Here is a 70272-nt window from a genome sequence, read left to right on the forward strand (position 1 = left end):
CCCGTGCCTCGACTTCCCGGGGGCAGAGTAAAGGACAGGTGTTTGAATGAGGTTGGGAAAGGAATTCGGGAGGGGTTCCAGATGGGGGCACGGGTAGGATAAGTGTAAACTGAAGAGCCTGGGAGGGGGACGATCTGCTTATACGGGTCTCAGGTAGCGAGGAGATAGCAAAAGGGGTCCCGGCTTTGCGGAGCGGTGCTGGGGTCCCCTCCCAGCCGAACCAGAGCGGTCCCGAGCTCCACCTCCCGGCCACGGAGCGGGGGGAGGGGGACAGGGAGGCGGGCGGGAGGCGGGCGGGCGGGCCAGGGGGGAGGGGGAGGGAGGGGGCGGGCCCGGCTGTGCGCTCCGCTCGCTGCTGGCTCCGCCGCCGCCACCGCCGCCGCCGCCGCCGCCGCCTCACACACTCCGGGAGCGGGAGCGCGGCGCGGACGCGAAGCCGCCGGGGCTGCTGCGCGCAAAGCCAGCCGGAGCCAAGCCTGAACCGCAGCGCCAGCCCGAGCCGTGCCTAGTCGCAGCCCGGGCCGGGGCCGGTGGCGGCTCATGGACTGCAGGGCCCGCGGCCGGCGCTGCCCAGAGTCGGGTAAGGATCGGTGGCGGTGGAGGCGGCGGTGGCTCCCGCCCGTGAGCGGCCATGGCCGGCGGGAGCCGAGGGAGGGGCACTCGGCCGAGCGAGGCCACGGGGGCCCAGTCGGTGCTCCGCGTGCCGGGGTTGAAGTGGGGGCGTTTGGGAGCTAGGAGTGGGGGTTGCGGCCGGGGCACCCTGGCCTCCAAGGTCCGCCGCAAGAAGCCGAGCGAGGAGAGGGAGTGCTGGACTGGACCCCAGCCTAGGTGCCCTGCACCCCGGTGCGCTTGGAGCTGCGAGGATAAGGGGGCTCCTGGAGCGCGAGAGATGGAGATGGTTTGGGGCAAGTGCGCAGCCCCCAGTTGGGGGGGGGCATTCCCCGAGGAGGTAGCAAGCAAGGACCCTCATCCACAAGCACACACACACACTTGTTGGGCGACTAGCTCGGATCACTCAGGCGCGTCCAGCTCCCTGCGGGCACCCGGAGGGCCAGACCACGGACATATGTACACACATACATACATATGTGCACGCAGGCATACCTCCCGCACACCAGCGCCCGCTGGGGCACCGTCGATAGCTGAGAATCCGCTTCAGCGCCTGCACGGTCAGCAGCACGGACACACAGCCTGTGGTCCTACAAAGCAATAGAACACAACCGGGTGTGACATTCGGCGACTTGGACACACAAACGCAATCTCGTGCCCTAAAACAGGAGTGTCACGGCCACAGTTCGCCAGATGAACACTCAAAACCCAGTCACACACACATATTCCTTTAAGGAACACACCCTAACATAAATTATGTTACACTCCTTGGCCAGAACATAGGTACACAACGCGTCTTGCTTGCACCCTTCGATTGCAGCCATAAACACAGAACCCAGTGTTTCCGCACACGCCTTGAAGGCATACACCCTAACACAGCAAGTGGCACCCACAACAGCGCTTCACGGTCACAAACACAGAGTTTATTGCTTCCCACATCTTAACACTGGATTCCACACACACCTTCCACCAACAATATCACATTACACCGTGGGGGGTGTACACACAAACACACGCGCTGTGTCCCTCTCCCTCAGAGGCCAGATTCCGTCCTGGGAAGCCGCCGGGCCGCCGGAGAGCGCCTAGCGCCCCTTCCCTTTATCGCGATACAGGCAGTGTAAATATCGGCCCGGCGGGAACCCTAGGGGCGGGCTGGCCGGACCTGCTTACTCGCCGGCGCCTCCCCCACCCCCACTCCCGGGCCGGCCGGCTGGGTATTCCCGGAACAAGCTGGACCTGGCAGGCCGCGCCACCCCGCCTCCCCGAAGCTCCGGGGCACTAGGCCTTTTGCAGAGGGTGCCAACCTTGGGCAGTGTTTGCGACCCTCTTCGGACCATTCAGTTGCGTTCTCCGAACCACCTGGATCCCCAGCAGACCTGGGTCCCACACACCTGTGTCTCTCTCACACCTGGGCGTCCCCTGCGCCAGGTCCCGGCTGCAGGCCAGAGTCGTGTGCGCGGGCGAGGCCCTGGGACCAGGAGGGCACGCGCGGCACGCGCAGGAGCAGAATTGGCAGGCGACAGGGACTCGCACTCCTTCCCCCCACCTACCCTCGGGAGCCCAGACTTCTGGCCTCTGTTTCTCAGCAGTGGCCGGCGACCATTCCTTCTAGCAGGAAATATTCGGGGCGGCTCTGAGGTCTTTCATGATTGAGAGTAGGGTAAAGCCTCCTTTTCTGCTGTCCGCGAGAGGCTCGGTTTTACGAGAATTTCTCCTCCCGGGCCGGGCTCGCCGCTTTGTGATTCCGGCGCCGGCTCCTTCCCTGCCCCCTCCCGGCGCCCGCGGGGCGCCTCTCGGCGACGCCGGCTTGTGGGGGTCCCTAGGCTGACACCGGGAGTGCGGAGGAGGAGGGATTCCCTGCGGCGGCCCCTGGGGCAGGGGGCGCCTGGGGCCCGTTGGTGAGGCTCATTCTCCCGGCGCCGCACTCGCGCCTCGCCTCGAGCTCGGGGAGGCCCGGCGCCGCGGGGGTGAGGATGGGGGTGGGGTGGGGCCGGGCGAGCCCGAGGATGCTGGAGGAACTGCCGCTGTCCCACCCCCGACACTCTCCCTCCAGTGTCCTCTGGGAGGAGATGCCCCGAGCGCAGGGTGTGTGCCGCGAGCGCCCGCTGACCGCAGCGGTGTAGGTTGGGGTCTGCCCGCTCCGGCCTGTCCGGCTGAGTCCAGGATGTGCCGGAAGACGCCGAGGGCCTTCCATTACCTGCTTTGAGCCAACCCTTGGTAGCTGCCTGGAAAGAGAGCGCCCAGAAGGTGTTTTTAACAGCCAGAGGTCTAGGTGTGTGGGGGTTAGGGGTGGGGCAAGTGTTACTTTCTTGATGTGGGGGTCTCGGAGGATTGAGATCTGTAATTATAACTAGACCAGGGCATGGAGTGGATCGAAAAGAGAGGGATGAGAAGGGCCTCCAGAGACTGCCGAGCAGGATGGCAGGGGAGCAGGTCTGGTTTCAGTTCTGGCTGCATTTAGTTTCCCCCCTTCCCTCCCACCCAGTCCCCACCCCCAAAAGGGATTTCAGCTGGAAAGGAGCGTCTTGCTGGCAGAGGGTCTGCTGCTGTGGCTACTTCTTCAGGGGACCTGGGCTAGGTAGAGATTGAGCTAACTGCTGCGGAGTGTGGGTGGAAGGGTCAGGAGAGGGTCTCGGAGGATGGAGGGAGGAGCTGGGGAGAGGAGATGGGGAAGGAGGAGATCCTCATATGGGGTGAGGGCTGCCCCTACCATGAGAGAGGATAGTTGGTGCTGCACAGATTCTTTCAACCATGTACTGAGCTCCTACTGTCTGCCAAGGCCCATGGTGGGGGATGAGGATGCAACACTGTAGTAAGATACACAACTATCCTTGCCTTCATAGATCTTCCCAGCTGGCAAGGGATTTGTTCACTTATTAATGAAACCAGTGAGCACCTACTGTGTGTCTGATGCTGGAAATGAAATGCTCCATTTAGATAGAAAGATATCGCTCCTTTACAATAGACCTTAATGTATCAGCTCCCATTTAATCCTCCCAAATAATTTCAAGAGGCAGGATTATTTCCATTCCACAGTATAGAAATATCTTCAGAGAGGTAAAGTCACTTGGCCAAGGTCACACAGCTAGCAAGTGGTGGAACAAGGGTTTGAACTCTGACAATCTGACTCAAGAATGCAGGTGCCTGGAAACCCTACAGAGGCTAATAGAGGGTTGTGAAAGAGAAGGGAGAGGAGCTGAGGGCTGTGCACTTATTCACTGTGGGAAGCCTCTGAACAGCCCCACCCCATACAGCCAGCTTGCTTGCCCTCCTCTCCCAGATGTTTGCTTTGTCCCTCAGTGTTTTGTGCCCGCAGTGGTGGTGGCTGTTTGTTACAGTGCAGGGGTGGGGGGTCACAGCTGACCTGGACTCTGGGGCTGTGACATCTGCCCCTGTGTGTTTCCTCTCTGGCCACAGCTTTCAGGAGGAAATGGCCCCTGGTCCCCGAGGTGGGCTGGCAATGAAGGTTCCAGGTGACCCTCACAGCCGTCATTCTTCCTGCCCAAATGTTGATACAGATGGCATTTTCCTTGGCCTTCCCTGGACTCTGCCCTCCCACCTCACTGTGCTTGTGGAGCCTGAGAAGAATGAGTCACTGACCCTCCTGAGGCTCTGACTGCTCAGGGTCCTGGGTGCCCAGTGTCTCCAGGTGGAGGTGGGGACACCCCTGCCGGGAAGGCAGCCAGTGCCTGGGCCAGGGCAGATAAGGCACTAATGGCTTCAGAGGCTGCAGTCTGGGACTAATGACTCCCTCTAGTCAACCACCAGCACAAAGTTCAGGGCTGGTGGGAGCAGGAGTAGGAAGGGCTGCCTCACTGCCACTCCTGGCTGTTCTGCTCTCTCTCCCTGCCTCCAGGGAGGCCTGCCGTCCTTCCGCCCTTGAACCCTGGACTCTCTCTTTCTTTTTCACTCCTTGCCCTGCAGGTTTGGCAACCCAGGGATTGTGTGTGTGTGTGTGTTCGGGGATACATAGCAACCAGTGATTTCTGTGGATTTCTCTTCCCCCATCCAGCCTTTTCTCAACTCATGTGGGAAGGCATTTTTATTTCTCAAATCCCAACTCTTCAGCTTACTAGGGGCTTCCCTGGTGGCTCAGTTGGTAGAGTGTCTGTCTGCCTGCAATGCTGATGACCCAGGTTCAGTCCCTGGGTAGGGAAGATCCCCTGGAGAAGGAAATGGCCACCCACTCCAGTACTCTTGCCTGGAAAATTCCATGGACGGAGGAGCCTGGTAGGCTACAGTCCATGGGGTCACAAAGAGTCAGACACAACTGAGCAACTTCACTTTAACTTTTCAGCTTACTATTTCTATGACCTAAGGCAGTTATTCTTTCTGAACCTCAGTTTTATCATCTGTACTATGGGAAGCCATGTAATAATAAACAAGACCCATTTCAGAGGGTTGAGAGGATTAAATGGGAAACGGGTATAAATGTAGTAGAATCTCTGGGAGTGTTAGAGATGATGGTGGTAAAGATGATGATGACAGAAATTATACTTCATTCTTAATTCCCAAGACCTAGAGTACCTCAAGTTTGTTCCAAGAAGGTTCCAGACCCTTGCTGCCTCCATCTTGCTGCCTGGGGGGTTTCACCAGGCCCCTCTTCCAGAATCAGAATTCCTATGGGTGGGGCCAGATAGTACTCATTTTAAAGGGACTTTAAAGCGTCTGTCTACAATGTGGGAGACCGGGGTTCGATCCCTGGGTCAGGAAGATCTCTGGAGAAGGCAATGGCAACCCACTCCAGTACTCTTGCCTAGAAAATCCCATGGACGGAGGAGCCTGGTGTCCATGGGGTCGCAAAGAGTCGGACATGACTGAGTGACTTCACTTTCACTTTCAGGTACTTAAAGAGCCTAGCCTTCTTCAGCTCTTGATCCTACTCTGGGCAAGCCTCTCCCAACCCCTGGAAACTCCCCCTGACCCCAACTGTCCTTGCCTTGGATATTCCTTTTTAGTGTTCCTCCCAATCAGAAGTTAGATGCCACAATCCTTTCCTGACTCCTGAGGGTGACAGGGGGGCTTCCCTGGTGGCTCAGTGGTACAGAATCTGCCTGCCAATGCAGGAGAGGCAAGAGACGTGGGTGTGATCCTCCGGTGGGGAAGCTTCTCTGGAGAAGGAAGTGGCAACCAGCTCCAGTGTTCTTGCTTGAAAAATTCCATAGACAGAGGAGCCTGGTGGGCAGTCCAAGGGGTCGCAAAGAGTCGGACACAACTGAGCGACTGAGCAAGGATGACAGCGTGAGTGAAAGAATGTGTATGAGTATTAGGAGGCAGGCGGGAGGTGGGGAGAATGTGTCACAAACATGTTATGTTTGTGCTGCCTGGGAGGCCTGAGGGGTCAGAGCCCCTGGTTGTGACCTGAGATGGGGAAGGAAGCCCCCGAGATTGGTGCTTAATCTGTAGCTTTCAGAGCAGCTACAAATCAAAGTCACCCTGACGCTGCCAGACCACGGACCTCTGAAGTTGTAGCCAAAATTTGTGAACATTTGTTCTTCTTAGAAAAATCTGCTATGTAGTTTCATAAAATTCACTAAGGGGGATGTGACCCCAGAAGGTTACAAATTGTTGATCTGGAGAGAGTGAGTGGAGGCAGGCCGGCACTGCTTTATTTCTCCTCTTTGTCAGGTTTAAGCCCCACCCAGCCAAGACTTATGCACGGAGTTGTTGCTCACAATGATCCCATATTGTGTGTGTGCTGTGCAAGGGAGGGCAGAATAAGGTGCCCAGAAGGGAGTGAGGTTCTTTGGAGATAGGTGTGTTTGGGTTGGGGCTTGATGGTAAGATGAGTCCAGTGCCAGGTCCATCCAGAGAGGGGAAATGGCTGAAGGATGGATCCAAATAGAGCATCAGATAAATTCCTCTCTCCTTTAAAGAGATTAAGATTGCAGCTGGGAACAAACACACACTACTCATCTGATAATAGCCTCATGTGTGTTGAGCCTATTAGTGGGAGAAATGACCAGGGAGGGGCTGTGCTTGTGTAAGGAATCTGCATTCAGTGACCATTTGCTGAGATCTGACCTACACAAGGAGAAGGCAATGGCACCCCACTCCAGTCCTCTTGCCTAGAAAATCCCATGGACGGAGGAGCCTGGTGGGCTCCAGGTCATGGGGTCGCTAAGAGTCGGCCACGACTGAGCGACTTCACTTTCACTTTTCACTTTCATGCATTGGAGAAGGAAATGGCAACCCACTCCAGTGTTCTTGCCTGGAGAATCCCAGGGACGGGGGAGCCTGGTGGGCTGCCGTCTATGGGGTCGCACAGAGTCGGACATGACTGAAGCGACTTAGCAGCAGCAGCAGCAGCAGCAACCTAGAGAAGGGTTAGATCAGAGCCCGGGGAGTCCTCAGTGGAGTAGAGAAGCTGGGTGAGGACGAGCAGTGAACACACACCAAGTCCCAGGATAGGTTAGCTAAAATGATCGCAGTCATTCATGAGCTGTGACTGAGCACCCACTGCGCTGTGCAGGGGCTTCCCTGGTGGCTCAGTGGGGAAGAATCCGCCTGCCAACGCAGGAGACCCGGGTCAGTCCCTGGGTCCGGAAGATCCCCTAAGGAAGGAAATGGCAACCCACTCCAGTATTCTTGCTTGGGAAATGCCATGGACAGAGGAGCCTGGCGGGCTACAGCCCACCGGGATGCAAAAGAATTGGACATGACTTAGCAACTAAACAACAGCAGCAGCAGCAACTGTGTACAGGGTCCAGGGCGAGGCCCTCAGGATGGATATATGAGTAAACAAAGCAGAGGCTCTCTTAGTTTCTGCTCACAGAAAGACAAACAATTCACAAATTATTCCCCAAACGGCTACCTAACTACAACCGTAAGTGCTTTGAGGGAGCGTTTGTTGAGGGCCCACGTGCTAGGCATTCAGCCCACATGATCCCAAACTCCCTAGGAAAGAGGCAGTATTATTCCCATTTTACTGACAAGGAAACCGAGGCTCTAAATCAACTGCTGCAGCTCACATGGTCAGGAAGTGGGCAGCTGGGGTCTGCCTCGGACTCCCTGATGTCACAGTCCCTGCTCTCTCCGTCCTGCTGCCCTACACCTGTCAAATGGGTGCAACCCAACAAAAGTGACAGTCATGAGTTAGAACGGTCAGCTCCACAACAACAGACTGCATCTGTCTTGTTCACTGCTGTGTTCCACTGCCCAGGATAGAGCCTGGAACATTTTAAGTACCCAATAAATGTTCCCTGAAAGCATGAATGAGCACTGTAGTGAGCCCAGCTCTGGGAAGGGGATGAGTGCAGGGAGCTCTGTCCCTTCCTTCAGGATGCTTGGGGAGGTGGAGAACACAGGACTAGGTGCACAATATGGGGACTGAATAACACGGCGGGCGGTGTCCCCGACTGCACGGTGATTCATTGCCGAGGGATTGGTACGCACAATAAGTGGCAGTGAGTTGGAGGAAGGAGAGGTCACTGTGGGCTGAAGAGGCTGGGAAGGCTTCTGGGCAACCAGCGGCTGCCTTCAGTGGGGTGGGTGTGGCCTGTGACAGGGCCTGGGTAGGATTTCCAGGTGCGGGGCACCTATTCCAGGGGCAGGCAAGGAGCTGGGGACAGGAGATCCAGCCTGAGCCTCTGTTGAAGATGTCAGGCCAAAGACTTTGGATTTGCAAAGCGGGGCTGGCTGTGGCGTGGTGGTGCTGGAGAAGAGGAGGTAGTCAAGGCTGGTACTGAGCTGGGGTCTGCTGACACACAGCTCAAAGCTGAGGGGAGACCAACCAGAGCAGCAAGCTGCTGTCGTGACTGCGGTGCAGCTTGTGGTTGGCTGGGGCATACGGGCCTCTCACTGGAAGGATCTGGGGGTGGGCAGGGAGAGCCAGGTGTGAGACGGGGCTGGACCGGTTAAGGCCGGGAGGGGCCAGGTGAGAGGCACACTGGGAGACTGAACAGATGTGTGGGAAGTGGTCTGGGCAAGGCTGCTCGTGTCATCGGCAGCCCTATCCCAGTTAGACCTGCTGGACTCCTAGTCTCTAAGGACAGGCCAGGGCAGCTCCAAATGCCAGTTCCAGGGCTAGTCAGCTCTGACCACTGCCCTGACCCCAGTATTGATGTCTGGTATCTTCCACATACTTGCGCATGTCTCTCCTCCCCACCCCACCCCCGTGGAGAACGAGGGCGGAGGAGCTGTGTGTGTACACACAGGTGTCCATGCTCAGGGGCCTGTGTGTTTGCAGGGAGGTTGGGGAGGGAGAACCCCTATTCCTCAACCTTGTTTGCAAGCCTTGGTTGGGGCCCTGTTCAAGCTGGCCTTTTGTAGGGATGGGCACCCTGGTTAGCAGGGTGATTAGTGTCAGAAGAAGGGGATTTGAGATGTCCTACCTCACATGCGCACACTGACTTGGCATCTCAGAAGGGATAGGAACGTGACGTCATCCCTTCTGCCTGCAGCCAACTTGAGCAGCCCTCAGCGTGGGCGGTGGTGGTGATGATCGGGGTCTGGGGAACGTGATGGTTCCTGCGTCTCTCCTACTGTGTTCACGGCAGGGGGTGGGGGGCTCCAGGTCTCGCCCTTGCACTTGCTGTCTCTCCCTATCTCAGTATCAGGGTAATTAGCATGGGTGACTAAGGCAGGATGCTGGTGAGAAGGAGGTGTTGGGCAGAGCACAGAGCAGAGAGCAGGGAGGGAGGGAGTGTCAGGTGGGTCCAGGCATTCCAGGGGCGGGAACTGCTCTAGACCTGTTCCGGCGCCTACTGGCTCCTCCAGCTGGAGCAGACATCGCTGCTACACTGGGCTGTGGGTGAGACTCTGGGTTCTGGGTTCTGGAATTGGTATTCTCTCTCTTGGAGATCCGTGTGTGGGTGGGAGAGAGGGAGTTGGGGGTGGCTGTGGGCAGCCCTGAGAGCCTGGGCTCTCCTCCCAGCTGACGACTGTGTTCTGTCTCTCCCCCTTACAGCCCTCCTGATTCTGGAGCCTGCCCCAATGGGGCCCCTGAGGCACAGCCCAGGCCCCGGGGAGCGACGTCTGCTGCTGCCCACCCTGCTGCTAGCACTGCTGCTGCTGCTGGCTCCGTCCCCGGGCCATGCCACTCGGGTGGTGTACAAGGTGGCTGAGGAACAGCCACCCAATACCCTCATCGGGAGCCTTGCCGCTGACTACGGTTTTCCCGACGTGGGCCACCTGTACAAACTAGAGGTGGGCGCCCCGTACCTGCGGGTGGATGGCAAGACGGGCGACATCTTTACCACCGAGACCTCTATTGACCGTGAGGGGCTCCGTGAATGCCAGAACCAGCTCCCTGGTGAGCCCTGCATCCTGGAGTTTGAGGTGTCTATCACGGACCTTGTGCAGAATGGCAGCCCCCGGCTGCTGGAGGGCCAGATAGAGGTTCAGGACATCAATGACAACACGCCCAACTTCGCCTCACCAGTCATCACACTGCCCATCCCCGAGAACACCAATATCGGCTCACTCTTCTCCATCCCAGTGGCTTCGGACCGAGATGCTGGCCCCAACGGTGTGGCGTCATATGAGCTGCAGGTGGGGCCCGAGGCCCAGGAGCTATTTGGGCTGCAGGTGGCAGAGGACCAGGAGGGGAAGCAGCCGCAACTCATCGTGATGGGCAACCTGGACCGGGAACGCCTGGACTCTTACGACCTCACCATCAAGGTGCAGGATGGTGGCAACCCCCCACGTGCCAGCAGTGCCCTGCTTCGGGTCACCGTGCTCGACACCAATGACAACGCCCCCAAGTTCGAGCGGCCGTCCTATGAGGCTGAGCTGTCTGAGAACAGCCCCATAGGCCACTCAGTCATCCAGGTGAGAGGCCCCTCTGTCTGTCAGGGTGACCCACTCTACTCTGGGTGCACTCTACCCTCCGTCTTCCCTGCTCTACCCTGTGGCTGACTTCCATTTAGAAATGGGAGCCCACCCCAACCTCGTGAGAATTCCCTTCACTTAAGGGCAAAACGGTCAAAATAGTGCAGTGAGGCCTCTCTCCTCAGCCCCTGCTTGGTGAGACTTCCCTACCACACCCCAGCAGGGGAGTGACTTTCCTCTGTCAAGCTATTTACGTGACAGTGACATTGCATAAGAACAGTGGCCCCCACCCCTGAGACAACCTCTGCAAGGTGAGACCTGCCCCCCAAGCCCAGTGACATTCTCCTCCCCAGCCAAGCGAGCTGAGCAAATGAATCGCCTTTTGTCCAAGTAGATTCTCTCCAGAGATGAGAATGTCTTCCCAACCAGGGGCCCGTTAGCCAGATGAGAGTTTCCCGAGGCTGAAAGCCAGAGCCTTCCTTTGCCCATCCCTGACAGTCAGATGAAATCATTTTAGCCAGGTGAGTCCTCAGAATTCTAGAAAACTGTGCTCAGATGTCTATACATCCGTCTCCTCCCCTAGGCACTGGGCACCTATGGGTATGGGGTGCTGGGCACAGTTGGGGGGTTGGTGGCCTCTGTTTCAGTTCTCAGCACCCCTTTCCGTGGGAACTTCCCCAGGGGCTGGGCAGCTTGGTGGGGCCAGGGCCTGGGAGGGAGCAAAGAAAGCGTCCCTGTAGACAGGTGGGTGTATCTCGTGCTGTCATCTCAGCCCTGGCCTGCCAGCCCCAGAGCCTTTCTCCTTCCCCATGGGCTGAAGTTGTCTGTCTTTGATGTGAAGGAGCTGAGGAGGGCTCAGACTGCCCTGCACACTGTTAGCTGTTCTGGGAAATCATTCCTTCTACATCCCCAAATTGAAGCAGGGCACAGGGGGAGTTTGGACCTGTATTTAGTGGCTGGTGGACTGGAACCTGTAGAAGAAAGACTGAGAGAGAGAAAGGAGACAGACAGTCGGGGATGGTGACTAATAATAGACTTAAGTGCTGGGCACTGTTCTGAATACATTCTGTGTATTATATCATTTAATCCCCACCGTACAAAGTAAGCATTATCCCATTTTACAGATAGGGAACTGAGCCCACAGAGATTAGGAAACTTTCCTCATATCACCCATCTGATGTGTTCAGATCCCACCTCGGCCACATCCAACAGTTTGACTTCAGAGCCCATGGGTGTAAGAGTCAAGAAGTGGGATGAAGCAGGACAATGGGGCAGAGACGAGGCTACAGGTAGATAGAGCAGGAAAGAGAGGATAGGAGAGAACCAGCAGTGGGAAAGAGGCTGAAGAACTGAGCAAGATGTGGGGGAGAGACAAAAGTCAAGAGTCAGAGAGAGAGGTAAGCTGGCAAGAAAGGCGGATAAGGAGGTACGTGACCAAGCTAGAGACAGGGAGGCAGACAGTGGGAATCATAATGAAAAGTCGGTGACAGACTGAGGGGATGGAGGGGCGAAGAGAAACTGTTGGAGGAGTGAGCAGAGAGCAAGCAGCTGGGAATCCTGACCCACGTGTCTTTACTGTCCGAAGAAAATCCTGATGGGAAGGAAAGACACTAGCAGTGGCCCACAGAGTGTCAGCACTGATTTTCAGAGGTGAATGGATGGATGGCTGAATGGATGAACAAAAAGAGAGATACATGGTATTTAGGAGGCACTTGGCATGTGCCAGGCAGTGTTAGACATTTTTACTGACATCATCCCATTTAATCCTCATCACAACCTTGTGAAATAGGTTTTATTATTATCCCCCTTTTACACATTTGTAAACTGAGGCTTGAGGATGTTAAATCATTGGCCCAAGGTCACGTTATTGGGAAGTAGTGGAGCTGGGGTTTGAACATGAGACTCTGTTGCTCTGTTCCCCAGAGACTCTGCCTAGTTGCACCCATCAGGTCTCATCTGCCCACGCACACTGCCAGCACATTCTGTTGGGCTGTGACCTAACTCTAGATCGCATGTTTCTGCCTGACCAGTGCTCCCTCACGGCCATTCCCACCTGGCTCCTGTTGCTTGTCACCACCCGTGTTTGTGTAGACCTGGGCCGGTGCGCGTCGCCCTCGGCGCGGGAGGGCGTGCCCACTGCAGAGGGACAGGCAGTTCGTTGTTTGATGCTGGGAGCCCAGCCTGCTACCAGCAGGCTCTGTGGCCTGCACCAGTCCCTCCTTCTTGGCCGCGGGCTCGGGGCTCGGCCGGATTCCTCAAGTTGGTGCCTAGCCAGCACCAGACCTGGGAGGGGAAGAGACTTGAAACAGGTTTCTCCGGTTTGACAAGGGTAGTGGCCTGGCTTGGCGGGCTCCCTCTGACCCACATCCCTATCTGGCTGTTTTCAAAAAAAGCAGTCCCCTCACCTGTGGCCTCCAGGCGGGCATGTGGGTCTCCATTCATTTACAAACACACACGTACACAAACACATATACCTTCTCACATAGTCACAACACGTGTATGTTCATGCATGCCTGTTATACACATATGCCATACATACACACCATCTGTACTACTCACACATTCCCAGCTCTTCAGAAGGGTTGAAGGTCAGTTAAATTGGGTGGAAGGGCTACCCTGGTTGCTAGCTGGATTCTAATCCCCACGTTTGGGTGGACTAGTATAGAAATGATAAGTAGAGTTCAGTTCAGCCCTATCCCATCTCTAGTAGTAAGCCTGCAGCACCATCGAGGATTTGTGGGCTGTTATCTGTGCTCTTCAGGGAAATTGATCAGTAATATCAGCTACAGTGTCAGGAACTGGGAAAGGGCAGGGCTCACACGTGCTGCTTTTGGAAAGGCTGCCTTATTAGATTAGTCATGTCTGCTGTGCTCTCTGGAAAGGCAGCCCTGGTGTCCCTTAATTTGTTATCCCCAAGCTAACCTAGCCCTGTTTCCCTCGTTTCTCCCCCTGCCCTGTAGGTGAAGGCCAACGACTCAGACCAAGGTGCCAACGCAGAGATCGACTACACTTTCCACCAGGCGCCTGAAGTCGTGAGACGCCTTCTGCGACTGGACAGGAACACCGGACTTATCACTGTGCAGGGCCCCGTGGACCGTGAGGACCTGAGCACCCTGCGTTTCTCGGTGCTTGCCAAGGACCGTGGCACCAACCCCAAGAGTGCCCGAGCCCAGGTGGTGGTGACTGTGAAGGACATGAACGACAATGCGCCCACCATCGAGATCCGTGGCATAGGGCTGGTGACACACCAGGACGGGATGGCCAACATCTCAGAGGATGTGGCGGAAGAGACAGCTGTGGCCCTGGTGCAGGTATCTGACAGAGACGAGGGAGAGAACGCGGCTGTCACCTGTGTGGTAGCAGGCGATGTGCCCTTCCAACTCCGCCAGGCCAGCGAGACGGGAAGCGACAGCAAGAAGAAGTACTTCCTGCAAACCACCACCCCGCTCGACTATGAGAAGGTCAAAGACTACACCATCGAGATTGTGGCCGTGGACTCGGGCAACCCGCCACTCTCCAGCACCAATTCCCTCAAGGTGCAGGTGGTGGACGTCAATGACAATGCGCCTGTCTTCACCCAGAGCGTCACTGAGGTCGCTTTCCCAGAAAACAACAAGCCGGGTGAAGTGGTTGCCGAGGTCACTGCCAGTGACGCCGACTCGGGCTCCAATGCTGAGCTGGTTTACTCTCTGGAGCCTGAGCCAGCTGCCAAGGGCCTCTTCACCATCTCACCTGAAACTGGAGAGATCCGGGTGAAGACATCCCTGGATAGGGAACAGAGGGAAAGCTATGAGTTGAAGGTGGTGGCAGCCGACCGGGGCAGCCCTAGTCTCCAGGGCACAGCCACTGTCCTTGTCAACGTGCTGGACTGCAATGACAATGACCCCAAGTTTATGCTGAGTGGCTACAACTTCTCGGTGATGGAGAACATGCCGGCACTGAGTCCGGTGGGCATGGTGACTGTCATTGATGGGGACAAGGGGGAGAACGCACGGGTGCAGCTCACGGTGGAGCAGGACAATGGTGACTTTGTTATCCAGAACGGCACGGGCACCATACTCTCCAGCCTGAGCTTTGATCGGGAGCAGCAAAGCACCTATACCTTCCAACTGAAAGCTGTGGACGGTGGTGTCCCACCTCGCTCAGCTTACGTTGGTGTCACCATCAACGTGCTGGATGAGAATGACAACGCACCTTTTATCACTGCCCCTTCCAACACCTCCCACCGGCTGCTGACCCCCCAGACCCGTCTGGGTGAGACGGTCAGCCAGGTGACAGCTGAGGACATTGACTCTGGTGTCAATGCTGAGCTGACCTACAGCATCGCTGGTGGCAACCCTTATGGACTTTTCCAGATTGGGTCACATTCTGGTGCCATCACCCTGGAGAAGGAGATTGAGCGCCGCCACCATGGGCTGCACCGCTTAGTCGTGAAGGTCAGTGACCGCGGCAAGCCCCCACGCTACGGCACAGCCTTGGTCCACCTATATGTCAATGAGACTCTGGCCAACCGCACACTGCTGGAGACCCTACTGGGCCACAGCTTGGACACGCCACTGGACATCGACATCGCCGGGGACCCAGAATACGAGCGCTCCAAGCAGCGTGGCAACATCCTCTTTGGCGTGGTGGCTGGTGTCGTGGCCGTGGCCTTGCTCATCGCCCTGGCTGTGCTCGTGCGCTACTGCCGGCAACGGGAGGCCAAGAGTGGCTACCAGGCTGGCAAGAAGGAGACCAAGGACCTGTACGCCCCCAAGCCCAGCAGCAAAGTTTCCAAGGGCAACAAAAGCAAGGGCAAGAAGAGCAAGTCTCCCAAGCCCGTGAAACCAGTGGAGGATGAGGATGAGACCGGCCTGCAGAAGTCTCTCAAGTTCAACCTGATGAGCGACGCCCCCGGGGACAGTCCGCGCATCCACCTGCCCCTCAACTACCCACCAGGCAGCCCTGACCTGGGTCGCCACTATCGTTCTAATTCCCCACTGCCTTCCATCCAGTTGCAGCCCCAGTCGCCCTCTGCCTCCAAGAAGCACCAGGTGGTGCAGGAACTGCCGCCTGCAAACACATTCGTGGGCACCGGGGACACGACGTCCACGGGCTCTGAGCAGTACTCCGACTACAGCTACCGCACCAACCCCCCCAAATACCCCAGCAAGCAGGTAGGCCAGCCCTTGAGGCTCAGCACACCCCAGCCCCCACCCCACCCCTACCATGGGGCCATCTGGACCGAGGTGTGGGAGTGAGGGAGCTGGTGTCTCGGACCTGCTCTGCTCACCAGCCCAAGACAGTGGTGGGAGGTGGAACCAAAGGTCAGGGAATGCTGCGACTGGCAATGACCCTGCTGCCTCACCCAGGCTTGGAGGGCTGGGCCCAGTGAAAATGGAGGGTGCGTTCTGTGTCCCCCCACCCATCGCCCCTCCCCACTGGGAGAGGCCTGTGATTTGTTACATCCTGGGACAGGACCAGATGCCGGGTCCTGCAGGTGGGGGCGGATGGGCAGGGGAGCAGAAGGGTTTGGAGGCAAAAGCGTGGAGGGAATGGAGAATAAGTCTCCTTCAGACCTGGGTCTCCGTCTGAGGCCAGCCATGGGTGCTTCTCTAAAGGGGAAACAGGGAGACCTGGGGCCCTGGTGGGTAACCAGGTGGGGACTCTGTCAGGGAGGGGCCCCCCCTTTGTGCCTTCTCTGTGTACTGTGTCACCCTCTTCCCCACCCCAGACTCCTGGGCTGGGTGCCCCATTCCTCTTCCCCCATCCCAAACACTTCCCCCTGATAATAAAGTTCTCTATTTTTGGAGTTTTGGTTTCTTATTTTCCTGGAAGTGAGAGGAGAAGTGAGAGAGACTGGAAACAAACCTTTGTCTGGAGGTCCTGCCTCAAGGTCCCCATCCCTGCTCTTTGTCCCTCCCCATGTCTCAGGCCTGCACCTCTCTGCCAACCGTATCTTAATTGATCACCTTCCCCACCCCCCAACCCATGACCATGACCGAGTCCATGTCTGGGTGAAGCACCCTTCAAATAGAGCTGTCCAGCAGTGTATCCCTCTCCTCATTAAAAAAAAAAAAAATTTGTTTGTTTAGGCTGGGCCAGGTCTTAGTTGTAGCATGTGGGATCTAGTTCCCTGAGCAGGAGTCGAATCCGGGGCCCCTTGCATTGAGAGCACAGAGTCTTGCCCACTGTACTACTAGGGAAGTCCCCCTCCCCCCCTGCTCATGTTTGTGAGGCCTCCCTGGGAATGATGCCCTTCATCAAGAAAGTGGGTGCAGAGGCACCCAAGTCCTGACCTTTCTCCACTGACTAAGATTTGACCTTTCCCCTCTGTGCAGATGGAGCAGTTCCAATAGAGCTCAGACCAGAGTAGCTGGTAGGGGTAGGAGGAGTGAAGTCTGGCTGCCTCAGGTGAAGGCACAGAACCTCTTAATTATACTAGGCAACTTCCCTAGAGGCAAGATCTTCCCAAGTCCCTTTCCCAGACTCTTCATCCCAGTACCACTCAACACCCAGCAATTAGCCTGTTTTGCCCTGTCTTCCCACCAGGGTCACCAGCCTGGGCTGCCGGGAGGGCGGGCCCAGGGAGAGGGGAGGGAATCCTCCAGTGCTGCAGGCCGACCTGCTCTCTGTGTCCCCACTGCTGACCCAGGCTGAGGCACCCTATATTGCCCTCTCCTTTCCCTTCCTTCAGTTCCTTGCTCTGGCCACCCTTAGCTGCTACCTCTCATTCACTCTCTCTCTCTCCGTCTCTCACTTCTTGCTCTCCTGGGTCTGCCCTGTCGCTGGCTGTGCCCAAGGAGGAGGCTAAGTCAGAGTGAGGGGACTCAGGTCCTGGGGGAGTCTCTGAGGCCAGAGGCAACCTGTGTCCATGGTGACTGAAGAGGCTTGAGACACTCCCAGGAGGTCCAAGGCGCCAGCTCTCTATTCTGATTCCGTCCACAAACTCCCCAACGCCCTGGGGCACCCCCAAAGTGAAAATCCTGGGGATTTTGGAGGAGTGGGGCATGGGGAAGTGAAATCTCGTTTCATCTCATTTCTCCTGGACGAATAAGCATCTCTTGGGTGGCCTCCAGCAGCTCCTGACCAATCATCCTTTCTCTCTCGTTCCTCTCCTTGCTGCCGCTGCCTCTCCCTCGTTCTTCTGTTCCTGTAGCTCTTTCATCTCATTTTCTTTCCCGGAGTCTGAGGGATTATCCTTTACTCGGCTCCAGACCAACCCAGGGATGGAGCCACACTGCACACTCGAACATAACAGTCACAACACCGCTGTTATCATCAAAACACATAGGCTGAATCCCTACTATGTGCTCAGCACTGCGCTAGACCCTAAGGAAAAAATGGTCCTGTCTACAAGACACACAAGTGAAAAGATGAGGCAGCTGAGAATCTCGGTGTTGATTCTCGCCAGTGAGGATGCCACGTAGAAACGCTTTTCCCAGCTTGTTCTGCCACTTCTGCCACTACTGGCTTGCTTTCTTTTTCTTTTTTTTTTTTTTTTTGAGTCCTTACCAGGTGCAATGTACCATGCTAAGCATTTTATGTGAATTAGCTCATTCAACGCTCATAACTCTTTGTGAGTAGGTCATTTTACAGAAATGAAAACTAGGTAGCGATGGAGTCAAATTCAAATCATCAGGAGATCTGGTTGCCAGAGTCTATTTTCCATTATGCACTTTTTGACTAAGTTCAGATTAACCTAATAAAGGCTCTACAAAGTTCTGCAAGAAGGGAGGGGTGTTAAGCTTTGTATAACTCTGGGTTTTCCACATTTACTTGACCATGGTGTCCCCTCCCTTTCTTTGAGGCATATAGTATGAGAAGACATGGGAGTGGGCTCCTGAGAGGGAGCACCTTGAACCAGCTCTTCATGAAGTGAGGAGCAGGAGATGGACGGGAGGCTGAGCCAGTCCCTGAGGCAGGAGTGAGTGTCACCAAGCTGGAGGCAGGGAGAGGGCAGAGAGGGGATTCTGAACGGAATGGAGGATGGAGTGGGGAGCTAAGACAGGAGATTGGAAGACTGTAGGCTATAAAGGACATAGAGGCCTTGTCAAAAGTTCCTTAAGAGGAAATGGGAGCCCCTGAAAGCTCTTGAATTTTGGATGAACTGAGTTTTAGAAAGTTCACTGGAGTGTATGGTGGATTTAAGTTGGTAGAGGTGAAGGTACAGGACTGAACCCTAAGGTCCAGGCAAGGATGGCGGCAAAGGGAACGATGGATGGACGGATCAGGCTGACGTTCTGGAGAAAAGACCCACAAGACTCAAGGGATAATTGGATATGGCGTAGGGGTGGGAAGTGAGGGGAAAACTACCAAGATTTCCAGGTAGATACCATCCTTCTGAGTCTGGATAAGGGGGATAATGGTAAGATCATTGCCCATGCAGAAGCTGACTGGAGAAAAAGAATTTGGTTTCAGGCATGTTGAATCTGAAGGGTCCATGGGGACACCAACTAGAAATATCCAGCAAGTGTCTAGAACTTCTGGACTAGGGTGTGTTTGAGACAGATTTTGGACACAGGCTTTTAAGATTTATTTATTTATTGGCGACACTGCACGGCATGTGGAATCCTAGTTCCTCAACCGGGGACTGAACCTGTGCCTCCTGCAGCGGAAGTATGGGATCTTAACCAATGGACTGCCAGGAAGCCCCTAGACTTTTTAAGATTTGATAGTCATAGAACTATAGGGAATATTTAGTATTGAGTGTGACCCAACCCTCCATTTTAAAGAAAAGCATCATAGAAAAAGACCAAGTAATGTGTATTCCAGGAGGCAGGATTGCAGCCTTGGATTACCAGGGACAGGTTCTGCAGGGACAGAGGGCTGCTGGCTAATGTCTAAAAAGAAAACTGAAGAGAAAAACACTTGATAGCCAGGCTACTCTGTGCCTCCCAGAGCACCTGGAACCTATCATCAGGTCAGTTTGGGAGATCTTGTCTGTTATCACCCAGACCTTTCAGTGTTTTGGATCCCAGCATGGATCTCGAGAAGCGTTGCCTGTGCCTAAAGATGGAGTGGGAGGCAAGGTGGGAAGGCAGCTTCCTGTGCTGACGCCCTCCCCCACCCCAGCTGCCTTGAATGGGACACAAATTGTGTAGGGTATCAGGAGGGTGGGTCTGCAAACCTGCGCCACCCTCCATCTCGATAACCTCTTATTGAGAGTTTTAAGAAGAAAGCAGCACAAAGTCAGAGGATTAGAGGGAACCTGGAGACTCATCTGCAGGGGCCTGGGCATGGGCTGCTCCCACCCCTGGCCTCCAGGGGCCCTTGGTCTTCACCCTCCACAACTCCTAATTTCTGATTGGCAGGAGAACCAGTGGCAGTCCCAGGTGGGTGTTTGGGTGATTGGTTGGTTGTGCCAAGTGCCAGGCTGAGGTTGCCAGGTTCCTGGGATGATCATTAACCCATGGCAGGCAGACGGAGCTGTTGGCTGGGAGCAGCCTGTCACTGTTGCACTCCCCCGACCCCAGCTCCCAGTCTAAATCCTGACTCCACCAAGCCAGCAGTCCCTCCCAGACGCTCCTTCCTGTTTCCTAGAAGGAGTCTCCATCTGAAGCCAGCCTTCTGAATCCCTGATGGATGCCGCATCCCCCCCTCCGCCTCCTATGCCCGGGTCCTCCTGGGCCCTGCCCTCTCCAGTTAATACTGTTTCCTGATGTGGAGGGCTGAGGAGTTTCCATCGTTCTGCTACCCCACCCCCAAGGTGCCCTGGTTTGTTATCAGGCACCTTTTTCCACTCCCTGGCCTCTCTGAAGGGGAACAACTGGGGACAGGGGTTGAGTGGGAGAGGACTCAGCAGGGAGTCCTGCCTATGGCATTACAGACCAGGGGGCATTGCAGACCAGGGGTGAGGAACAGAAGCTCAGAAAGCAGTTAGCAACCCAACTGGATGGAGGCAGTAGGAAGTTACGGAGCAATGAGACAGGTGAGGAGCTGGAGTCTGGAGGCTGCTATTTGGAAATTAGGGAACTGTTCTGGTATTGGTGAGCTGTTTTGGAATGAGGAGTGTGTCCTGCTTTCAGGGAGCTGTTCTAGAAACTGGAGGCTTGCTGGTGGTTAGAGGCTATGCTGGAATTAGGGGAGTTGGCTGGTATTGTGCTATTTTGGTGTTGGCTGTCTGGAATGAAAGAGAGGCTGTGCCAATACTGGGAAGCTGTGCTCTAACAAGTGGTCGTACTGGATTAGGCTTATCGTTGCTGGCCTGGGGGCTATCATAACACTGGGGCCTGTGCTGTGTTAGGACTTCCAGTGTGTGGTCCTGGCTGTCCTGGGAGCTGTCCTAGAATGAAGAGCAGTCCTCTCTGAAGGTGCCTGCTTTCTGGGGGGCTGTGCTGTGCTGGGGGGCTGGGCCTCTTCTTGGTTGCTGCTGAGGCCTAGAGGACTAGAAGCTCTGGGGGTAGGCTTGGCTGGGGCTGCAGCCTGGTGTGGTGGTGGGCCTGTGGGGCAGGCTAGCCGGCCAGCAGTGACGCTTCCTCTCCCCGCAGTTACCTCACCGCCGCGTCACCTTCTCCGCCACCAGCCAGGCCCAGGAGCTGCAGGACCCATCCCAGCATAGTTACTACGATAGTGGCCTGGAGGAGTCCGAGACGCCATCCAGCAAGTCGTCGTCAGGGCCCCGACTGGGTCCCCTGGCTCTGCCTGAGGATCACTATGAGCGCACCACCCCTGATGGCAGCATAGGAGAGATGGAGCACCCCGAGAACGGTGAGGGGCATTGGCATGGTCGGGCACCCCAGGAATGAGTAGAAGCCTGAAAATGATGACAAGACCTTAGAAAACAGCCTCCATCTCTTGAGCTCTTCTGTGGTCAGCAGTAATCACTGTGCAGAGTGCTTCCTGGCAGATATTCATTGAATCTGCATAACTACTCTGATCTGAGAACTTTATTGTGCCCACTTTACAGTGGAGAAAACTGAGGCTCAGAGAGGTTGAGTCACTTACCCAAAGTCATATACAGGAAGTGACAAAGCTGGGAAGGATTCAAACCCAGGCTTCTCTGATTCCAAAGACTGCATTTAGCACTACTCTATATTGCTTCCTAGGAACAGGGACCCCAAGAATGGGGGCTAGAGGGCTTAGGCAGTGGTGAGGGAGCCTTGAGGCAATCTTTTGATGTAATGAGGGTCAGAGGGCCTTGAGGATGCTCAAGGGGCCCTGGATGCTCTAAGGAGCCCAGAGAAGGATGTGATGGTCCCCGGGGGAGCAGGAGATTGTTTGGCTGAGAAAAGGGGTGGTGGGGCTGGGGAGTGGAAAGTCTTGTCTGGGAGAGGCTTGGAGGGTGATGGCAGAAGTGAGGTCTGGGCAGGAGCAGTGTGGGGACAGATGGGGGATGTGTTGTCAGAATGTATGGGTGCAGTGCGTGTGTGTGAAGGCATCTGTGCTGGCCTGCGGTGGGGAGCCTAAATCAGCTTGCCCTTGGGATAGACAGATTCTCCAGCTTGGAGCTGTCCTCAGGTCTCGCCCCCTCCCTCAGGCTGAAGTCCCGAAGCCCCCCCAAAAATGAAAGGTTCCATACCTCACCCCGTGGGCACAAGTTCTTGTCTGACCTCCCAGGCCCCAGGTCTCAGAGTGTCCTCTCTCCCCACCCTGCCCGTCCATGCGCGATCTCACGCCCGTCTCGTCCTTTTTGTGCCCGCGCAGAGCCGGCTGGCAGGAGCAGGCCCTGAGGCGGACTGCCAGGTATGTGGGAGCTGCTCTGGGGTCTGGGGTCTGTGGGACTCGGCCCAGCACCCAGCCCCGCCCACCCAGTGCCCATGCTCTGCTCCATGCCATGTTGGGTCCCCCATTCTGCCCTGAGCTAAAGAGCCTGAGTGCTTTGAGGGTTAACGACAGAGCTGACCCCTTCTCACCTTGCACTGGCAGGAGGCCAAACCAGGGTGGGTGGTGCCAGGGGAGCCCCCACCCCAGGTGGTGCTGCTCAGTCATGTCCCTGCGGGGGGGGCGGGAGTCACTGCCTGGTGCTGTCCCCAAGAGAGGGTGGGACGGGGGCAACTGTGACAGGAAGTGCTCCAGGCCCAGCCGTTCCCATAGAGACCCCGGCTGCCCAGCAACCACACTGGCTACTGCTGATGTCAGGCGGCCAACTCCTGTTCCCGTGGGTGTTCTGGGCAGGGAGCCGGGGCAAGGCCAGGGGTGGTGGTTGCTGTAGGGGCCAGAGTAAGGCGTGGTGGGGCTGCATGAGCGTGCTTGTGGCTATGTGAGTGTGTGCTTCTGTGGGAACCCCTGGCTTTGTAGCGGGGCCTTGCTGTGCTGGGGTGGGGTTTCAGGACAGCTGGGGACATGGTGAGGCTCGAGGGGGCTCAGAAGGAAGATATGTGCCCACCTCTGTCTGAGGATGGAGATGCCCGGTGTAGATTTGTGCGTCCATGCCTATCTGAGGGGAAGGCTATGGGTGTGTGGGGGGAAGGGGACGACAAGGGAGAGAGAGCTTGTGTCCGTAATGAGCATAGGGGTTTCCTCATCCCTGTCTGAGGGCAGATGTGCATGTGTCAGCCTGGCTTGAGGCAGATGACAGAGTGCATGGATGGGTTGTGTGTGCACCTGTCTGAGGGCAGGTACAGTGGGTGTGTGAGAGGAGAGCTGGAGGGTGGGTGAGGATGGAAGAAGGGAGGTGTCTATTTAAGGATAGGCCGTGTGTGTGAGAGTGCACGCGCCGTGGATGGTGGGAGGGTGTGTGTGCCTGTGAGCTTGGTGGGCAGGAAGCGGTGTGCACTCTTGTTCCGAGACAGAGTGGAGGTGCTGTTGAGAGGCCGCGGAGCAGAGAGCCCTGGGAGGCTGCCCTGCCTGAGGACCCTCCCCTTTCTTCCCTGCAGACCTGCGCCCTCTGCCTGATGTCGCCATGACGGGCACCTGTACCCGCGAGTGCAGCGAGTTTGGCCACTCCGACACGTGCTGGATGCCAGGCCAGTCGTCTCCCAGCCGCCGGACCAAGAGCAGCGCCCTCAAACTCTCCACCTTCGTGCCTTACCAGGACCGAGGAGGGCAGGAGCCCGCGGGCGCCGGCAGCCCCAGCCCCCCGGAAGACCGGAACACCAAAACGGCCCCCGTGCGCCTCCTGCCCTCCTACAGTGCCTTCTCCCACAGTAGCCATGATTCCTGCAAGGACTCGGCCACCTTGGAGGAAATCCCCCTGACCCAGACCTCGGACTTCCCGCCTGCAGCCACACCGGCATCTGCCCAGACGGCCAAGCGCGAGATCTACCTGTGAGCCCCCTTCTGGCCGGCCGGCCATCCCTTCCCCAGTCGCCGGCCAGCTCCCAGGTGGGCCCATTCCAGGGTCCCCGCTCCTGACTCCTCCAGCGTGGACTTCCTGGCCAGGGCCCTGAGTCGGGGGTGGGGTACTGGCCTCATGACCACGCTGGCCCTTCCCCCATGCAGGGTCCAGGTCCTCTCCCTTCACTTCATCCCCCAGACCCTAGGGAGCCCCCTCTTCCCCTTCATGGGGCTCCCCCCAGCTGATGCCCAAGAGGGCTCCTCTCCGATGACTAGGCTCCCTTCCCTCGACTTCCAGGGAGCACCCCCTTACTTTGGGCAGATGGTGGAGTCAAGGGCAGGTAGCACACTTTTAAGTCATTGTTTCCCGGATGGCCGACCAGGGCGGGGATAGGATGCCCCATTCCAGCCCTGCAGCAGGGCTGAACTGGGGAGCCCCCCTCCCTGGGAACTCCCAGAGGAACTTCAACCGCCAGGGGCTTCCCAAAGGGCTGTTGTTACCAAAGGTGGGGTGGGGATGGGGGTGAGAGTGGGGCAGAGGCCTTGTCTTCCTGTACTGCTCCTGGGCCGGCCCACCTGCCTGCCACATGCCCATGCCTGGTCCCATCTGGGGGCCCCCCTTCCCCACTGGTCATGCAGTGTCTGTATATAAGGACCTTGGAATGATGTCCCCATTTCTGCCTGATTTGCAACTTTTCTTGTTGATGTTGTGTTGTCTTGGGGGACCCCTCTGGGGGGGACCTGCCCTATGCCCCCTCCTCCCTGCCGCAGTGCCCCCCACCCCAGGCCTCTATTGTTCCATGTTGTAAATACCCCTGGGGCCATGGTGGGGGTGCAGGCCAGGGAAACAAAGGGTGGGCGGGGGTGAGGGTAACATTTGCCTATCAGCAGAGCTGGGCTTTTATTTAATTTTTTTTAAGAAACAAATCTCTATTTTTTTGGAACTGTTACGCTGTGCCCTGGTGGGGGGAATCCCCGCTCAGGCTGGCCCCCACATCCAGATGAGCATCACAGAGGGGCCCTGAGGCTGTGGGGGGCAGCTGGACAGGGGTGGGATGACTGTGCCTCTGGCCTGGTCGGGTGAGTTGGGAGCAGGAAGGTTTGTTCAGGGGGTGGCTGGTTGCTGCCCCCAGTAGGGGGTACCTGCACCCTGCCCCTCTCTGCCCCCCACCCCCAGCCCCTGCCATGACTGACCCGTCAGCCTGTAAAACCACCATTGCCTTGATCTCAGGGGGTGGGAAGGGCGCCTCAGGGCACCCTGGGCTCCAGGCCCCCTTCTTCCAGTTGGGCTTCCCTTTGCCAGGGTCAGGGGTCCCATGGGGGTGGGGAGATTGGGGGGGCAGAGAAGCCCAGTCAGCCATGATGAGGTGGGATTCTTCTCTTCACCTCAGGGGGCCAGGGTGTGAGGGGCATCCTGCAGAGCCTCCGCCTCCCACTGTGGCCATCTCAAAGCCTCAGTCCCCCTTCCTTCCAGAAACCCCCACTGCCTTGGCCCATACCTCTCCAGCTCCCCAGGGGCCCAGGCTGGGAGGCTGGAGACTCAGGGTATGGCCCTTGCTTGACTTCGTCTAAGCTTGGGGGGTCAGCCCAAGGGTGGGAAGGGTGGGTACAGGCTGCTGGGTCGTCTGGTGCCTTTGGGAGCTGTGTTGCTGGGGTCTTGACTCCTGTATCCCCATAGACCCCACCTCCACCCCTGAAAGCCAGGGGGCTGAAGAATCACCTTATTCTCTGCTCCTTGCCCCTAACTTGGCTTGGGGTAACAGTGCTGGGAAGGAGAACATTGTTAGGCTGGTGGCCCCAGCATCCATAGCCCTTCTATGGAGGGCAGGGGATAGAGTGGGCTGGGGTGGCAGCAACCAGGTCCAGGGATTGGCCAAAGGCTCCTTTCCCTCGGGGAGGCCCAGGAGGTGGGCTGGGGCTGGTTAAAGAGACAGCCCCTTCCCCCTGCACAAACAGGGCAGGTGCAATACTGGTGGAGTTAGTAACATGAGTTGCCCAGCTGGTGGGTCAGTGGCTTTGAGGGCTGTCCTGGGTCCTGGAGTTCAAGATTCTGGCAAGATTGTATGCGGCCCATATGCTTGGTGGAGAGGGTGGTCCAGACAGGAGGCATTCCTGGGGTCGGCAGACTCCCCTTGGAAGCCCCTGGTGGCCTGGGCACCCTGCCCTGGTCTTGGAGGCCCCTGAGCACTAAGTGGAAGGGCAGAGGAGCACTTTGCACAATGGAGAAGCCAGAAGGAAGAGAGTGGCCCAGGTGGCCAGGAGGGCTGAGAAGCACAGAGGAGCTCTTCCCACAGGCGAAGGCAGAGCCCCTAGCCCCCTGGTTGGGGTCGGGGCACTGAGTCTGTCACCACCTGGGCACTGGAGAGGTGAAACCAAAGGTGGGCAGGGGGTGGGTGGCAGCACTGGGGACCACTCCGGTTGGTCCTAGGCCTGTGAAGCCCTTCCCCAATGCCTCGTGTCGCGTACAGTTTTATGTACAAATAGGCGACATTTGGCCAGAGGAGACCCCGCTCAAACCCAGCCTGACCCAGTCAGTGTCTTCCTCGAGGGGACCTAGTCTGTCCTCACCCCCTACTTCAGAGCATGTCTCTTGGTAGGGGGAGGGTATATGGGGACATACTTCTCTCCTAGGGTCCCTGAAGTGTGTCTCATATCCCCAGGGGAGAGTCTCTGGGGCATCCCTCACCTCTGGGGGCTCCCTAGGCCCTATCTCTCCCCTTGGGAGTCTCTAGAGGGATATGTCTTCCCTCTGGGGACCATGGGAGCAAGTCTCCCCCCTACCCAGGCTCTCTGGGGAGCCTGTTTTCCTCCCAGGGTTCCTGGGAGTACTTAAGGCATGTCAGTCTTGGGCCATCTCTCTTCCCAGGGAAGGGGGCTATCTCTGAAGCATGTCTCAGAAGAGATGTTTCTGGCCCTCCCCGCACCTCTCCTCCAGGGGTGTCTCTGACCTGCAGCACTTGGGATGAGACTGGGCAGCTCTAAGTTGTCTTTTCTCCTAGGGGCTCTGGGATACCTCTGTCTCCTGAGGGCCCAGCCTCTGGAGCCATTTCTTACCTGGACGCGGGCTGTCGCCTGGTGTTGGGTTGGCTTGTGTTGGCCAAGAGAAAGCCTCTTAGGGGGCGTCTCCACGTGGGACTTCTCTGGGAGGGGGGACTGTGTCTCGCCCATGGGGTTTCCGGGCAGTGTGTCTGCCCGTGGGGAGGGGGAGACTGTGTCTCCTCGGGTTATCTGAGTGGGGAGGGGGGCCGTGTCTCTCTCGTGTGTTGGGGGGGGTGGGGATCAGGGAGGGGGGTTTTGGGCGCGTCGGGTGCCCACACTGGGGTCGTGTTTCTCTCGGTTCGTGCCACTTCCCACCGCCTCGCTCCTCCCGGGAAGGGCCCCCGCTCCGCCCCACTCCACCCCTGTCCCTGGCGCTGCGAGCACAATCCCGTTGATTTGTAATGATTTCTGTCTCTCTTGTCTTTCTCTTTCTCTGACCGCCCCTCGCCCCCCGCCGCGAGCATGCGCAGGCACCGCCCCTACCCCTCCGGTTCGGTTCGTTTCCGGTTTGTTTGCTGAGCTGTCAATGAAAGACCCGTGTAATTATTCCCGAGCTTTACAATAAAAGTGTGAAAACCGGACCCCACTTGGCTTCTTCCAGCCCCTGGGTCGGCGTCCCGGGGAAAGTGGAGGCTAAATCTGGGGTAGCGACCTTGGAGGGGGTCGGGGGACGCGGCCGGGAGAAGAGGGATCAAGATCCATAATGGCATTAATCGGCGGCACGCAGGGATGGGGACAAGAGGACGGAAATTGATGGCAGATCTACTTCGTACTCCAAAGCCATCCACTGGGCTCGATCCGCTCCCGGCAACCCATTCCCACCGGAGTTAAGGTGTAGGCTTGGCCTTAGGCTGGAGGACGCGCCGCGCTGCGGAGGGTTACGCTATGCTGCCGTCTCCCGTAGGTCACGTACCCATTCCTGCTGCCCCTTATTTAGCAGTTTGAATCCCAGAACTGGATGGGAGAAGGGGCAGGGGACACCTGTCTGTCGCTCCGTCGCATGCTCAGAAACGAGGGATGGAAGTCTTAGGTATGGGGACCCGATAAGGTCTCAGCCTCTGGGCCCCGAATGCGCTCCCCTCCCCGCCCCCCGCTTCCGGGCCGAGTGGCCAGGCCTCCTCTGTCCGGCGGCTCCCTGCTAAACAACAGCTCGGAAGAAGTCGAAGAACAGAGACCGGATCAGCCGGTTTCGCGGCCCCGCCTTCCGGAGCGCCCCTCCCCCCGCGTGCCCTTCCGCTCAGTCCGCGTGCACCCTTCCCCACCCCACTACCCCCAGCTCTCGCAGCGTGGGCCTGACTCCCGGACCCCGGGGTCGGTTCAGCTGCTGGGATTAGTCGAGCGCAGGGACTAATCCCGGATGAGCCTCCTTGTAAACCCGGATCGACCGCGGGTACGGCGCGGGTCGTGGGGGCTCCTTTATCCATTCCCTTACTCCGGGCTTCGCAAGGCTTGGATCCACCCCACGCCCCCTCGCTACTGTCGGCCCCCTCGCTACTGTCGGCCCCCTCGCTACAATCGGAGACGAGTGGTTGGATCTGCTGTGCTGAAGATGTTGGGGCGGCAGGGGAAGACTGGGAGGGGGCTGAGTGAAGACACCACCAAGATCAGGTCTGATCAGTTGTGCTCAAGCAAGCCTGGCAGTGGGGTCGGGAGTGGACACCTGAAAGGAAGGGCAGAGGTCCCTCTGGCAGCCTCTGAATCCACAAAGGGTGAGATCAGCTCCCTGGCTCAGTGTGCCACCCTGTGCTCCCACCTTCCTCCAGTTACAGAATCTCCAACCCTTTTTCTACTAGTTAGGCCAGGGAGACCTGTGCCTAACCTTGAGGCCTCACTTCCTGATCAGAGGAAGCACTGAGTCAGCAAGAGGGCCCCATGTCATCTCCACCTCTGAGTTGGCCAGACAGTGAGGGGTGAGGAGCTCCTGTTGAGGCCAAGCCTTGGAAATGATGTCAGGGTTAAGGGACTTGGGTACTAGAATCCTGTCGCTGGTTGGTTCATTCATGCTACAGACATTTCAAGGTCTCTGGGAGAGGCAGACAGGTAAACAATGACCACATCATATGTTCAGCCCTGCCCTGAGCCATAAACTCAGGCTGGAGAGCCAAAGGAGGTGCCTTTTCCAGCACCTTGCATCAGGCTTCCTGGAAGAGGTTGGGCCAGAGCTGAGTTTTGAAGGGCAGATGGGTAAGAGCCCACTGAGGAAGAGGTCTGCCTCCCAGGCTATGGAGCGGTGTGTGCAAGGGCCTGAAGGTACAGCAGGAGAAAATGAAGTGGTTCAGGAGGACCAGAGAGATTGGAGAAGACAGGGGCCAGAGCTGGCAGGGCCTGCTGGTCAACCTAAGGAGGGCAAGGGAATCACTCAGGGATTCTAAGCCTCTAAAAGGAGAGATCAGATTTGTGTTATTTACAAATTCTAAAACTCTCCTCTTGCCTTCTCTGCCCAGGTTTCTGGAGATGCCTGGGGTAGAGGTGGAGGCATATACCCACAGATAGTGGGGAAGAGGAACCACAGCACAGTGTATGTCAGGAAATTCAGTCCCCATGTCCTTCCATCATTCCTGGAATCAAGGATAGATTTCTACATTAGAAATCTATCTGTAGCACTTCCTGTGGTATGAGCTTGGGCACGTGACTGAGCCTTGGCTACTTCATCTGTAAAATGGAGCTAATAATGCTTACCATCACAGAGGATTATTTGGTGACTTAAATGAAATAATGTGTCCACTCTTGTATTTAACACATATTTAACACCTACTGTGGGGCAGGCTCTGTGCCAGCTGCACTCATTTAGACAGGCCTGGTCCCTACTGTCTCTTAGAACTTCCATTCCAGTGGAGAAGACAGACAATAAACAAACAAATGAGATAATTATAGACTGTGTTAAAGTGCTGTGAAGGAAACAAACAGTGGGACATGAAGGAGGATAACTGGAGGTGGGGGAGAGAGGGGGCTGCCTTACTCTGTGGCCCAGGAAGCTTCTCTAAGGGAACCTTAAGTTTCAGAGCTTAAAACAAGAGTATTCCAGTACAGAAAATTGCAGCTGCCAACACCCTGAGATGGGAGATAATAAGGAAGTTAGCCTGTTTCATCTAAGATGCTAAGCTTTCTGTGGGCAGGAACTGAGGTCTCTCACTTCTTAGAATCTTCTGGATAAACATGGGATGAAGTAAATGGAACTGGAGGGGAATTTCCAGCTTGCTGGGCCAACCTCCCCACCTCTATCCCCTAGAATGTGTTGGGGTGGGGTGCTTTTGGCCTCTTAGCAGCCTGTCCGTCTGCACAGCTTAATCTTCCCTCCAGCTGTTCTATACAGGAAAGGTCTCTGCCCACTCCTGTTCCTTTCCTGGGGTTCCCAATCCTCTCCTTGGACAGGTGGGGCAGCTTGGGGCCCCTCCAGAATCTTTTGATCAAAGGCCTGGATTGAACATTATTTAGTGTCTGACCTGCAGAGGTTGAAGGTCATTGGGGCCCTCTGGAGTCTCCCCCTCAGCCAGGGTCTCACTTCAGGGAGCCCTTGAGGAAGGCTTCCTCGCACATGGATATGTATCACACACAGCCCACCCGTGCTGCAGAGTACACACAGCTCCTCTCGCCCGCTTACCATCCAGCTGCACATTGTGTCTCCATGGCAACCAGTAGGCCTGGTCCATGGATGTTAGAAATAAGTGCCAGAGGAAGAGGAAAGAGAGAGAGAGGAGCAACATTATAAATAAAGAGACTCAGGAAGATAGCCTTCCAAGGAGGCCCCTCTTTCTCCTTGCATCTCCTATCAGAAAGACCTGAATGGAATCTCAGTGCCTGAGAATGGAGGGCCTCAAGGTGGGCACTAAGCAATGGGCTGACAGCTGTCTGGACACAGGTAACTGGGGCCCAGTGGCCAGTGAGGGAGGAGCAGGATCAGGAGAATCTGAGCAAGTCAGGAGTTTGGGGCACAGAATACTTGGTCTGAGTAAAAGGCAGATGAAGGGGGAGGGACAGGAGACTTGGGGGAGCTTCTTTCCCTTCTTCCCAGCCTAATTGGCTGTTCAGGCTGAAACCACCTCTTAGTCACTTAGTCTAATTAGAATTGTTCGGAAGAAGACAGTGGGGGAGGGGAAGGAGAAGCTGGGGTGTGAAGGGGGAAGGGTGGGAGGAGAGGGAGCCCCGTGGGGGTGGGGAGTGGAGCAGGAGTTCCTTCTCTCACCTTCCATCCATTCTGTCACCATCCAGTGGATGGGCTGGACTATAGCTGTCCAAGCTGTGGGTCCCTCTAATCCCCCCACCCAGCTGTCACTCATGTTCCCTCACACACACACCTGCTTTCTGCTTAGTGTCTGTCTCTTCCTCCAGCTCTTCCTCCTCCTCTGTCTCCTCACCTTCATTTTCCCCCTTCCTCAGGGTCTCCCAATCCCTGGCCAGCAACGTTTGCCATTAGGAGTGCTGACTTAGGCAGATCCACTTTGGAGTGGAGGAGGGGCAGGGGGTGGGATTATATTGAGAGCAGCCTCATCTTTTGGGAGTAAGACGGAAGAGAGCAGACACTACCCTGGTATGACTCCCCACACACGGACACACACACGCACACATGCAACTCTATTCCACTTCCCATCCCTAACCAAGTCTCATCACCTTTCTGGAGTATGTGGAGCTGCAGTTGAACTGTCTGAATTGCCTTGGACAAGTAACTTAACCTCTCTGAGCATCAGTTTCTCTAGCTATTGAGATGGGGATAATAGTCCTAACTTTGTAGTGTAGATTTAAAAGGATAATGCATGTGAGCTGCTTAGAACAGTACGTTGTGAGAGCTCAATGAACACAGCTTTTATCATCATCAGTCCCCAGCTCTTTTCCTTTCCTGGGGCCCTTCAGGAACCATAATGTGTGCATTTTCCTTTTCTTGTTCTTCCCTCTTATTGTGGCCCCCAGATTACCTCTCAGCTCCTAGACTCAACCCCACCGCCCTGCTCTCAAGGCTTCTATCTGCGGGTGGCTGTCCCTGTTATGGGGTGGGGAGGGGATAGGGAATAAAAGGTTAGGCTTGATTCCTGCCCCCGCCCGCCCATGGGGCCAGGATGGGAGGTTCAGGACATACCCTCCTCTAGTCTGGAGACTGGTTTTCCCTCCTCTGCAGGACTCCAAGAAGAGGAAAAGGGACAGCCATAAATGATGTAGGGGAAGTGCACTTGCTGAGGGGGACAAGAAGGGATAAGCTGAGTCCAGAAGCCTAAATATTTCATGGGGCTGCAGCACTGGGAAGGGCAAAGTCCCTGAGCTGTGTTTGTGAACGTGCCCTGGACTCCACATGGCTTGGAGCTGTTCCACATGCTCAGCGCCCGCACCTCATGGGAAACTGCCCACAGTGAACCCTTTCCTGGCCAGGAACATGTCTCGGTATGTGCATATTTTATTTCTTACAGCTGTGGTAGTTTGTTCAGGCTTGAGGCTGAACAAACTATTTTGACAAGGTCACTTTTTTCTTACCTGTATCTCAGTTTCCCCCTCTAGATGCCCCAGGACTGATGCCCTTGCCATCAGGAGAGCTGCTGTTGGCAAAAGCTGGTGGGGCGGGGGCAGGGGCAGGGCTGGTAGGGAGGAGGTCTCTCTGATTTCCTGTCTCTGTCCATCATGGTTGACTGAAGAGCAAGGTATCTATGAGAGCAGGTGGGGAGTGGGTGCAGAGCAGCAGGATCTAGTAGCTCCTCTGTCTCCTGCTTAAAGAGGAGCTGAGGGACAGCCTCTGCCAAATCTCTGCCTCCAGGTGGCCCCTGTCGGCTGCTCTCCATGATCCTTTTCCTGACTCCATATCTAAGAGGGGGATTAGAAGGTGCCCTTGTGATCTCTGTCACAGGTTCTCCTTTATCCTTTTCTTTGACCTTGCCCAATCTGTCATTATTTCATTTCTATGTTTACTTTTTCAATTTCTGTCTCTTCTCACTAGAATAAAAGCTTGCTTGCAGGAGGCAAAAATCTTGTTTAACTTGTCAGCCCTCAAAAAATGTTTGCTGAAAGAACGAATGAATGAATGAATGGGAGGAAATCTGCTTGGGTTTTCTGCAGCCTGAGCAAGGTGACAGGTGAACAGGGACATGGGTGAGAGGGTTGTGGTGGAGAGGGGGAAGGAGGTGTGGCAGGTGGGTGGGATGGGGACGAGAGGGAGACTGGGGAAGAGGGCTGTGAGGAGGGGCTAGGGTGCAGGTAGATGGAGCTGGAGCCAAGAGGCATGGGCTTTGGGGGAAGGGACCCAGGCCTCCAGAGGGGCTAGAGGCAGGTACTTGGGCAGAAAGAGATCAAGTCTGGAATAGAAAGCTAAGGACAGGCTCTACCCTCAGCAAGGCTACACTTGGAATTCGGGTTTGGGGTCAGAGTAGGTGGAATACAGAAATCTACCAGGAACAGCTGAGCCATGGGAGTTTCCCAGGGCCTGCTGCTGGTACCATCAGTGTTCCTCCAACTCACCCTCATCTGAAATCTGGGCCAGATGCCCAGTCTGAGAGCCCCTCCCTTTGCCCTTCTAAGCCCATAAACAGGAAATGCCCCAGGCTGGGCTGACCAGTGCTGCCCTCAGAGAAAGAGCCAGGAATGTCCAGGGCAGGAGAGAGGGAGGTACACAAAATCAGTAGGGGGTCCTGACTCTGATTACCCAAGCTTCAGAAGCCTCCATCTGCCCAAATCAAAGGTGACAGCAATATTAACTCAGCACTAAGCCCATAGAGGAACCTGGGCTTGAAGGAGGAATCCTTTCCCAGGGCTCTTCCTTATCCCTGGGCCCCCTCCTGAGGCTGTGGCTTCCTGAGAAGGCAGGAAAGGGAAAGGGGTGGTAGCCTGGGGTGGGGATGGGGAGACTCCCATCAGATAGATGGTGTCTCCCCCAGCATTGGTCAGAGTAGCTGGGGGGTGGGAAGCAGAAAAGATTGGAGGTGCTGTGCACCTGCAGTGGTTGTCATGGCAACCTGACTTGTATCCCAAGAGGGTGGCCTGGAACACAAGGGTGGAAACACACACACACACACACACACACACACACACACACACACACACACACGGCTTTGCAGAACTGTATCCCCCGAGAGAGCCCTATCAGCTTCCCCGCTTCTGCTCTCTACTTCCCTGGGTGAGGCTGAGACCAGGGACTGAGCCTGAGAAAAAGCTGTATGGGGGAGGGGCAGGGATGGGGAGGCCCTCCACAAGGCAGGGTGTGCTTCCCAAGGGTGTCAGTGTAGGGAGCGCATGGAGTGTCCCTGAGGTGGTGTCCCTGGTATATGCAGAGGATGTGTCTACTCAACTCACCCACTGCCAATCCTGCAGTCAGACCACACAGGAGAGGGATTTGGGAGGGAGATGATTATTAACAAAGACAACAGCAATCACAGTTAACCTTAATTGAGAGCTTATTAAATCCCAGTCCTGTGATTGTGGTGAGCATTTTACAGGCAGTCTCATTTGATCCTCACAACAACTGTACAAGGTAGGAATTATTAGCCCCATTTACAGATGTGAAAACTGAGATTCTAAGAGATGAAGTAACTTGCTGTAGGTCTAGGAACTGGAAAGAGACAGGGCAAGACTCTGCAGGAGGGGAGAAGGCAAAGGACAGAGTGCCAACCTCAAAGGCCACTTGTCCTATCCCCAGGCCCCACATGACACTCCTGCCCGTGTGCCCCCATGCACCTTGGCAAAGCTAGTCTGGTACTGTGCCAAGAGGCAGGGCCTGGGAACCTCAGATTGCTGGACTGGGGCAGCTGAGGGTACCTGTGAGGATGTGAGGACAGTAAGCAGCGGGCTCCGTGATTGGCACGAGCCAGGGGAGCGGCTGGCAGCCTTGCTCCTGGTAAACATGAGGAGAGGTTACTTCACAAGGAAACAGTAATTAACTTTAATTAGCACCTTGCATCTCGGAATATTATTAACATCTCAATTTCTCTAATCAAGGCAGCAGGAGAGGGGCGGCATCTGCCTTGCCGACTCCTTCCTGGCCGTGCTCCCTGGCTTGGTGTGGTTTCTGCCCAGCCCCTTCCCCCTGGATGGCACCCAGGAGCACCTCCTCAGAGCCGGGCTGCCAAGGGGAGCCAGGGAGTGAGGGGAGCCTAGACTGACAGGACAGAGACAGGAGGTCCAGGGCACGGACACAGGAGCCAGCAGTACGGCAGGAGTCCTGGGGCCTGCACCCTTTGTGTGGCCACCTATGTTTCCAAGCAGACAATAAGCACCCAAAGAGGGCTAGGCTGCGGCCCCCATCAGAGAACAGCACGGTTGCTTCATGGTCCCCTCTCCCTCCCTCCCTTTCTCCTCCCTTCGCCCCTCTCCTTTCTTCTCCCTCTCTCAGGTCTTTCTCTCCCTTCTTTCTAACTCCCCTTCTCCTCCTCACTCTAATTTTCCATTTCAACACAGATTTATTAAGCATCCTTTACAGGCCAGGGACTGCCCTCCCCCTCTGGGAATGCAGCAATGGGCACCATTGGATAAATCCTGCCCTGGGGAGTTTAGAATCCCACAGAAGAGATAAAGCTTGGACATAAAGAACTGTAATTGGGCTCCATCCTGATAGGCATCATAATAGAGGTGTAGATAGAAGGCTGGGATGGGGGTGATTCTAGGAAGGAGGAGGAATGGGAGAGGCAGGGACCCTAATGGGTTGGGGGGAGGCCAAGACAGAGACCCTCTTGGAAGCCACCATGAAGGCAAGGGAATCCTGAGGCAGGGAGGGTACAGGGAGCTGTTCAGCCCTCCTCAGAAGGCCCAAAAGGGAGAGGAGGCCTTGAGGGCATAGCAGGTGCCTCTCTCGTCCTTACAGCCACCCTCCATGGCAGTTAACCCTGCCACGTGTCTGATATTAATAACTGACCACTGGTCTAATTACAGTGGCTTGCTGCTTGCACAATTGGTTTCTTATTTGGCAGTGTCCTCATGGCTTTCTCCTCATTCCACCCAATTTGTATATATTGAGTACCTACTGTATCTTTTTTTTTTAAGGAGCCATATTTGTTTTAATTTTTATTTATTTGCCTTTTAGTTGTGGCTGTGGGCTTTTTATTGCATCATGTGGGATCTTTTGTTGTGGCACAGGGACTCTCTAGTTGTGATGTCAGGCTCAGTAGTTTCACATACAAGCTTAGTTGCTTGAGGCACATGGGATCTTAGTTCCCTGACCAGGGATCAAAACTGTGGCCCCTGCATTGCAAGGGGAATTCTTAGCCACTGAACCACCAGGTAAGTCTCTGAGCACCTTCTAAGTCTTGAGGGCCAGATGTGCCTGGAGTAGGTTCCAAAGGCTGGGGGTCCTCACAACAGGGTCAGGAGGGGTCATGGTTGGTAGAGCTGCCTACAGGTCTGACATCTCAGCAAAATAAAAGGCAGTATGCACTGGGAGTTCCCTCAGGGAAGAGGCTGGTTCCACATTGGCCTCAGCAGTACTTTTGCCTGCACAGGTACACTTCCCTTCCATCTCTATTCTAACAGAGGACAATGCCAGAAGGCTAAGGTTCAACTGCAAACCTTGTCCAACATTAACTCAGAGGGCAGGGTAAATGTTCAGTGGAGACCCTATGTCACGTTGCCAGGTACAGAATGAGGCTGGTTTTGTCAGACCACCCTACTGTGCATTTGCTTTTATTTTGCTCTTACTCTACTTGCCAGTTATGATCATCCTTGGGTGAGGCCTACAGCATCTCATTTAATTCTCACAGGAATGTAAAGAAGCAGGGATTATCATACCCATTTAACATTGAGGGGAAAAGACTATGAGGTGACTGGCCCCTCACTGGTCAGAAGTGAAAGCAGAGCAGGGCAAGGCCCACTGTGGCTGCCTCAGGATCACTTTCTTTATCTCCAGTCTCCCCACTTGATTGTGATCCTGGCCTCAGCCTGGAGCTGGGGCACTGGGGCACTGGGAGAGGCCTGAACAAGTCCCCTGCCTTCAAGGACAATGAGGGAGCAGCCCCTCGCCTTTTAGCAAACCCTAGCTCTCTCCCTTCCTCCTCCCCTTCCCCCTCCCCCTCCCCCCAACTCCTCCCCACCCCTGCTCCAGCTCTCCAGGGCCAGGGGGCTGCGCCTCTGTAATTGCAGAGTAGCCTGCACAGGGCGGGGAAGAATCTGACGTTTCCAAAGGCCTTTTTGATGTTGGTGATTATGGCGATGATGAGGCTGTCCATCTCCCACCAAGACTGGGGCCTTTCTTTGTTTCTCTCTCAATCGGGGTCTTTCTGCCTCTTTCTGTCCTGAGGACTGGTGCGGATCAGCACTTGCTCCTCTTTGGGGGAAGAAGGAGAGGAATGTCCAAAGTGAAACCTGGGGAATCAGTCCATCCTTCACCTTCCCCGAGCTCTAGGATTTTCGGATGTGATCATTAGCATTATATTTGCATAAGGAACAATTGAGGAGATTGGAGTCTTGCCTCAGAGGAAACACCTGCCAGGAACTGTGAATGAAAGCCTTTCCCGCCCCCCACCCTGAGATCCCTCCCACCCCCACCGCAGGATGGGGGAAGTGGCAGGAACCCAGCGTGCCTAATGACGACGATGATGACAATGTGGTCACGCATCACAGTTATCATTCTCAGAGTGCCTACTGAGCTCCAAGCACTAGAGTGTGTCTTCTGTTTTCTCTTAGTCCTCACAGCCACTCAAGGTGGCACATTTTATTATTCCATAATACAGCTGACAGAGGAGGAAGCTGAGGCTCAGCTGCCCCGAAGTCATCTAGACGGTGACAGTGGCAGAGCTGAGTTTTGGAATGGGGCGTATGCCCTCATGCCTTCAACCACTTACAGCGGATTGGGGTGCTCTGAGCTCACCTTGGGCACCTAAGAACCAATCTCTGTGGGCCCAGGGAATCCCAGGAGGATTAGAACAAGGGCGCCAAGACAGGCTCCTACACACAGACACACACACACTCACACACTCACGCACAACCGCTCTGCCCTGCCCCCACCTGTGCTTCTGGAGGCAGAGGAGCTGGGCTGACTTGGCTCATAACCAGGTTAGCCAAGATCCAATTAGCTAGTTAGCGCAGGCAGAGCTGGGGGCAGGCAGAGCACGCAGGAGGGGCCTGGAAGGATGGGTCGGGTAATACGCAGAGACAGCCAGAGACAGCGGCTCCGCGCTAACCTGATAAGCAGCTCCCAACATCAATGAGGCCCAGCCTAGCAAGGGGAGGAGGCCCCAGTCCTGGGCGGCTGGCGAGGGTGCAGGGACAGCCTCTGACCCTCCGTTTCCTGGCCCTGGCCACCACACAGCCCTGCACAGTGCCCTCATCCTCTGGCCTCCTGTCAGCAGCACCCACTCCTGCTCTGCCTCCTCTGAGGGTTTTGGAGTAGGCAGCTTCTGCAGGATATGTTTTCATCAAATGAGTTTGGGAATGTCTGTGTCAGGCAAGGAAGGTATGGGTGAGACCATCACCTCCTGCAGCTGGGAGGGCAGGGCTGAAGCAGCTGGAGGAATTGTTGGGGATCGGTGCTAAAATAATAACATAACAGCTATTATTTGTGGAATTTGCTATGCACCAGGCACCGGGGAAGCCATTTATATGTAGTCTCTTTTTTATACCTACAACAACCCTTTACTGTAGGTACTATTAGAATCCCCATTTTGCAGATGAGGAAACAGAAGCTTACAGAGGTTTAGAAACTTGCCCAAAGTCACACGACTATCAAGACTCCTCAGCCTCAAAACCACCATACTTTGTACTACCCCTGAACTGGGTGCAGGATTAACAAGAATGTAACTGATGGTCATACTTCTTGAATTTTTTTTTGTATATAATTCTTTTGCTTTAGAATTTACAAAGGCTTTTTGGATTTATCCTGACAAGTCCATAAGGTAGATGTTTTACTTCTAATCCCTACTTTTGCAGAGAAAAGAAATCAAGGTTTGGAGGGTCAAGGTGACCTGCCTGAAGCTTCATAGTTGGTGAGTAACAGTCAGAACTTGAACCCAGGCCAGGTCCTTCTGCTCCTAGTCTAGTGCTCTTTGAGGAGACAATGGAAAGAGAAAGAGACATCCTATCCCTAAATCAAGGGTGGCTGGTTCATCTATTTACTCATCAGTCACAAGCCTGTTTGAAGGATTGTGCAAGGCACTGTGCTAGGCATGTTTATTTAGGGCTGGAGAAAGCAAACATTTTCCTGTCTCCATGGAACAGGTGGAGAAGAAAGCCTTGAAGTTCAGTGTCCAGGGATATGGAGCTGCATTGGTCAGGGGACACCAGGGAAAGAAGGCCCAGAGAAGGGTGTGCCCCTTATGATACCAGGTCATCTCTGGTCTGATTTCCTCATTTTGCACAGACTACAGCTGAAGCCCAGAGAGTTAAATAACTCCCCAAGGTCACATGTGGGCAAGCGAACCAGGACTCCTGACTCTAAGACGAGTTTCCCCTCAGCCCGGGGCCTCCCGTCCACAGCAGCATGTACTCAGTCACTCAGTCGTGTCCAAGTCTTTTCAGCCCCATGGACTGTAGCCTACCAGGCTCCTCTCTCCATGGGGTTTTTTTGGGCAAGAATACCGGAGTGGGTTGCCATTTCCTACTCTATGGGATCTTCCTGACCCACGTCTCCTTCACTGGTAGGCAGATTCTTCACTACCGAGCCACCTGGGAAGCCTTTACAGCAGAATGGGTACTTCTTTACCTTCTGAGCCTGAAGTTCTGTCTGACATCCCCTAACACCCACCAGTGAAGGAAAAGATGCTGTGCCAACCATCCCTAGGGGGAAGCGCCCCCATGTCCCTCTGTCTGGGCTCTGGGAGAAGACAATTAGCAGAATTCTTGCCGCTTCAGGCCATTTGGGGCTTTGGGGTTGGGACTCCAGAGATGCAGAGGTGCGTATTAAGTAAGACATCATGAGGAAGGCAGGCACAAAACAGCATGTGGGCCACACCCAGGTGGGCGTGCATCTGTGCTCCTCTCTGCTTTCCCTGATACTGGCACCAGAAGGGTTAAGACGTCCCCAGCCCAGGAGACTGAGGAGCTGTCTGTGCAGGAAGCTGCTCTCCCAGTCCCCAAGGCCTCAGGGAGTGGGGAGGGGAGCCGCTGGCTCAGTCTCTTTCCCAGGCTCCTCAGCCTCCCTGGGGATCCAGCTACATGCCGGGAGAGGTGACCCTTGACCCTTCCCCCTCCACCCACGCGCCCTCCCCAGCCTAAATGGGTAAAGACTCTGATCCCTGCTCAGGGTGCTGCGAGTGTGGGATCCCCTCTACCTCCTCACCTCGGTTTTCCCACCATCTCACTTAATTCCCCTTCGCACCTCCCTTCACTCTTGCTTCAGAGTCATCATATTCATATTCAGACCCCTGAGTTTCTCCGCTTCACCCCAGTTCTGGGGCCCCAAGCCTCTCCTCCCAGCCCCCTGCATTTGTAATTTTCTAAAAATAAAAGCCTGTGTTTCAAGTAGGCAGCTCCGGAAATATACAATCCAGGCCAGGCATCCGCCGGGTGGGGACAAGGAAGGACAGTGTCCAGAGAAATACCCAGACACAGCAGCCCCTACCTTCCCAGGTAAACACAGGAACACAGTGTGTTCCTGATGAGAAAGAAGGTAGGAGTAGGGGATGGATATGGGGGGCTGGGTGGAGAAGACTCCTCTGGGTGGGGCTCTTGAACTAAGGTCCCTAACAGGGAACAGAAAGCGGTCTCCCTGTGGCCGCTCCTGTCTGTCTTCAAAAGTGATTGCTCCCCTCCTACCTCCTCAACAATTACTTGGTGAGGTGGAGGGCTGCCTTCCCCTGTGGAATCATCTGGAGTCAGGACTATGGGTGGCAGATAGACTGGGACCAAATCATACCGAACTTGGCTAAGACCCACTCCCTCACTGGCCCTCGTGGACCTCCTGGCTGGAATTTGTGTAACTGCCCACTTTGAGGCAGTCACAAGCACTAAAAATAAACATTTGAGGGTGTCACTAGCCGTAATAATGACTAACTGGAAGAATGATAGCTCACATTTTTTCCGCACTTACTCTGTGTCCGACCCGGGCTAAATGTTCACGTGTCGTGTGCATGCGCTGCCATGCCTGACTGTCTGTGACCCCGTGGACTGTAGCCCACGAGGCTGCTCTGTCTGTGGAATTCCCCAGGCAGGAACACTGCAGTGGGCAGCCACTCCCTTCTCCAGGGGATCCTGCCGACCACCCGGGGATCAAACCCACTGCTCCCACGTTGGCAGGCAACTTCTTACCCACTGTGCCACCTGGGAAGCCCTGGACCAAATAATTAATACTACACATGCTACGCTGGAGAACTGAACTGTGGTGTTGGAGAAGACTCTTGAGAGTCCCTTGGACTGCAAGGAGATCCAACCAGTCCATTCTGAAGGAGATCAGTCCTGGGTGTTCTTTGGAAGGACTGATGCTAAAGCTGAAACTCCAATACTTTGGCCACCTCATGCAAAGAGTTGACTCATTGGAAAAGACTCTGAAGCTGGGAAGAATTGGGGGCAGGAGGAGAAGGGGATGAGAGAGAATGAGATGGCTGGATGGCATCACCGACTCGACGGACATGAGTTTGAGGGAACTCCAGGAATTGGTGATGGACAGGGAGGCCTGGCGTGCTGCAATTCATGGGGTCACAAAAAGTCGGATACAACTGAGTGACTGAACTGAACTGAAGACATGCTACATTCTTACTTAATCCTGTCAGGAGTCAATTTTTATCATCCCTATTTTATCGGCAAGGAAACTGAGGCACAGATTGCTCAAGAGCTGACCCAGCCCCAGGTCATGCTAGTAAATGGCATCCTGACAGCCGACTGACCCTTGTTAACCCCAGCCAGTGTGACTCCTGCAGCAGCCTCACAGGCGGGGGCCCCACTGGCCTGACTGCTTCCTTCAGAGGGAGGCTGGGCGGGGCCGCAGGCTCAACAGGGCTTACCCACAGCACAACAGGGAAGGAGACAAAGACTGGAGAAGCTGCCCCTCTCTCTGCTGAGCATCTTGGGGCCCTTTCCCAGGCTCTTGCCTGGCCGTGGTGCTTTTCCCTATACCTCGGTTTTGCCCCTAAAGAGAAGGAGCCCCTCTTCTCAGGCCCAAAGGAGCTATCCAGCTCTTCCTCTACCACCCACAATCGAAACCAGAGAGCAAGCATTTTGAATTGCAGCCTTTTGGGTTTAAACAAAATGTATCTGTCACATGGGAATTCGATGGTATACCGGTGCCTGGGAGAATCCCACGATTAAAGTCAGTAATACAGGTAAACACTTAGGCCAGCACCCAGCATATATATACAGTAAGTGGATTTGGGGGTCCCCCATGGGGCCCCTGAGATGCATCACCCATGGTAATACTATTGCTAGCATTACCAGTTTATCAGCTACTGACTATTATCAATCTCAAACCTGATACTGTGCTGAGCACTTTACAGACATTTAGTATTTTCCATGACCTATAAGTTAGATGCTACTTATCCTCATCTTACAGATGAGAAAACTGAGGCGAAAGGCTCATAGTACATGAACAAGCTGGGATTTGAACCCAGGCCTATAGGTAAGTGGCTTTCTTGTAGTCACTCGGCTCCTGAATGACTGGCCCTTGTGCCTGTCGCACAAGTACACAGGCCCCTCTGGTAAAGTTGGCAGCATTTCCTGAAATTCCAAAACTGCTCCAAGCAGTTCTGATGGGAGTGTCCTGCGACTTGGGTCAGGCTTTGCTTTAACCCTCCAGTTGGCTGCTGGCCAGCACTCACCTTCCTGTATCAAACTCTTCTGATCAATAACTAGGGGATGCTTTTATGTTCATAAAGCACCCACTAAAATACCATCTCATTATTATAATTCTTGATAGTCCTTCCCACCAAAGAATCCCCTTTCCCTTTTCCTGTTTGTCAGCTGAGCTACAATTTATGTGTCCCCTTTGTCCTTTGCTTTTAGGTTCTACCCAATCCTCCCTCCTATTTGACCTTGGGGGTCCAGGATAAATTCCATTTAAACTCCCCCCTCCCCACTCCTACCCATATGGCCTTGAGACAGAAGTTTAACTCTAGCCGCTCTGTCTGCCCACCCTGTTATCTCTTTCTTAATATTTCTCTGGACGTCACTCCTGCTTCTCTGACTGCCTCTGGTGTCTCTATCATTGCCTCCCTCCCCTGAGCCAATGCCACAGAACCGCCCAACATGTGTAAGTGTGACTGCCTGGAAAATGTAACTTTCAAAGAGACTGAAGTTGAGTGACAGTAAACAGAACCTTGGAGACCCAGACATCATCTCGGGTATACACGGACTCAGCAGCAGGAACTTAGACACAAGGCAAGATGGGAGAGAGAGAGGGATGGGACAATCAAAAGAATGAGCTGGAGGGAGAAATGGGAAATGGGGGAGATGATATCGATTCAACCAGGCCAAAAGAATCCTTGACTGTCAGTGTTGGAATAGCCCTTAGAGATCAGCCAGTCCAGGAGTGGCAAAGGAGTTTCAAGTTAATGCTAAATGATGAATAGCAGCTGCCTGGAAAGTGTCCTGAGAAGAGAGTGTCATTATTGATTAGCAATGTCTGCCATGGGCACTGGATTAGAAATGGTAGCATGGGTGCCAGAATTTACATCCCTGATCTAGTTTCAATCTCTTCATTCTGGAGCAACCCAAAGGTGAAGAGACCTGTTCAAGGGTCTCAGGGCCCTTGTTGTCTCCTAAGATCCAAGTGAAAGTTGTATGATACATCCTAGACAAAGACAAGGGACCCAGGGAAACTGGATCCTTAGTATGGGATAAGATCAACCAACTTGAAGCCGTGGAGAAGACCATGGAGGCATCCCACACTGGACACTGAATGAGTGCTCGGCTCTTACTGGGTGATCAGTTGACCGGATGTGCCTAGTCCCCGGTTGTATCACCTCTGACCTCTGGCCCCTTCCATCTTAGTCCACCCAGGGAGGACAGAAGGCTCCCTGGAGCAGAGACCTTGGCTTTCTCTAGACAAAGAGTAGAGAATGCAGTCAGAGGGAGGCAAAGGAGGGGGAAATGGTCTTGGGGCAGGGATGGCCCCCACAGGAGCAAGGCACTGACTGTGCTGTGGAGAGGGCCTTGGAGGAGATAGCACTTAGGAGACCATCACAGAGGCGCCTGTGCAGGTTTGGTGTGTGGGCCAGAGGAGAAGAAAGAACCTCCAGGTGACAAGAGCTGCAGAATGGGAATAATGATACCCTGACAAAGTAGTGGGAGCTTGGAGCTTAGCCTGGCCAGGTGCTGGCACCGCTAAGCCATGATGCACCACTTCCAGGCTGGGGGGTGTGGGTGGTGGGGGGCAGGGGGGTGGGCCAAAGTGCCCAGCATCCGCACAGCCTTAGAGGTTTGCTACTGAACTTCTGCCTCCCTCCCAGTCTCTGTCTCTGTTGCTTTTCCCTTGTCTTCCTTTCCTAGCCTGTCTCTTCCTTTCTCTTCTCTCCCTCCCTGTACTGCTCTCCACCATCGTCTCCACCAGGAGCAGAAATGGGGAAGGGAGTGGTGACAGCAGAGGTGACACCAAAAGATCTGGGTGCTGCTTTCCTGCAGATCACCTGCCCAAGGTTCTGAAAAGAACCCAGGCTGTGAAAATGCCCAGGAGCAGGGGATCCGATGTGGACACCACACCCAGTTTACCACACAAGGAAACTAAGAGACCAGAGAAGTGAAGACCCCGCCCAAGTCAGCGTCACACTGATTTGCATACTACTTTCCATCTCCCTTCTGCTGCTGAGCACGCCTAGATTTTTCCTAGGAATCACCGCTTCCCTGCTTCTGTCCATGAGATCTTAGGGTGGCCTATGACTGGAGATGGCCCATCTGTGCCATCCATCCCTGGGTCACAAGTTTTGGTAACAGCTGATCCAGCAAGATCAGCCCTGGGTCTTTTTGTGGAACCAATGGAAAAGGAGTGCTTTCTTTCCATTGGATTTGTCCATGTTGGTAAGTTTAAGCCTAGAGCTGCTTAAAACACTTAGGGAGTCACTATTAAAGAGTAAAGCCAACACAAAGGAGAGGAGAGCCAAGAGCTGAAGAGAGACAGATGCCAGATGACATTGTCTAAGTGCGTGGATCCAGCTATACCTGAAGTCTAACTTTAGACTTTTCAGTTATGTGAGTAAAACTTAAGCCAGACTGTGTTGGATGTACATCAAAGAGACTAAGGCAGCTTAGAGAAACAAGAGGACAGAATGACCACCAGAGACAGACAGTTGTCGGAATGAGGACCAAGTCTGATAGGAGAGCAAAGGAAAGTGAAGCAGGGGGAGGGCTGGTCCATTAGCATTACCGAACTGACGTTCAACAGTGAAACAGGAATACCAGAGTTTATTGGAAAGAAAGCACAGCTCGAGACGATCCTGCAGGTGGGTTAATCTGAGGTGGGGTGAAAGCTTTCTTCCTGCTACATAGGCCGTCTATCTGTGTACTAACAGAAGTCCACCTGAGCCCCCAGCCTGCACAGGGTATGGGTCAACAGAGGGTGGGGAGGAAGGCAAGGGCAGTTAGCATTTATTTTGACAGTCAGCAGCCAGTTGCAACGGACGTCCCTATTAATAGCTCTTAAGACTTTTAACAAGCTTCATTCCAAGACAGATCTTTAAAGACAAATGAAAACATTCAACCAATCCCTGCTTATCACGTGTGTTCAGCATTGCCCCTCTCCAACCCATTCCTTATCAGACATCCCCAGATTTCATCTGATTTACAGGATACTAAGTGATAAACAAGAGAGACAGAAGGAGGAACTAAGTCACAAGCTTGACTCATCCACGGTCCAGGTTGCCTGGCTCCAACATGTGCCAGATGCAGCCCAGGGTAGGTGATCACAGCTTTCCTTGCTGTTACTGCATGATATGCTGAAACCCCATCGATTATAACCTAATGGGATGACCTCCTGGGGACCACAAACCTCGAGTCTTGTCTGTGCTGCTTGAAGGAGGTGCCAGGTGTAGACGGGCATGGTGGGAGGAAATCATGCCCTGTGCTGATAAGGAACTCCCTTCCCTTGTACCAGACACACCAATGTCTGCCTTGCAGGGGTAAGAGGGAGGACACGGCCCTAAAGAAAGACAGAGAGGGTGGAGGGTCTGTTGCCTGGTGCCTGGGAGTGACTTCTCTCTTTGCTCTTCTCCATTTCTCCCACTTCCCCTCATTGGGAAATGATCAATGCTTTTTTAAAAAATGACCTAAAAATACATTTATGTAGTATATGCGTACATACAAAATTCAATATATAAAAATACATACAATATTCAAGCAGTTGTCATTCTCCCTATTAACTCTGTTTTAGAGAAATTTCCATGCTTCCCAGTTAAGATCTGCTTCATCCTTTCCTACAGTAGCATGGTAATTCTGTTTATTTATCCACTCCCTTAGTGATGGACACTGAGGTTGTATCTGACTTTTTTTTACTGTTGTAAACAAGAACGTCTCACATGTTTTGTGCAGTGAACACCTAATATACCTTGTGCACACGTATAAGTGTTTCCTGAGGATTCATTCCTAGAAGAGAGATTGCTGGCTCAAAGTGTGTATGAATTTTTCATTTTGAAAGGTACTGCCAAGTTGAAGTGGAGACCTTTTTCCTGTGAAGGGGCTGAACCAGGGATGAAAGGCACCTGGGGTGGAAAGAGCATGAGCTTTCGAGTGTTCAGGTTCAAATCCTGGCTCTCCTGTCTTCTTCCTGTGTGACCCTGGATAAGTCATTTAAACTATCTGAGTTTCAATTTCCATAACTGCAAAGTGGGGACCATTAAGGACTGCCTTACAGGCAGTTGCGTGGATCAACTGGCTTCCTGTAGGTCAAGCTACTAGTGTTAGCCTGGTACACAGTAGGCTCGTGGCCGAGGTAGCACCCTTTCCCTGTCTGGGACCCCTTTTGCATTCATTGTGGGAGGACAGCTCTGGGGAGAGGCTGGAGAAGTGACTTAAGAAGAGTGTTAGGACAGAGTCAGGACTCCAGTGATTCCTTCTATAGGTCACCCAGGCAATTCTGGGAATTAGGGACCATTTCAAGTAAAGCAAAAGGATCTGTTTTGGAGAACACAGCCTGGGGGCCATTGCCTGGAGGACCTTTCACTAAGTGATCCTTTCACCCCAGTCACTGCCCTCACGTTCTCATGGAAGAAAAAGAGTGGGGTGGGTGGACTTTATTTTAGGGCGTGACTGGATTGCTCTCAGCACAGACACGGGACAGAACAAGAACATACACTGCAGACAGGACTCCAGTTGGGCAGCAAGGTGAGATCTCTGTCCTGCAGAGCCGACGCGTGAGGCTGAGGAAAATGTCAGGGCTGCCTGCTGGAGATCCCGGCTCGGGAGCCAGCCCCTCCACTTCCATTCATGACAGGCTGGCCCTGTGGAGGAGATCTGGAAAGTTGGTGGGCATGGCCATCCTTTGAGGTGATGGCCAGGTTGTGTCTATAGGCCCAGTGGGTCCCTGGCCATGCTCAGAGCCTTGCAGCTTCAGGCCACTGGGAACCCTCCCTGGACCTTCAGGGTTTCTTCCTCCTGGAGATCGCAGGAGACATGAGACTCCAAGACTGGGCTGCCCTTCTGGAAGAGGATGAGGATGTGAGCCCAAGCCTGCTGTGACAGGGCCCAGGGGGGTGACTGTGCCAAAAGAGGCAAAGCCTGGACTTCCCCGGCGGTCCAGTGGATAAGAATCTGCCTCACAACGCAGCGGACGTGCGTTCCATTTCTGGTCAGGGGAGTAAGATCCCACATGCCATGTGCCCCAAAAAAAGAGCCTGATCTGAGCAGAGTGGTGACAGGCATGGCGATGAGAGCCCCACAGGTGCAGCTGGGATGAGCGATGCCTTGGTCAGGGAGACTGTGGGGGCCTGGTAAGGCCGTACTGTGTAATTGGAGTCTGAACACTTGGTTTTCAGTCCCAGATTCATCTATTACAAGCTGTGTGGTCTGGGGGAAATAGGTTACCCTTTCTGACCTCAATTTCTTCATCAGTAAAATGGAGACATTAATACCACCAGTCCTATTTCCCTCAATGTCTTGATCAGCAGGTGTCTTTATATCAAAGGGCTGGAGCAAATTCAAGTTGGAGCTACTTCGCTAAAAAAACAGCCTGGAAGGGGAGGAGATGACGGAGCAGAACTGGTCACATTATCCTCAGAATGATTTCTTGTGTCCCCTGGAGATTCCTGTTACCGTGACTCTATTTCCTGGGTCCCAATTCCTGGACTCCAGGAGAGCTGAGATCTCTGGCTCTTGCCTCCCTTAGCATCTCCCTGTGATGACCTGGCTTCCTGCCCAGGCCCCACTCACCAGTGCTGGTATGCTGGTGCTGACCCTGTATGCCCCTGGCTCCCTCTGCCCAGCCAGGAGACAGGGTTGCAGCATGCTAGAAGGAACTAACAAGAGACTTTCCTGAAAGCCAAATGCTGTGATTAACAGGTGCTGATTATGGGGGATGAGGGCTGGGCCTAAGTAGTCTCACTCTAGGGGCTGGGAGAATTTTGGCTTCAAGCATGATTCTGCGTTGAATGGACGGGGCGGGGTGGGGAGTTAGGTAGGGAAATGCATCCTCCAAGTGGTCAAATGGTCCCTTAGCTCATTGTGGAGGTGGGTCCTAGAACCAGTGGCTTTCCTGTTGTGCCCATGCCCTTATTCGTGCTCTGTAGAGATGGGCATAGGCCAAGACTTCACAGAGGAAAACCAGCTCTCCTCACTGAGATGGGAGGATGAAGATGACTCAGTCCCCATCACTGCAAAAAGGGTGACAGAGAGGAGTAGGACTGACTGGTGCTTGTCAATAAATGGGAGGGGCCAGAGCTGGGGCGAGGACCCCAGTAGGGGAAGGATGGGAAGGGAACTGTCCTTCCCATAATTTTGTTCATCCTCACAACCCCCTTGAGAGGTAGGTGCTATCTTTGTGGCCCTGTTTCAGAGGAGGAAGCTGAGTGTCTGAATGTTACGTCATGCTGCAAGGAAGAGGCTGACATGGGATCTAAACCCAGGACTGCCTGTCTGACTGTTAAATTGGTGCTCTGTGTTCCTCACCTACTGCCCAGGGCCCAAGCCCTCACTCCTACGTACCCACCTCTCCCAGGCCTGGCCTCCATACCCGCAACCTCCTCCTAGTGCTATCTCCTGAGAGCTCCTTGAATCTCTTCACTCACTCCTCACTCTGCTTCCTCTTTGGAAACCAGCCACAGGCTTTTTTCTTCCATCCAAGGGAGAGAAAATGGTCTTATTCCCCACCCCCAGGTCTTTCCATCCTCTCATCCATCCAAACCTTAGCATCTCTCTCTTCCCCATCCCCCCTCCCTTCTGTTTTTTTTTTTTTTTCCTTTCTGTTTATCCATCACTAGAATCCACCCGCCTTCCCTCTTGCCTGTAGGTTCTGTGGCTATAATCAAATCATAACTTTTATTAAATTTAAGATTACTTTTTAATGGAATCAATTTCTTGTGTGGTGCTTCTCTGCCTGCCCGCGGGCTCTGCCGGCTCTGGGCTCAGCATCCCCACCCGCACAATTGTCTCTGCCACTGGCATTTCTGGCTAAGCTGCCAGAAAAGGAGGGGCAAGCCTGCCATCTCTAAACACACACACACACACACACACATGCACACACACACACATGCACTCACACGCACACACCCACACACTAAGACATACCTTCCTGCAAAGCCTCAGATACACAACCCCCAAGCCCCAGGCACCCACGCCGCAGAGTGGTGGGGGTGGGGGAGCCAGATTGAAGTGGCCAGGGCAGGAGGAGGGAGCTGCAGAAAGACTGAGGGTGCAAAACAAACACAAGCCCAGCAGACATTTCTCAGCCTGTTAATTTCCTACAGTTCTGTTTTCCAGCCTCAGAAACAAGCTGGTTTCTGCCAGTTCACCCCCTTCCCCTGCCTGCATTGTGCAGCTGGTGAGCAGGGAGAAGTTGCAGGGAGGAGGGGGTCCAGAGGAGCTGGGAGGGGACTGGGTCCTCATTTGATTTATAGAAGGACAGGCAAGATGCAGAGATGTCTCAGAAGCTGTGACTCCCCAAAGAGAAGCCCAACTGGAAGATTTGCAGGCTGGACCGGTATAACCAGACAAAGCTGAGTCTACAGGAGGAGGCAAGTGGGGTGGGGGCTGCTGCAGGGAACATTCTGGAGGTAGGAGGAGAAACAACTTAATGGACAGGGGCTGGGGAGAGGTACTGGGGGGAATTCTCATGGTGAGGGCCTGTAGAGGTGGTTTGCTGATTCAGCAGAAACTGGCAGCCTCCTGGAGCTATCTGGGCAGCGCTGGGCTCTGCTTCAGCTTTCCTGGGAGGCTCCCTAGACAGTCTCAGGTGGACAGGATCATGGGTGGACAGGTGGATCTGAGGCCACAGAGTGGTCACCCTTTGGCTTTTCACACTGTCCTCAGTACACCTTGGTTACTCAGGGTCAGGAGGGTTACCTCATGTCCACCCCGGCGGTGGTGCATAGCTTTGTGGGTAAGGGCACACTTTGGCATCAGGAACTCTGTGAATCTAGACTCCGATGCTTTCTGTGTGACCTTGAGCAAGTGACCTAACCTCTCTGAGTTTGTTTTCTCATCTGTAAATGAGGATTCAGGGAGATGACGCATGTGGAACATCTAGCATAAAGCCCTGCACATAGCCAGAGCTCAATAGATGAACTGTTAGTATTTGTATTTTGTCTTCTAATCACCAATCAAATGCAATCGTACCTGTGTCCCAAAGGCCAGTGAGACAAGGGGTAGGCTGGAGGGCTCCCCACCATGCAGGCCTGGTTCCTGGATGCAAACCATGCCAGGACCAGAGTCCATGGTGTGAGTGATGATGCAAGGACTGGAACCCAGGCCATGGCAGGTCTCTTCTCCCTCCTGCAGGAGGATAAGTGGCTGACAGTGGGGAGAGGGAGGGACCAGCAAAGGCTCCTAGACACAGAAGGTCAAGTCCACTGCCCCAGCCTTCACTGTCAGGGACCAATGAGCCGGAAGTGGGGGCTCCCTCTGGGGCAGGAATGAGGGAGAATTTCCTGTGGCTGACTCTCCCCTGCGGTCTCCGAGCCACCTGTTGGTCCTGAAGACTTAGAGGACTCTGACCTGAGAGCAAGCCCAGCAAGAAGAGTCTGTGAGAATTCTTAGGCACTGCGCATGAGTGACTTTTGTTTTCTATTTCTGTCCTCCAGCTCTATGGGGAGGAAGAGACTGGTGGGGAATAGGAACAAGGGGCAGAACTGGGAAGGGCTGCTTCTGTCCATCACAGGATAACTGAAATCTGCAGCACAGCCCCCTTCAGGGCTGTGCTCTGGGGCCTGGAAGCTGCTTTGGAGCAAGGAGCAGGTTGGAGCCCCCTTCCGTAGGCTAGAGCTGACCGCTCACCTTTCCCTTCCTTCTGAAGGGAGTCTGATCCAACCTGTCCAGCGCCCACCTCTGTCTGACCTCAGGGACAGGCTTGTCTGTTGAGGGTGCACCCAGACCTGCATACCTGCAGGGTCTTGTCTGGGCCTGGATGTTCCCATGAATGGGTCACACATAGAAAGTTTCACCGCTCCAGGGAACTTCTGAGGTCTGACTATTATTCACTCCAATTTCTCTTTCACTCTCAAGGCAAGCAAGGCCTAGACAGGGAGAGTCACAGGGAGTAAGTGGTAGAGCCTGACCAAGGTCTCTAGAATAGTCCAAGGCTGCCTGCTGTGCTCTGCTCCCTTGACTGTGGATATAGCTGTAACCCCTGTCTGCCCTTACACCGCACATGCTTACACAGTGTTTACCATGAGCTGACATTTTACATGCAGTTTCAGCAACCCTCTAAGACAGGCACTATTAATATTACGATCCTCATTTGACAGATGAGGAAGCTGAGACTCAGAGAGGCTGAATAACTAATCTAAGCTATAAGTGTAAGTGATCGTGTTATAAATGTTAGTTGGAATCTAAAACCAGAATGTCTGCTCCTAGGATCTGGCTCCTCACCCCTCCCCAGCTATTTCTCACCTGGAACTTCATCATGTGCCCTCACTTTCCCTTTCCTGTTCTCTATGTTCGCCATCTCCATAGCCATTACTGCCAGCTTCCCAATTCTCATTTTCTCATTTCTTATTTCAGCCTAAGCCAGATAATCCCCAGAGATACAGGGCAGGCTCCGTGTTGTTACTGCACTCCCCCTTCCTCTATCTTCCCTGTCATCTTTGCCAACATCATCTTCAGCATTATCATATTAGCATCAGCACCACCTTCACCAGGTATAAATCCATAATTGCAAAGGACTGTGTCCTTAGGGACCAGTGCGAACCGAACCCCTGCCATGAGATGAGACAGGACGAGAGAAGAGAGCTTACAGTCTCCTCCAGCCATATATACACCCTTAACTAAAGATGCAAAGCCAGAATGCAGAAAGACAGTCTCCCTCTTAGAGACTTTTCTGGAAATAAAAGGTGGGAGAGAGAAGTTGCGAACAGCCAGAGTGTCTGTTGAGGGAAATTAATCAATGGCCAAGGAGATTGCTTGTCATCTTTCAATATCTATAGAAATAACAAGCCTCCAGGGATGGGGGGGTCAGAGCTCCAAGGGAACAGAAGATCAGAAAATATTCTGCTCAACCCATGCCTCTAATGAGCTACAAGGGAAAGATGGAAGCACAAGCAGCTTCCACCCACTTTGGGTGTTGGCCAGTATCCCATCTTCCCAGTCACAGTAGCTCTTACAGTCCCTGGATGCCAACAGCAAGCAACACTGCCCAGGAGTTTTAAAAATTGATTATTCCTTTGGGTCCAAATTCCACCTACCTCTCAGCCCAAAGAGTCTGCTGGTTGGCTCTCCCGGGGTGCTAGCTGCCAGGGGTGCCATCGTCCTACCCAGGATCAAGGGAAGGGAGGGCACTGACTTCCCGGACCAGAGCCTCCACCCAGAATTCCAGCCAAAGCCCCAGAGCTCCCAGGACCTAGAGGAGATTTTCCCCCTGGTTGTGTTTGGAATTGGCTGGTTTTCTGGGCACCAGGCCCAGCTCAGTTTAATTTTTGTTTATTTTTATGTACAGATTCTCTTCTGTTTGGGGAAGAGCTTTGTGTAAATTATTATTATTTATATGATAAAGAATAAATCACACCAAATAAAAAAACCCACAATCTCTTTTTCTCAATAGAATTACTAAATTAGGGGCTGAAAGGAACAGCCGATATGCTGGGGTTTGGTTTCAGGAAGCCTTTGGACATGGATTCTCACAAAGTCTCTTAGTAAATGGGCTCTGTTATCCTGGATTTGATGCTACTCACAGCCAGCAGAGGCATACAGGGCCTCCCAGGAGGGCCACAGTGGTTTGAGCCCAAGGGTGCTGGCTTCCTGGTCTTCCACATATCCCATCCCTTGGGAGATGAGTCGGGCATTTTAAAGTGATTTGCTAACTCAGAATGGGCAAAGGGGAAATAGAGGAGTGGGGGATTCTTGCCAGAAACATGATCAAATGCCCTGAATTGAGGTGGGGGTAGGGTACATAGGAGTTACTTGAATAGTGGCATTATTACATCAGGGGGAAATGAGCCTATCATTTCTTTGCCTATTCATTAAATTTGCATGCTATGAGTCTATTGGTTGGAACGAAATGAGTCAGGAGGCAGGGATGCAGATGGGCAGAGGACCAGCTTGGCCCAGAGAGTGTCCCTAAGTGGCCCCCATCCCTAGCCAGAGTAGGGAGATCAATTTACCAGAAGCACTGTCCCCCAATCTCTGGGTCCACTCTTGCATAAAATTCTGTTTGGGGACTAGAGAAGAGCATACCTTAGGATAGGAATCCATTTCAGGGCTAGTTTGCTAAAGGCCAGGGAGAGGAAAAAGTCAGAATAGCTATTTTTTCTATCTCCTAGGATCTTAGGCTACCAGAGATTTTAAAAAATAGACAAATCTGGCAGCACTGTAGACCAGCTTTTGTTCAAGCTGCATCCTCTTCCTAGAATGGACTTCTATCTGCCCACCCATGTCCTACCTTTGCTTTAGGCATAGCTAAGCCCACCATTATGGCTCAGAGCAGGAGCTGTGGACCCTCTTCCTGAGCTTGAAAATCCACCCAGCCATTAGCAGCTGTTCAAAAGTTGGATAACCCTGAGCCTTAGTCTCTCCATCTGTAAATGGGATAATAATAGCAATCAAGTGCACGTGCAAACACACACACACACAGAGGGGCTTATAGTGAAGAATAAGTGGGAAAATCCAGGTAAAAAGAGCCTAATATGTAGTCATTATTTTACATAATACTCCAATAAACTATTCCAGAACTCCCCAACCGGGAATTAATTGTGCCTGCCCCTCTAACCCCACCCCCAGCCCATGAGTACTCTGGGAGCACAGAACTTCGAATCCTAAGGTTTCCACCTAAGTAGTTTTTCACAATCTGCCCTGACTCAGCTTTATGGATGCATGTGGCAGTCCCTAGTCATACTTTGCACTTAGTGGATGCTCAGTAAGTTAATAAATGCTTGTTTAAAAAGTTGTCTAATGAGTCAAATTCCCAAATCATGTAAATTTCACTAAATTCTAAGTCTTCTGTTCTAGGACCACAAAACACCTGGTTCAGACTCCCACACACACACCCTACCCCCCCACCCCCTCACCTCCACCCCTATCCCCCTGCCAGTAGAACAGCATACACGGAACAGTGGAGGTGGGCTGGGACCCCAAGAGGAGGTGAGGTGGGGTGGGAAGAGATGGAGTCTGTGAGGAGCTCTACCACTTCCAAGCCACATGGATCAATCTCTTTCCGGGCCCTTCCATAGGGTACTTAAAATTCCACCCTCATCCTTGGTTAACTAACTGATCTGAGGCACATGTGCTTGTATATGTTGTCATCCAGTCAGAGGGGTGGGTACTGATAAGCTGAAACAGAACAATGAACTGTTCAGGCCATGACTCTGGATTGTCTAAGAGGCCCCTTGAGAGGTGGTTCACGCAGGTCCACATGCACTTGCTCATAAATACCTATACATTTACATATATATTTCTCTGTGGATAAACACTGGGCTCAGGGGTAAAGAATCTGCCTGTAATGCAGGAGACACAAGAGAAGGGGTGGAGGGGTGGGTGTGGGGTTTGGTCCCTGAGTCAGGAAAATCCTCTGGAGGAGGGCATGGCAACCCACTCTAGTAATTTTGCCTGAGAATCCCATGGACAGAGGAGCCTGGCAGGTTCCAGTCCATTGGGTCACAAAGAGTCGGACATGACTGAAGCAACTTAGCGTGCACATATGCAGGTAAACACCGGTCCTTTTATCTTGAAATACATTCAGTAATTCATTTATTTGTTCACTGATTTTCTACTGAGGGCCTACTATGTGCTAGCAGGGTCAGATGCTATAATGCAGCAGTGACAAGACAGACAAAATTCCTGCCCATACAGAGTTTACTTTCTAGAGAAAGAAGAGAGCAAGAGGAAACATGGAAGGAGATAATTTAATCTCAGAATGTGAAAGTGCTATGAAAAAATAGACAAGGGATAGAGAGGGGGGCATGTGGTGGGGGCTCCTTTAGGCTGGGTGGGCTGGGCAAGTTCTTACACCTCAGAAAAACCTGGGGAAAGAGCATCAGTGCAAAAGCGCAGAACTGCTTTGGGAGCAGCCACTCTAAGTATTTACATCTTTTTGAGGCAAATTTCAATCAGCCCTTATTACATGTACACATCTTTTCGAAGCTCTCAGAATGAAGTTCAACTCCTCAAAGAGGCCTATACCTCCTCCCCGCCACACACACCTCCTATCCCCACCCCCAATAGGCCTCCAATCCCACTGGCTTCTTCAGTTCCTTGAATAAGACAAACTTCTTGCCACAGGTCCTTTGCACAATCTGTGCCCACCACTTTGAATGCTCTTCCTTACCCTCTTTCTCTAGTTAAAGCCTATTTCCTTTGGATGCCAGGAAGCCTATGGTGGTCCCCCCTTCCACAATTAATCAGGTTCCTTTTTTAGATGTTTTCACATTATCAAGTTCCTTTAGTCATATCCCTTATCTTACTTAGTAATTATGCATTAATTCTTGTGCTTATCTGATGTTAGTATCCGAGTTCCCCACCACTATTAACGAACCTCAGGAGAGTTGGGATCTTGTCTGTCTCCCCAGCTGTTAGCACCGTGCTTGGTACCTGGAGGGCACTTACTAAATACTTATGGGCCCCACCAGTATAAGTCCTCAGTGACACACAGACGAAGGGAATAGAATGAGCGTAGACAAGAGGGGAATCGGAGGGGGGAGGGACTAAAAACCATGGGCTAATGGGGAGTGGAGGAAAAGTGCTCAGGAGAAAGACAACTTTAGGAAGCTGCTAGGAGTCCTGTCACACCCCAGAGGAAGACCACATTAATATGGGGGCCAGGACGTGGAGGAATGGGCTGTTACCAGGAGGTAAGAGAAGCTCCTTCTAAGAAAGGTCTTATAATGAGAAATTTCAGGAGTGAAACAGGTGTCTTATAAGCTAGTGAGCTCCCTGTCCTTGGAGGTTTGTTGTGAGCAGACAGAAGAGAGAGGGGGGCCCTGAAGTCTCCCCTGAAGACAAAGTACTCTGATTGGGGTCTACCGGGGAACCAGGTCCCTCAATCGCACTGCTAATCAGTCCTTTCAGCTGTAAAATGGGGGCCCCAGGCACTCAGGAATACTGTGGGGGCTGGGTCATTTCCAGCTTCCTTCTCGGTGGCTGTTCTTCCCATCCTCCCAGCCTGGCTCTGAAAGGGCTGGGGAAGGGGGTGGGAGTGGGGGAGGCTTCCGAATGTCTTAAGTGGATCCCCAGCTGGAGCAACGGTGCGTATTTTAAGTGGAGTTTACAGACAATAGATCTCTCTGGGGCTTGGAGGGGAAGGAAGCTGAAATTCAGGACCATTCTGTGAATTCCCAAGTTCTTTGTATCCATTGTATGGGGAACAATGATGTTTGTTCAGCACATTCACTCAAGGTGGGAGGTGGGGGGGATGGTTAAGCCCCAGTGTTTGGAGGTTTTTAGAGGGGCGGGCTGCTCGGGAGTGGGGGACCCTTACAGGGAAGGGTGGAGGAGCTAGGGGCGGGTGGAATGCAGGGAAGCTGCAGATCTGACTGGGTGGCTTTGAGTTCCAGGGTAGTACCCCAAGGAGAAAGAATTGCTCGCTTCCACTCCTCGTGACCCTTCCCAAGGGACCCTAAGCCTCCGAGGCTATTGACCTTGACCTTAATGTGTTGACCAAAGGCGACAAAGGGTTGAGGCAGGGAAGTTTGCTTGTTGTTGTTTAGCTGCTAAGTCCTCTGACTCTTTTGCAATGGCCCAGGGACTGTAGACCACCAGAGGACTGCAGACCCTCTGTCCATGGGATTTCCCAGACAAGAATACTGGAGTAGGTTGCCATTTCCTTCTCCAGGGCATCTTTCCAACCCAGAGATCAAACCTGCATCTCCTGCACTGGCAGGCAGATTCTTTACCACTGAGCCAGCAGGGAAGCCCCGAGGAGGGAGGTAGAGCTGTCCATTTACCAGGTGACCTTGGACAAGTCACTTCCTCCTTGAGATTTCACATGCTTGCTGTCCTCTCGGTTGAGGGGTTGACCTAGAGATGGTCTCACAGTTCTGCCAGTTCAGACATTCCTTGGACCAGAGCTGGTCTCCCTTCCTATATCCATCTCATCCCCAACCTCACCAAGCTAGGCTCCTCTGTGACCCCTCACCCTCAAGCCTCTTCCAGCAGTATGCCATCTTGGTTGCTGGAGAAGGTTGTGTATCCTCAGAGTAATGGAAGCAAGAGGCACAGCCCCATTTTCAGTCACAGACTCTTACTAATAAGACTCCCTATTTATTGCATACATTATCTCATGCTGCCTGGATATAAAGCCCTGCCCTCCTGACAGGTGATTCACTTTAACCTCCCTGAGCCTCCGTTTCTCCTCTGTAAAAGACACATAACAATAACGATATCTAGGTCACTGGGCTTTTATGAGAATTAAATGAGATAATGCACCTAAAGTATGGTGTCCGAAAGAGATGTAGAGTTCATAAATGTTAGCCTTGTACAGACAACCTTCCCTACCATGGCTTTTACTTCTGAGGATATGGAGAGCTGGCTGTATTCACTGTACCATGCCATTTTATATACGCGACTTGAGCATCCTCAGACTTTGGTATCTGCAGGGGCTCCTGGAACCAATCTTCCGTCGATACTGAGGGATGACTGTTCCTGTATATAATTACTATCTCTTTTTTAGATAAGGAAATCAAGGCTCAGAAAAGGTAAGTATCACACAGTGAATAAATGAGAGCATTATAATTCAAACCCAGGCTGGCTGATTTTGAGGCTGAGTTGCTGACCATGCTCAAGACCTCCTGCAGGGATGGGACTGATGCCTGCTCTGAGCTGGCCTGGCCTGACTTTCCAGTAGCACCTGCCAACACTCAGAAACCAAAGAGTCACATTGTTTAACCAGGGCTGGGGTCTGAGGCTCCCCTCTAGCCCTTCTTCTAATCCTGCTGTAATCTGGAATCCCTCCACCCCTCCACAATCCTGCTAGGCAATGTCTTACACAGGAAGAGGCGCCAGGTCAGGAGCAGCCTTGGTGCTCCTGGGCTGAGTTCCAGGGCTGAGCCATTGCATCTGGCCTCTGAGCTACAGTTTAGTTGGTCCTGGAGAGAAAACCTGAGCCTGGAGGCTGAGACCTGGCCCTGTGTTGCTCTGGGGCCATCACACAGTCTGTCTGGGCCCTAGATCGTCACAGAGCTGGAGCTGAGATAGACATAGGTCCTTGAACTAAGACAGAGCTGGGAATAGGAAGAGCCAAGGCCCAAGCCTCGGGGGCCCAGAGGCTGGGGGTGGGGGCTGAGCCATGGCTCCTTCCCATTCCTATCCTACCCTTCCACCCACACTAGTCCAGCCTCACTCCCACCCCAACTCCCACTCATTCAGTCATTTCTCTCCCTGGCTCATGGATCTCGGTTGAATGAGAGGAGAGAGAGGAGTGGGCAAGACAGAGGGCTGTCCACTCTGCTGATGTTAAGCCATTCTCATTCTATGAATGAAGGTGATGTGGGTTCAGGGTGGAGGGAGGTGGGTGGAGAGAAGCACTGGGTAGGGCAGCCTGAGATGGGGTTGCCATGGCAACAGCAGCCTGTCAGAAGCCCTGCCTTCAAAGCTGAGGTGCCAGTGTTGCAGGTTCCTGGGGGAGGAGGACGGCGGATGCATGTCTCAGGTAGGGGAGTAGTTCTGATGTGAGCCCCCTGGGACTCCAGCTCCTGGATTCCAGATCAAAACCCTAACCTGAGAGGGAAGCAGCACAATGCGATGCTTCCTGGCAGACACCTCTCTGCCTCAAACCCTCTCTTGCTGAATGTAAGGCAGGCATGGGGGTGGAATCTACACTGTGCGAGAGGCTGAGATGGAAGTCCTCTGCCAACACTACCCCCTTTGCTTCAAATGAGGCAGGAGGGAGAGGGGCTCTTTCTCTGTGGGGAATGGGGCTTTGCTTTGTCCTCCATGCTGGAGTCAGGGGTCAGGTTCCACCAGCATATGGTCATCTGAGGCCTCTGTCTCCAGCTCCCCAAGGGTGGCCTTGGAGCCTGGGAATGGGGTTCAGAGAGAATCCTGGACTGTGTGCGAGCACTCGGACTGCACACTCACTCCCACCACCTGCCACCGTGACCCTCTGGCCACTAGGGGGGGCCATGGTGCAGCATCCCTAAGAATTGCAGGACAGGTCAGTTGAGACCTCAGGCAGCCCAGTGAAGCAGTGTGGCTGGGATGTGGCCCCAGGACACTTGCCCTGCATGGGGTTGACCCAATGAATGCAGGCCACAGCAAGACCTGAGGGCCTTCAGGAGGCACCCAGCACCCTGCCACAGCCAGTTCCATCCCAGCCTCCTCGGGCTTGATGCCCAGCTGCCTACTCAGACCTTTCCAGAGACCACCAACCAATCCAAACAGCTCTTAAGCACCCACCATTCACCAACCCTGTGCTGGGCATCACAAGCGAGCCCAAATGTAACAGGGGAGATGGATGCTTGCACAGCCTCCAGCGGCAGGTACTGTCGGCCCTGGAGTCGTGAACACTTGGGTTTGAGTCCTCACTGTGCTTCTACTAATTGGGTGACCTTAGGCAAGTTATTTTACTTAAGCCTCAGTTTCCTCGTCTGTAAAATGGTGATGTTAATAGTAGCCAGCCCATGGAGCTGTGGCGAGAACATGTGCACAGCTTCCTTTCATCCTTTAGTGCAGCGTTTGGCACACAGGAAACCGTCCACAAAGGTAACTACTGTTATTAGGATGAACCATGTGAACGGTAACATGGAGAAAGAAGCAACGCGGCAAGGAGTGTTAGAGAAAAGAAAAATTAATCTGCTGAGAGAATCAGGGAGGGCTTCCTGGATGTGGTACCAATTATGAGCCTGAAGGAAGGCTAAGATTCCTGGCTGGTGAAGGACAGAGAGGGTGCACCCAGCAGAAGGAACTTCAACAAGGAAAGGCATTTAGACCTCTTACTTTATTTTTTAATTCCTGTAATGTAAATTGGCAGCCTGAGGTGAGGCGGCACTCTCTCCTACATCCCTATTTCCCCAAGGCTCTCCACCCACCCGGAACCCTGGCCCAGGCTCCTTCCTCCTCTTCCTTTCTCTTATCCCCACTATTTTCCTCTTCCTCCTCCTTCCTGCTTTCCCTCTGGGAAGTACGCTTAGAGGGAGCAAGTTGCACAAATGATAACCACTACCCTGTGAGGGCTCAGGCCAGTGATTCTCAACCGAGGGCGATTATGTACGACCCGCGCCCCCCACCCCAACCAAGAGACACTGGGCAGCATCTGGAGGCATTTTTGGTTGTTAGGACTGGATGGTGAGGGGAAGCTACTCACTTCTAGTGGGTAGAAGCCAAGGATGCAGCTCAATATCCTAGAATGCTCAGAACTGCGTCCCCACAATAAAGATGTAGCTGGTCCCAAATGTCAGTTCCGCCAAGGCTGAGAAACTGGGCTGAGACCAAGACTGCAGTTGGGGAGAAACTCAGCCTCTGCCCCAGGCCTCTGAGGTTCCTCCTCCAAACCCCTACCCAGGAGGCTCCAATCCCCTCCCCCATCTCTCCTCTTCTAATCGGGCCCTCAGCATCCTCTGGCCTCATACTCCCACCACTCCGGCCTATGCCTCTTCCCCCAGGGTTGTGCCCCCCCTTTTTTCCTTCTCTCTCTCTGCTGGGGCTGCGAGGGCCTGTCAGGCAGGAGTCAGCCTGCAGGCTGCACGAGGCTTCCGAGACGGAGCTGCCTGCTGCACTTGGTGCTGCTGGCCCTCTGATTGGCCGAGGCTGCTGTTTCCATGGTGATCCCCAGCAAAGCCTAAGGCCCCCCTTGCCAGTGCCACCCCGCGCCGCCCGCCCCCCCCCCCCCACATAGGCCCTATTCAGTGGCGAGAGCAGCGACAGGCAGGTTAATAAAACGAGAGCCGTGTGAGGAGCCGGGCTGTGGGCCGAGGTCCCAGCATGGTGGCCCGCCCAGAGGAGAGAGGGAAGGGTGGGGGTGGGGAGTGAAGACATGGCTTGCTGCCCAGCCAGAGCCCTTCCCACTCCAGCCGATTGAGGGGACTCGACCCACAGCACGTTCTGGGGCTGTCCTAGCCCTGGGGAAACTGGGGGTTCCACCCCTGGAGTGCACCTTTCTGCCGTGGCCTCTGGAGGCAGTGTCTCCTCCCCACTCAGGACCACGACCCTGAACGAGGAGTCCTGGGGCGGGGCTGGCAGTGAAAGACTAGAATGGGAATCAGGAAGGAGATGGGGTGAGAGGAAGACGAGATGGGAGGGGAGTTGAGGTTGTGGATGGAGGAAAAGATGAAGAAGAGGATGAGGAAGGAGTTGGGGATGAGGCTAAGGGGAAGAAGGAATGAGCTGAAGGGAGGAAACGGAGGGTGGAGGATGGCAGATATTGGGGACAGAGGTGAGGACAGGATGGGGATAGAGGGAGAGCTGCTAGAGGGTGCCAGGTGGAAAAGGGATGGGGTTCAAGGTAGCAGGTAGTGATGAGAGATTGGAGTGGCAGGTGGGATTGAGTGAGATGGAAAAGAATGAAGTTCGAGGAGATGGAACAGGCAGTGAAAGGTGAGATGGGGAATGTCTGGGTCTAGGTATAGTTTCTGGCTTGTTCACCACTTATCCCTGGCACACAGCCTGGCCAAAATAGGTGCTAAGTGAGTATATGCTTGTTACATAGTTGGTGCTCAAAACATGTTTGTGGTCTGAATGAATGAAGTGGAAACTGGTAGGCTTTGGATGCTGGGAGCACGCCTGCACTGGAATTGATGATAGTGACACCAATGCTTCTCTTACTACCCAGTATCAACACTGAGTACTTCTCATTTAGTACTTGCAATAATCCTTTGAGGCAGGTGCTATTACCATTTGACAGAGGTTCAGAGAAGCTGACTAACTTGCCCAAGGTCACACAGCTCTGATCCCAGCCTCAGATGTGGTGGACAACGGTCAGTTTCTGTGTCTGGACATGGGTACCTCTGGCCAGAGGCCCAATCCACACAGATTGGTAGCAGGGAAAGACAGGGAGTCTGTGTCACAGGGGCTCAAGGAGGGAGGCCAGCTGTGATGCTGAGTTGGGCATCAAGCTCCTGGGTTGCCAATCTTGCCTCAGCCACTCACTGGCTCCTTGAGTCACTTTTCCCGAGGGCTGTGCTGTTGCTTGGGGCATTACTACAGTCACAGCTCTCTCCCTGTGACAGACCCTAGAGCAGTTCTTGCAGTGCTGTCCTGAGGCCTCCCATTTTCAGATGAGGGGGGAGCTCAGTACTGACACTCCAGGTCTAGAGTGGAAATGGCTTTGCAGTAAAATAGAATATGTGGCATGGCCTTGGACAGGTGACTTCACTCCTCCAAACCTCAGTTTTCCCATCTATAAAAAGGAGAAATGACACCTCCTAGGGTGATGAGGCAGACACAGAAATGACTGGTATAGAGGGAGTAAACGCTCTTCCCCGCTCCTGGGGCCAGGTTGCCTCTGCAGGTGTCTGCTTCTCCTGGTGATTGTGTGATCCCTTCCTCCAGGTTCCAAAGGGGTGAAGGTGGGAAGGGACTTCCTGCATCTCTGGTGTCTGTATCATCACCACTTTCAGGGGATTCAATGTGAGAGGTAGAAATTGAATGTCATAGGCTTAGAAAAAGAGGATGGATGGGGGAAGCCTCACGTGATGAGGACATGTTTTTGTCTCCCCAGAAAAGGTAAGTGGATCCAGGATGAAGACACGAGGGGAATTCCTCCCCATCATGTCTTCCTGACTTTTTAAAGCCCTGATCCCACCCCTAGCTGAGCCCAGAAGGCCTCAGAGAAGCCTGGGCACAAGAGCACAGAGCCTCGGCAGCCCTGCACTGATGGGCTGCATCCTCTCCAGCCTGCCCACAGCCAGTTGGGCTCTGGGGGGCACAGTCGCGTGGCCAGGCCTGTGGCTAGGAGTCCGGGCCTGGGAGGGCAGAGGAGGCTGCAGCAACCTGAGCACTCGATAAACCATTAATTCTTAATAAACGACAGGCTGTGCATTATTTAACAATAATGATACTTTCTGTTCCATTATAGATTAAAACACCGGCCTCTTCTTATTAATCCTGCATTTCAAAAGCTTGTAAATCCTGCACAGCCGGAGGAGATAAAAGCCGGCTCATCCCCATCCCAGGGCTGACATACTTGCCCTGACATGGTGGCTCTGCGGCCTGGCCTGTGTGTACACACGCGTGTTTCCCAGGCCTACCCCCAACCCCACTCTGCTTCACGTCATGGACCAGAGAGGCGAGCACAGCTTCGGGCATGGGGCTGCTTCCACTCTCGGACTTGCCTCTTGCTCTGAATCTTCCCTCTCATTTCTGTTCCTCCCTCTCAGTATTTCTCTCTTTTTCTGTATCTGTTCTTTCCTATCTTTTCCCTCTCTTTATAGATTTCTGTTTCCTGTCTCTGCTTCTTCCTCTTCTCCCATCCCTCCTTCTCCCTCTCTCCCTCACACACACACACAGACACACACACACAGACACACACACACAGACACACACACATACACCACACCTACATCACCTGCTTCTCCCTCCTTTACCTTCACACCATTCAACCAACAGCCCCACAATATGTACAGACTCTATTCCCATATGGTCTTAGCTTTTCTCAGAGGTTCTCTGCAGGCTGGGGTGGGAAAAGGGAAGAGATCTCCTTGAGAAAAGGAAAAGGGGGAGCACAAAAAACCCCAAGACCCCACAGGTTGGTGGTTTCTGACCTTGAACCTGCTTGACACCCTCTGAGAGCTACACATGGACTGTTCATCTGGGGGATGCTCACTGCCCCTCTATGCTACCCCCAGGTAGATACAGAAATGACTGGCACAGAGAGAGTAAATGCTCTTCCCTGCTCCTGAGGCCAGGTTGCCTCCGCAGGTGCCTCTGTTTCCACTCCCTACTCCAGGGACCATGAAATCACTACCTCAGGAGGAGGCAAACTCTTATTGCTACAAAACTCCTATTATTCAAGAGCACTTCAGTAAGAGCCTATATTCACTGTCAGACCCCCTCTGGCAAGTGACAGACCTTTGGGAACATGAAGGTTGCCATTCCAGCCCCTTGACACCTCCAGTCTCACAGCCAGACAGTCCTCCAGGCTTCCTATGTCAGTGGGGCGAGTTCCCTCTTCATCCTGGTTCCCTTGCCCTGTGCCATCAGGGTAGGTCAGAGACTTTTAAGGTGGTCATAAAGAGGACCACAGCCCTTCCTATGGAGAGACCAGAACAGGTCAGCGTCTTAGCTTCTCCCATCTGGGAATCAGTAACCATAACTGAAGGCTTGGGAAGAAAATTCACTCTGACCTTGAATGTCTCTCTCAAGGTCATTGTGAAAAATAATATATATTGAACTTCTACTACATGCTAAGCATGCCCTTTATACCCCTTATTTCATTCAATCCTAAGAGATCCATTTTAAAATTATTCCCATTTCGCAGATAAAAAAGACAAATAGAGGGATTAGGTTAACATGGCTATGATCATGCAGCTAAGCAAGTGGTGAAGTCAGAATCTGAACTTGATACTGTCCAAAGCATTTAAATTCAGCAGGAAACTGCAGCCCTAGAGGGCTAACCTCAGATCTCTCCAGATATTGGAACTAAGTGTCTTCTTGGCCCCTTGGTCCCCCAAAGACAGACAGACTGGTGTCCCTGAGGCTAAACTCTCCAGAATTGGACTAGCCATGTGTGGTGTGGGCTGTCCATTCGGAGGTGTAGATCAAGTGGGGGCTCTGCACTTACTGGACATTTTATCAGGTCAAAGAGGAAGAGATAATCCCTTGCACTTACTGACTGCCCCCACAGGCCAGGCTCTATCATCTCCTTTAATCCCCATTGCAACTCTGTGCAGGGGCTGTAGGCCCATTTTAAAGAGTGGTAAACTGAGGCTCAGGCAGGTTAACTTTAAAGGGAACCATGCTTACCCCTTGCTCAGGAGTCTTGGAGTTTAAATGGGATCCTTCTTTAGAGTGTGAGTGTTATGTGCAGGGTAAACGGGAGAGGAACAGGGGGTCGGCGTCAAGAAACACAGAGTTGAAGAGGGGAGGTGAGCAACTTTCTTCTTTTTCTGAAAGGCACGAATGGGAAATTTAACTTGATCCCTTGTGGTTTCTGGGCCAACCCCTGAGTGAAGTCGGCTGGCTTTTGCAAAGGAAAATTTTATCCATTTTCTGGTTTTTATGGGGCTTCCTCAATGAGCGAAACCTCTCCTGTTGGTGCTTAGAGAGGATTTCTCTGCGTGGCCCACAGTGATGCCATGTAATCTCCCAAAAAATATGGCACTAATATTCGCCGGGTTAGGGTTAGTTATTTTTATGTCTTTGTCATTTTGTTTCTCAGCAGCTCTTTCTGCTGCCTGGAAGGGACGTGGCGGACACTTTATTTCCAGAGTCATATTTTTTAATTTGATCAAAGCAAATTTCACTTGTTCTCTGTATAAATTATTTAACTCATTTCTTTTAGGTTAAATGTCTCAATAGGAAGACAGAAAGTCTTCCCATCACATTTTCTTCCAGGATTTTAATCAGCTCCTCTAGATGGTATGAAGTTCTTGCTCAGCCCCCATCCTTCTCTGTCTTTACATCTCCCTCCCTCTCTCTTCTCTCTCCTTATCTGTTCTTCATCCTCGCCAACTCCTTCTGGGTTCCTGTGGCTGGTCCAAGTTTCAGTCCCTGATAATGACTCCAGGTGGAAAAATGGAGAAGCCCGAACACTCAGGGCCCCGGCTAGCACACACTGAACCCCAGCAGTCAGAAGACTTACCAACAGGCACCCTTCCTCTGAGCTGATGCAGCCCCACCAGGTCTTTGGCTCAGCCAGCAGCGTGGGGACCAAGTGTCAGCCCGTTCAGCTAGGTTTCTGTGAGCAACCCTGCCTCTTCCTAGAGCTATGCTATCTTCACCTCCATTCTCCCTCTAGGACTGGCCTCCTTCTGAATTGAAACTTGAGAGCCCCCCTCCCCAAATTCCAGCTCTGTTTTCATTTAATCTTCACCCTACTCAATCAATTGCCCCTGTCACCAGCAGTCTCCTTAGTGACTCTTTTCCCTCTGGTCCAGCTCCCCTCCCCCTTGGGCCTGGTGCCTCACTCTGATCAGAGCTTCTCCCATCTGGGGGGAAGGGGCTCAGTCGGAGGTTAGAGGCTGAGAGGAGAGAAGGCCTTGCCTCTGCCTGGGCCCTGTTAAGAGGAGCAGAAAGCAGCCGAGCAAGCTCATTACCCCATGCACATTCTCCCTTCCCTCACATCATAGCGTTTCAGCCAAGAACAAGTCTCCAGTGGGAATTCCCTCTCCTCTTACTTTTAAAATATACAGTAATTAACAAACTAATGCTATTAACTGCGACAACGAGGAAATTACAATAAAATCACTGCAGAGTCCATAAGCCGTGGGCCTGGTGGTGGGTGGGTCTCAGCTCAGGCTGGAAAAGGACATTCCCAGTCTGGACCCAGGTGTCACCAGCCTGGCCACAGCGGGTGGCCCTCCGGCTGGGAAACTTCTGCAGGGGCTTTGAGTCCTCAGCAGGCCGAGCCAGGGCTTGGGCACAGCTGCTACATTTCCTGTGCAGGAAGAGTCAGGATCCCGGCCATTCTTCCAGGCCCGGAGGTTCACTCTTTTATGAAACCCTTAAATAATAGAGCTGTGGCCTGGCGCTGACCTGGGCCGTGTCTGTGAGACACGGCCCTAGCTCTGGAGAAGGCCCAGGGACTTCCCCTCAAGGTCACGGGAGGTTCTAACAAGGCCAGCCTCCAGAGGATGCAGCTCAAAGAGGCCTGGGGGCAGCCTACTGGACCACCATGACCTCCTTCTCGGGCTGTAGGGGAGCCCTATCCATCCTTCTGTATTCCTCCCCCTTCTCTTTCGCGGGAGATTTTGATCAGACACAATCAAAGACCCCAGGGAAGAGTAGGCTTGTTGTTGCCCGACTGTCTGGAAGTCTGTTTGCAATCTGACTTCAGTCTTTCATGCTGTAGCCCCTTGTAATTTCTTTTGGTGAGTTCCCAGCAAGCCTGGCCTTTGAATTCCAGGGGCCCCTCCTAACTATGGCTCCCTACACGAGGTCACAATATACCTTAGTGGTCCTCTGCCCCCTCTTCCTCCATCAGGTAGCCATGGTGACTGGGAAAGGCAACCTGTTCTCGTCTCCCTTCCTAGACTTTGACTGTACTTACAAACTGACAAGTATCTGCTCAGAACTTAGAAAGGCTGTTCAGAAACCCACAGAGAGGTATTGTTGTCCCCATTTTATAGATGAGAAAATCAAAGCTCAGAGAGGTTAAGTGACTTGGTTGAGACTACACAGGCATCAAAATGCAGCGTCAGGAGTTATGTGTGCCAAAATGGACTGTCTTCCTTGTCTCTTCTTGGTTGTGAGAGGAATGAATATTCCAGAAGGATAACCCAACAGAAGAAACCCAACTGTCTTTTCTCTCTACGACCATGCTGGGCTTGGTGAGACAAATAAAAACCTAAAAAGGTAGCTCATCTCATTTCCCTTTACAACAGCATCATGGATTGGGTGCTATCAGCACGCAGATTTTTACAGATTTATGGGAAAACTGAGGCTCAGAGCAGTGCAGAGCTCTGCCCAAGGTCACAGGGCTGGTAGTGTCAGAGCCAGAAGTTAAACCCAGTTCCATCTGACTCCAGAGCCCATCCAGCATCCAGCCACTTGCTTGAAAAGTGAGACAGACTGACTTGAAGTCAGCGACAGTGAGTCCAGCCAGGACGAGTGATGAGTCCGAGAACCTCATTAGGAGTGAAGCTGCCACACACGTCAAAAACCCAACCGCCCAGCCAGCCCCACTCTGGCTTCCAGCATGCAGTGTAAACATCCTCACTAATTCACCAAACTCAATCACGTTACTGGGATGGATTTTCCCATCATTACTCCTGAGTGAGTGACAACCTGCTCAGACACTTGTCTTCCCTGCTGCCTTCAGAGAGTTTCAGAAATCAGAATGTTTTGCTCCCTAAGTTGATTTCAACTTGTCCTAAAGTCATTTTAATTGGTGAAGCATCAGAGGCAATTTGGGTAACTTTCTGAGAGCCCCTTCCCACCAGCACTGAGCTATGGGGAGGAGGGGAGGGTCTCCCAGCCCTGGGTGGCACTTTCCCCTCCTCTGATTGGTCAGGAGACCTCACTCCACGCTTTATGTTCTTGTTTCTTGCTGAGGTTCCTACCGCTGGTTCCTGAGGATAACAAGATTCATTTTCTCAATGGCTCTGACAGATAGGATTGTTATTGTTATTACACTCATATACCACCTTTCCTCCGAGGAGCTTAAGGCGCTTTACAAATTTGAAAATTATCTAATAATCTTCTAGCAACCCTGAGAGAGTGGGGGAGGCTGCAGCTAGAGGCACTGCAGTACAGCCAGAGAACCCCCACATCCCTCACCCCAGAGACCAGGGAGGGTGGGATTGTGGCCACTGCTGGGCTGGGGGCACTTGGAGCCGGGGGGTAGGGTTGGGGGGGGACTTCGATGGTCCTGCTCCCCCTGCTGAATGAAGAAGAGGAGGATGTCTGGGTGGGAGAAGGAAGAGAAGAAGGAAGAGAGAGAGGGAGACAGACCCAGCTGCAAAGGACAAAATCCAATGGGAGGGAGCTCAGGCAAGGAGTTTTTTTCAAAGACACAAGAAATGAGAGGAAGCAGGAGGCTCCCAGGGGCTTGTGGATAAGAGAACTGAAATTCAAAATGGAAATCTAACAAAGCAGCAAGTAGGCCGGTTGCAAAAGACCCAGCTCCGGCATGAGAACATGGGCAGAAATATCAAGAAAAACCGAATTGCAAATTTAGACGGCTGCTTTCCAATGGCTGTGGGAAGCCTCTGTGGACCTTTTTCTTTATTTTTCACTTGGGACCTGAGAGGTGTTGCCATCAGGTCTTTGCCAGACTGACATCTTATGATTCTGTCTTCCTTTAGATTTCTTCTTGCCAAAGGTAGTCCCAGTAACTACAGCACCTTCACTAAATGGGAAGGGAAATCTACTATCAAAATGATGGGAGGGCTCAGTTGTTCTGCCATTATCTTTAAAAGAAGGCGTGTAGACCCCACCTTAGTGGAGGCTGTTCTTTTGGGATTAGGAATTGGTGATGGTCCTAGGCTATAACCAAGCATAGCATTGTGGTTAAGAGCTGGGCTCTGAGATTAGACAGCACAGTGACCTTGGGCAAATCACGTAACCGCCACACTGAGAGGAGGTGTGTAGAGTGCCTGGCACTGTCAGTCATGAAGATGGTGAAGATGAGGAAGAGGCAATGCAGGTGCTGGTGACTTGGTGTGATAGTGTGATTTACAATAAGAAATATATATTTGGTCTTTGTCCTGTTTCTGGTACAGAGCTCATGAAATCCTTGGTGGCAGTCATAAAGATATTTTTGTTATGTTGAAGAGGTGACTTGGAAAAGCCCTTGGTCACCTAAAGATGGGGCTGGTTGCCAGGAGACCTAACCATGTGATTAGAAGTTTGGAATTTTTAATACTCCCCTCAATACTCCCCCTACCCTGTAACTTCCAGGGAGGAAAGGCTGGAAATTGAGTTCAATCACCAATGACCAATGATTTAATCAATCATGCCTGTGTAATGAAGCCTCCACATAAACCCAAAGGAAAGGTTCAGAGAGTTTTCCAGGTTGAGAACATGGGGAGATTTAGGGGAAATGGCTTGCTTGCAAAGAGCATGGGAACTACACGCTTTCTCCCCATACGTTATTCTATACATTTCTTCATCTGGCTGTTACTGCGCATTTTATTTAAAAAATGGTGATCTAGAGAGTTCCCTGGTGGTCTAGAGGTGAGGACTCTGAGCTTTCACTGCTGTGGCCTGGGTTCAATCCCTGGTTGGGGAACTGAGATCCCACAAGTCATGCAATGTGGCCAAAAAAAAAAAGTAATCTAGCAAATAAAATGTTTCTCTGAATTTTGTGAGCTGCTCTAGCAAAGTAATTGAACTGGAGGAGGCGGTCACTGGAACCTTTCATCTGTAGACCAGGTGACAACTTTGACTTTCCATTGGTGGCTAGAGTGGGGGTGGGGATATCAGTCTTGCAGGACTGAGCCCTTGGCCTGTGGAATCTGATGGTATTTCCTGATAGTGTCAGAACTGAATTGAATTACAGGATCCCTAGCTGGTGCTGTAGAATTGTTGTTGGGGTAGGGAAGCCCCCGTTCCCTACTCTTTGAAACTGGGTGCTTAGAACTCTTTATATGGCTACCCTTCCTTCGAGCTTCTTCTAACGGCCCAGGCTCTTTCAAATACTAGGCAACCTGGGCAGGACTCAGGGGCAGTGGGCAG

General features: G+C 53.4%; 1 protein-coding gene across 2 annotated transcripts; it reads left to right on the top strand.

The window, feature by feature from the left end:
• Window positions 1-405: 405 nt before the first annotated feature.
• PCDH1 (protocadherin 1) lies at window positions 406-27197 on the top strand. Of its 2 annotated transcripts, XM_040239851.1 has the most exons (6): window positions 406-580; window positions 9518-10380; window positions 13341-15536; window positions 20850-21069; window positions 22006-22044; window positions 23178-23260. In XM_040239851.1, the coding sequence occupies exons 1-5, from the start codon at window positions 541-543 to the stop codon at window positions 22029-22031; spliced, it is 3345 nt and encodes a 1114-aa protein (XP_040095785.1). In that variant the 5' UTR covers window positions 406-540; the 3' UTR covers window positions 22032-22044; window positions 23178-23260. The 2 variants fall into 2 exon arrangements, with proteins under 2 accessions (XP_040095785.1, XP_040095784.1); XM_040239850.1 differs by lacking the exon at window positions 22006-22044 and having other exon boundaries at window positions 23178-27197.
• Window positions 27198-70272: the final 43075 nt, after the last annotated feature.

Source organism: Oryx dammah, unplaced genomic scaffold (genome assembly GCF_014754425.2).
Source record: "Oryx dammah isolate SB20612 unplaced genomic scaffold, SCBI_Odam_1.1 HiC_scaffold_5, whole genome shotgun sequence".
Classification (NCBI taxonomy): domain Eukaryota; kingdom Metazoa; phylum Chordata; class Mammalia; order Artiodactyla; family Bovidae; genus Oryx; species Oryx dammah.

Bases quoted from the DNA above. Each gene is read 5' to 3' on its own strand.
- PCDH1 (XM_040239850.1), top strand. From the start codon at position 541: ATGGACTGCAGGGCCCGCGGCCGGCGCTGCCCAGAGTCGG. The intron at 15,537-20,849 runs GTAGGCCAGCCC...CTCTCCCCGCAG, and splicing joins CCAAATACCCCAGCAAGCAG to TTACCTCACCGCCGCGTCAC. The intron at 21,070-23,177 runs GTGAGGGGCATT...TCTTCCCTGCAG, and splicing joins GATGGAGCACCCCGAGAACG to ACCTGCGCCCTCTGCCTGAT.